Source organism: Populus trichocarpa, chromosome 3 (assembly GCF_000002775.5).
Source record: "Populus trichocarpa isolate Nisqually-1 chromosome 3, P.trichocarpa_v4.1, whole genome shotgun sequence".
NCBI lineage: Eukaryota > Viridiplantae > Streptophyta > Magnoliopsida > Malpighiales > Salicaceae > Populus > Populus trichocarpa.
In genome coordinates, this window is record NC_037287.2 from 11,834,986 (window position 1) to 11,907,074 (window position 72,089).

Genomic DNA, 72,089 nt, shown 5'->3' on the forward strand with positions numbered 1-72,089 from the left:
TTCAGCAACTATTGTTCCTGAAAAGGGCATATTTGAAATGGGCATGATATAGACATTCAATTTTTGCGCAGGCCAAGGCCATCATAAGGAATGCAGAAATGAGCTGGGAGTGCACTTTGACGTGGACCATTTTGCAGAAGTTATTATGAATCATATAGCATTGTAATGGGAAAAAAAATTAAAATAAGCGCTTGGGTGCGCATAAAAACGAGTTTGAGGATTGGACTCAAATTAATTCAAGAGATTTTACATGTATAGTTTTATAAAAGACTAGCCTTTTTTACTTGTGCTATGCTGTGGCCAGATTATTTTTTCATAACTTAAAAAAAACCATAAAGATATTAGAATGTTAAGAATTTGATGTATAATGGATGAAATTTTTTTTTAAATATTGGCGGTGATGATGTACTAGACAATATATTTTTAAAAAAAATATTAAGATATTTTAAAAAATCTTATATATAAGGTAAAATAAATAAATAAATTACAAGCCCAATATCCAATCAAATGCTTACTATGAAACAAAAAATATGAGTTTTAAAATAATATCCCCGCATATCCAGATCACATGGCAGATCAGTAGACGGACGTTTTGATCTCCACGATCCAAGCTATAAATTTATTGTCTGGGATTCTGGATCAGTACAGACAAACGGTGATTTGAACCAATGTATGCACAATTTCGACAGAAAACCTAGTTGAAGACTGATAATAGAGCAGCATATCATTGTCCTAATATTCCACCAGGGGAAAGCTGGGTTCATCTTGTATCCACCACGCAACCTTCATCCCTTACCTCTTTACAAAAGGTTCTGATAGCAACTTCTTTTTGTTTTTTCAGCAAAAATAGTACTAATGCTTACATGATCTTAAGGCAGCACATCACATGAGATGATAGCTGGTAAGCAAATATTAAAAGGATTGCCATCACCTTATTCCATCAGCACTTCGTCTGCAAATAACAATCCTTCAAGCTCCCACCCTCTTGATGCAAAATCTGAATTAACTCTTACAAATATTCGCACATGGAGAAATCCTTGCTGGGAAAATCCTCATATAAAAGCCCCATAAATCACGATGCCGCGCAATGCAATGCAAATCAAATAGTTATGAGCATGAAGATGTGAACATGGCAGGTACCTACTACATTCATTAGATACAACGATTTCAAGCAAAAAGAAAATCAATACAACAAGTATTAATTAAGAAGAAGGAAATAGGGAAACAAAACTCACAAAAAAATTGAAAAAAATGTATGTGGCTGGGGTTGATATATAATTAGAACGCATATATGTTAATAATTTCCGTTGCATGCTTTTCTTAAATCCTCAAAGCTCCAATCCCTTCTCATTCCAGAGCTCCTCACCAACTTTGGCTCGTCACATCCCTTGAATGTAACACCTCCTGTGATGTTTAAGCGGCGAGGCTCTTTCTTGATCACCCTTCTTGCAGAAAACAGATTAGAATTTCTCCCCACTTGCCCATAAGATGGCGGGCTCAATTTTCCTGACCAGCTTCTTTCCACCTTAATGCAACATAGTTTATTATTTTTATGTCTTTTACCTTGCAAATTCTCTCTCTCAGAATCACTCCTTTGCAGGTCTTGGCAGGTAAGACAATTGAGGCTCATGGTTAGATGCTTATATATACCCCTTTACAAGGAAGTTGAACCTTTTTAGGTTTAGTTTATTCGGTGGCTGCAGAGAGATGAATCAAGAAGCTGGTTTGAGATATTGAAATGGGAAGGTGGGGATCGATGGGATGTAGGGAAGGTGATGGATAGGAAGGGAAAAGTTTAAAATGGTTACTTCCTGAAACCTTCTTCTTTTTTTTCTTTTTTTTTTTAATTAGAGATTTAACAGCCATGGTCATTCACGATGCCCGGAAAGACAGGTAAGCCAGAGATTTGAGCCGTAACGACTTTGAATGTTGATGACTATTGATCCGCCTCTGACTTGACGATATTTGCATGAAATACAATAGATGCTAATACACGCTATGCTACGACGTGGATAGAATAATTTTTTTTTGGGATGGTTTTATCTCTCTTAACATTTAAAAATTAAAATATAAAAATAAAATTAAAGATGAAAATATTAAATATTAAAATAATAAAAATAAAATAAAATATAAACTAAAACTTCAAGGAACAAATATTTCAGTGACTTCTAAATAGTTCAAAAATACTTTATTTATTTTTGTTTGAGTTAATTTCGGTTTTTGTTCTTTTAATTTTTTTCAACCTCAAATTTTATTTTATAAAATTAATCTTTAATTTAATATTGTTCTATTTCCTAACACTTCATGTACACATGATTATGCAAAATAAAAAAAATCTCAACACATAAAATCAAGCTAAGTTTTAATGATGAAATTATAAAGAAATAAAGTATGAAATTAAAGCAAAACAAGTATCAATATAAAAATTCACCATCTATGATGAATTTACAAAGAACTAATTTTCAGTAAGTGTAAAAAAAGATAATCAAGGCTAAAATAGATTAAAAAAATTACTATAAATAATAAAATGTGGGTGTAGATGTGTGTGACTGTGAACAACACGGCTGCAGAGAAAATATTACAGTATTTTTATTTTAGTTTATCGGTAATAATAATTAAAAAAAAAAAGAAAAAGAGGCGGCTAGCTAGCTAGCTAGCTCGCTCGCTCCAAGACTTTAACGAAGTTCACGCTGACATCTCATGTGATCCACTTGTATATTTGACCCTTCCTCCTAAGAAAAGAAAAGAAAAAAAAGTAAAAAAAAATTCACACGCCTCCACTTCTTAAAATGTCACCCTCAAGGTATATTAGAAGCATTTAATCTGGACATTTGTAGAAAGGAATTACTCCGTTCATCTCTCCCGAAAAAAGTTATTTCAATAATGGAGCCACTGATACGGGATTCCTTTCACCATATTAATCATTGCTCAACCTAACAATGGAATCATTGAGCCATGGAATTATTTTGCTGATCTTATTTACCTTTTGAAGCGACTGGCCTCAGGTTTCAGACTAGAACACCGAATCTCGACACTTCCAGGCTCCTCCTCCGTGCAACTTGCAAGCGAGACGACTTTGAGGTTCATTAATCATTGATGAATCCTTGATGCATGCATGTGTATAAATACATGGAGAGCCTATCAAGCTGAGATGAAGGCATGTGAAAACTATATGCAAGCTTGAGAAGACTATTTAATATTCCATATAATTAACTTCTCGTGTGTCCAAATGCAAATAACTCAAAGATTCCGGACAATAGTATGATGCTTTTGTAACAAAAGCCAAATTCAGCTGGTAAAGATGGCATGGACTTTATGAGAGAAAAGGTAAAGAGATTATGATGCGCTTGCTGTAATAATTATCTTTTGATTTTGAAAGAAGGCTGGCTTATATGATTAACCAACAGAATTAGCATCTCATGAGCTCTTGATTAACCGGTTAATTATACTCATTTCGGTGGTGGTGGTGCTGATTGTGACCCACTATATATATGATTAGGTTTCTTGAGAAAAAATTCATTGCTCTTTACTTTTTAATTAGGTAGTTAAACAAGATTCTAATCTCGCTTTAATATTGCATTCGATTCCTGAAATCTCGTTTTATTTCCTCGCTTTCTACTTTAATTTGATCGCCGCCTTGAGTACCATGCCCTTGCAACATTTGGCCCAGGCTTGCCCGGTTGAGTGTCCAAAATAAATTGTACCGTGGCTTGAATAATTAGTGCCCATAATGTTTGAAAATATAGGAATGGTATACTGTAGTTATTTTTTATTTAAAAATATATTAAAATAATATTTTTTTTTATTTTAAAAAATTATATTTAACATCGTAACATCAAAATAACCTGAAAATAAAAAAATATTGATTTAAAATAAAAAATTTAAAAATTTTAAATTATTTCAAAAACGTTTTTAAATAAAAAAAAAAACAAAAAAAAAAGTATCATGTACAACCTTCATGGATGTCAAATGCCATTCTGTGTTTTTTGGTCGGAAATTAGCAATAACGCCCACAAAGCATTCTTCTCTCACCCTGAGTTGAGGAACTCGAATCGGAACCCTAATGTCGTGAGTTCACCAACCATCCATATCCACAAAGCATTCTTCTCTCAAGGACTGCTGTTTTTTTTTTGTCTTTTAACATGGAAAGCTTTGAGATTTGAGATGATTTAACTTGTGGAGATTATTGACTATTTTGCAGCCACCATGACATCTTCTAATCTTACATTCAAGGAACCCACGTCAGCCATGTCCCATGTTACGTTTCCGATAATAATCTGATTGTTGACGTTTCTCATGCCGTCCCTATTAGATGATGATTATTACGAGACATTAAGCATGTGTTAAACATTGGTCTGCTTACCCCACGTGTAATCAAATAACCTCATTGCCTTTGTACATTCTTTGCAAGGCAAGGCAAGGAGATCCTTAGAATTAACCTACAAGAGAGAGGCCGATGGATGAGGTAGAAAGCAGCGAAGCTGAAGTAATGACTCCCAGGGCTGATGGTAGCTAGCATGGGATATCTGTCCCTCGAGCATTTTTCCATGGTTACCGTGTTATGGTTTTAACAGCTACAGTTGCTGCATGTAAGCATGCTATTATGGGACCTGAGGGGACATGTGTGGAATTTGATAGCAGAAATGCTGTCATGTGATTAGATCAGTCCGACCTCTTCGTTGTGTTTGCCCAACCACACTCCAGAACTGCACGTGGTATTAGTCATCAGAACCCATAGCATAACAGGTGCCATTTCCAAACCAGGAATGTCGGAGAAAGAAAAAAAAAACAAAATTAGATTTGCTTCAAAACGTTAATAAAATAAAGCTTCCGGATTTTACAACAGCACAAATTTGCCTTCAAATAAATCAAGTCAGCAAAGGTAGATACCCTTCGGCGCAGCACGGAGAGGAGATTTGATGTCACCTTGAAACAATAAACTAGGAAATATGGATTGGCAAGAGTCCCAGACACAGTCTATTGCTTGACAAACAAGAGCACAGATGAAGAAACTGCAGCTGCGCTACCAATCCCAGACTTTGAGTTTCTGCATCAAGAGAAAAGGATTACTGGACAGGAGAAGGCAAAATCCAGAACTCAAGCCTGTTTTTATAGGATACACATAACTTCCACGACGAAGGGGCAATCTACTACCGATTTAATAGAACAAATTACTGGAATTCTGTTCGCCTTCTCCGTCGTTGAAGTTTGACAGAAAAATACCACGATACATGTGAATTTAACCCAGAAAATTGATCAGGTTTGAATTTCAATATATACATCAATGCCAGACAGAAAATAAACACAAAAATAGCTATTTTCACTTGATTGGAGCCTCGTAAATCTACATAGCTCGTCAGTTCAGCCCCTCAAATTAAAGTGCCCCAACTCAGAATTATACCAAAACAGCTACGAAGAAACACCAAGAAATAATGCTATTGTACAGAGCTTGTACTACCAGGGGAGCCTTAAAACGTCCCAAAATCCTACAGCATTAATAAAGAAACTCGGGACCTATAATCTTTACCAAGACCTATCCCAACTGCTAATCGCATCTGTGGCTCTGTTCAATGCCTATCGGGCATCACCAACTTTTGTAGATATGGCTACCTTTAGCTCTTCTTGGGTGTAATACCGATTCCCCATCTTCACTGTAGCTTGCTGGATCATCAAATCATTCATCACAGTCACATTCGCATACTGAACATCAAGGTCCAAATCTTTCAAAGCCGACATTAGCCTAGCAGCAGGGTGGTTCATTTTGCAACATTGGATTCGTATCATTGCATCCCATCCACTAATCTTCACATCAATATCCATGTCTATCAGTCTACCTCCATGGTCATTTGACATCTTAAGCTCCTGATTGGGAGGAGAACTTGAATCCTTACTTACTAACTCCCTCTTCATTGACTCTACTTGATTCTCCAACTCCTCCTTACTGGACTCAGCAGATTGCAGCTTCGTTTTAAGCTCATTGATATACGATATTGCATCGCCAAGAAGGGAAGCTTTGTCCATCTTTGATACATTAGGAACCACAGCTCGTAGTGCATAAAACCTCTGATTAAGTTTCTCTCTTCTTTGCCTCTCTGCTTCAACATGATTCAAAGGCTCTTCTCTTCCATTCGCAGGTTTTCTCCCTCGTTTTCGTGGCCTCTTTTCGGGTTCCACAACCCTGCTGCTATCAGCCTCTTTTACAACCGAGGCCTCGAGGTCAGAGTGATCTGAATCCCCGCCTGTACCACCACTCGATTTCACCAAACCAGAAGAAGATAAAATCACACCAGAAGTAAACGAAAGCATCCCTTCTTCATTACCACCTCTAGAAGCAGGTGATTTTTTCTTCTTATTACTCTCCTCCGTCACCAAACCCGAATAGAAATTCCCATTTGCGCTGGAAGGACTCCTCTTACTCTCCCCAAAATTCAATATCTCTCCAGATTCTGGCTTCATCAAATGGGAATTCCCATTCCTAACAGTACTCCCATCATACGTGCTGTGCTCCCCAAAATTCAACTCTCGAGTGAAAAGACTCTGAGTATGAATCTGCTGCTGCTGCTGCTGCTGTTGATGGCTGTGATGATTCTGAACATGATGAATTCCGCCTGAATGGTCAGTCAAACTGCTCGAACTATGATGATTGTTATTGTTCGCAGTCTGATGAGCCGGAGTAGTTGACGGAATCCCAGCATTTCCATCTTTAGTTTCTGGATCAGTAAGCCAAAGCGAAGACGGGTCATTCTCACCCTGATCGGTATTTGTTGTTCCAATCGGCCATGAACCCACTTCCAAACTATTAAAATTAAACAAAACCTTAACCTTATTCATCAGATCCGAGCTTTGAAAAATCAATTCAGTGGAACCCAATTCAACAACACCATTTGCCGACGGTATACAAACCAAAGTCTGCAAACCAAAAACCTGACCCTGCCTTGCTCTTTCACACGGCGAAGTCCCCAACCTCTCCGAGCCAGCAACCCAAACCGGACTCCCATTGAAAAGAGCTTGACCAGGTAACCCACTTCCATTAACAAAAGATTGAGTCATGCTAACAAGAAAAAACCACTCAGTATCTGTAACCTCTTCATCAACAGCATCATCAGTAACAGAACTAGGCCCGGCAATCAACGAATTCAGCTCACGGAGCACCTTTTTACGGTGCTCCTGTTCAGCAGCTGATGATGCCGAATTTTTCATCCTACCTTTGCCTTTATCTTCTTCCCCTATATAATATCCGTCGCCCCATCCTAAGACGGAAGCGCCCGAACAATCATAAGAGGATTGCCAGAAAATTGCATAAGTCCAGCTCTCGCGCGCGCCCTCGATTAATGCTTGGAGGCGTTGCTGGAGTGTTTCTTGGTTCAACATAGTTTTATCAGATGGCTGCGCTGCTGCTGCTGCTGCTGCTGCTGGCGTTGAAAAGGAGGCGGAGGTTTGCGGAGGCGGTGCCCAAAGAGAAGAGAGATCGGAGGAGTTCATAAACGCTTCCATTACAGACCCGTTGTCGTCCGTCCATAGATTCATTGTCGGTGGTAGACGGTAATCAGTCATCTCAAAAAGTAAATATGTGTTGTTTCTTTTTTAAATAAAGGGAGATCCTTACTTTTGTTCTCGAGTGAGGAAGGGGTGAAATGAAGTTTAGTTTGGAGAGAGAAAGCGGTGGTTTTGATGGGGATTTGGTTCAGAGAGAGAGCGTGTGGTGGTGGTTGTGGTGGAGGGGAGGGGCGGGAGGGGAGTAATCTGGGTTGCGTTTGGGTTTGGAATTTATTTGGAGTGAATTTGAGCTTAATTTTTCTATTTTCATATTATTATTTTTTTAAGAGTTAATTTAGAGGATTGGAAAGAAAGTGAGGGTGCCAGTTTCCAGGAAGGAAAGGGTCGCCGATTAATTCACGATATTTTGAAGGGAGAAGGGTAAAGGGCGGCGTGAACGAGGACTGGAGGGGATGCAGTTAAGGTTGGGTTGAGGGCTGGCTAAAGGATCACGTGGGGATCACGTGGAATAGTTCTGCTGGTTTGGAGCTGCTGCTTGTGACCGAGGTGACTCGTAGAGAAGGAAGTTCGAAATCAGCTGGTGGGGGGTATTTATGGAAGCTTACTAATATTGGACTCGGTGACTGCTCTTTGAACTGAAATGATTACTACTACTCAATGGGGAGTTGGACCAAAAGGTGTGAGATTAAATAATAAATAATCAAATGCACCATATAGTATGTGAAAAAAGGTTCAAATTTATACTTTGTATGATTCTCACTCCTTCCCAAATAGGTTTGTTCACATTTCCCTCTCATCTCCTTTTTCAATTGATTTTCCGTCATGTCCTGATTACAATTCAATTCTAATTCTTTTTATCATCACTTTTTCTCTTTTTAAATTAGATTTAATCAAGATTATCTATTTGTTATGATCTTCATGTGAATTATGAATTAAGCCTTTTTTTTATTATTATTAATATGGATGTCCGGCCCAACTTGCGTGCACCTCGACTAATCCCACGGGTCCTAAATTAACGATTATATAAGCCTCCAGTGACCGTGAGGTTTGTGAGACTCGAACTGGTGATTTCTAGGGAGCAAACCTAGAGCCTGACCAGTTGAGTTACACCCCTCAAAATTAGCTTGTTTATTTATTCTAATTCTTCTTCTTTTTCTTTAATTCCTCCCAATTAAATGAGATTGGTTTTTGGTGATTTCCAAGCAGAGAAAACCAAATCAAAGTAGAGAAAAAACTTAGAGAGAGAGATGGAGAGCTTGGGTGATTAGAGAGAGGAAGTTTGGAGTTTGGAAGAAAATTAGGAGATTCTTGAAATTGTTGAAAAAGGGATGTCAATTTGAATTAATTAGCATTGGAAATGTATTATTTTCCACTTTTTTTCTTGTTTTGTTTCATATTGAAAAATTTTTAATTTAGAAATTTTAGAGTTTATATAAAATTGTTAAGGGGAATGCTAACTTTTGTTATATTTGTAATTAATTGTGATGTATATTACATGATTGAAGATTGAATTAAAGAAATTGAAGACCAATCATAGAAGAAGTGGAATGTTAGTGGTCATCCATTACTAGATCAATTATAAAATTTCTTGGTAGTCCTGATGTACTTGAAAACTTTGGATAGATTTTAATTTTTTTATGATATCGTGACCGAAAATAAGGTCACTCACGCAAAAGCACGAGCAGGAGGCAGTCGTGTTATTGATGAATCTGGATCATCTAGTAAATGACATAGACATAAATAGATAGATAGTTTATGTTGATATATTTTGGGATTTCAGTTAGTAAAATATTGTATTGTTTAAGCATTTTATAGTTCTTATGTATATATGTTTATTTACTTGCATTTATCTCATGAAAACATTCTCATGTATAATTTGTTCATAAATATGATGAGTGAAAATAATCGAGGTTTGTGTTATGAGTGGTAAACTTAAGATTAACTGTAATTGACTACATTAAATGTAAGATTAGCAAACTAAATAATTATTAGAATTGAAATTGTTATGCAATTCAATGATAAAATTTCATAAGAACCCTTCAAAATATATAGGATGTAGGGGGGTTTTGACTACTGGATTTTGGTTGGCTGACTGTGGAGATGGCTACTGGAATGTTTCGGCATTTAATTGATACCGTGATTCTGAATATGATATTTACCTTATGTTATATTTCTCAATCCTAATTTTTTTATGCAACGTTTCAGAATCATGACATACTCGAATTATGTTATTTCTTTTGTTTATCGAGTGAAATTATTTTTTATTATTGAATTTTGTTCATTCTAAAAACCAAAGAAAGTACCAAGAAGATTATAGATCACATTAATCAACAACCAAAGAAAAAAAAATCAAAAGGCAAATGATGCTAGCTGAGATTGTTGTGCTTACTTTTTATATAAATAGTTTTTTGTCATTGGTGATTTTTAACCGGCAACAACATTATTTTTTGTTTTTTCTTTAATAATTCGGGGTCTAGTAAATAGTATTATATATTTCATGTATTTTAGTTTTATTTTACAATTTTTCTAATTTTATTATCTCGTGTGAGGTTTTCCGTGCCTCTTACATGAATCTCTACATGCTGTGTTATCTGAGTTTGCGGCATTGCATAAGAAGATTTGATGATTGATGTAAAATTAATAATCGAAAGATTTCAAGACAGTAAGATTATTAGTGGACTGTCGTGGGTAAAATACATACCGTATCGATCCTCAGCTTTTATAATATAGTTTTTTTGTAGAAAATACTTTTTTTTCCTTCTAAATTTGGCTTTGTTTCCCAGCTTCTTCGAAAAATATTCTTTTGGGTGTTCATTTATGACATTAAATCCTATATTCTTCTTTATCATTCTCAATTCATGAATATAATATTTTAAACTGGCTTCAATTAATAATGATATGGGAAGTTTTATTTCTTATATAATAAAGATTTTATCTTCGTCAGAAGAATAAAAACTTATGCTAACCGAGTTGGTGTAGGTTCATCTCCTCGATAAAAACTTTAATCAGCTCCCATGATAGCTTGATGGTGGATTTCTTGTGGATTTACTAGCCGTACACCATCAAGGATTAAAAAACATTATTGGGAGAAATAGGTTGATAATCAATGTAACATAGTCATGATGGGTCAATTTTGCGATTTTTTTCTTCACAAACACTCCTGCTCAACGTGTTTCAAACAGTTCGTTTGCGTGCACTTTACCCTTGCGCTCTCTCTCTTTTTTTTTTGCTGTAATATTTTGTTTTAAAAAATTTTAATTTTTTTAATTTTTTAAAGTGTTTTGGTGCGATAATATTACAAATAAATTTTAAAAAATATAAAATATTATTTTATATTTCTAAATGAAAATCATTTCAAACAACACCGAAAAAATAATCCAAAGCAATATACTTTGTAATTCCAGTGTAGTCCAATCAAATTAAAAGAAAAAAAATTATCGATGATATCCCCGCAAGGAGGAGAGCCAGCTGCTGTTTACAAGTCTCACCTCATCCTCACAACGACGACCTTTTAATTCCGTTGTGGGCTCCGTGAAATAGCCGCCAGCCACGAGTAACAAGAGACTCGGGAACTCGGCAGCAATTTTCCAAATAATCGCTAGAGCACTTCACCCTTAATTGATCTTTTTGTACATGACGTAACATGAATCGTTGATAAATACAAGGCCATGAACGCGTTGTGGTCACGAAAGATGATCATGGCCCTTGATGGGGTCGTCTTTCTTCTTCTTCTTTTTTATTTTTTTTTGTCGGGTTATGTTATAAAAAATAGAAATATCCTTTACGGGTTATTATTTCAGTTTGTTTTTATATTTTAAAAAAAAAATTTTAAAAAAATTATTTATTTATTTCTTTATTTCTTTACTTAAAATAATATTTTTTTATATTTTCATATCATTTTAATGTGCTGATATTAAAAATAATTTTAAAAAAATAAAAATATATTATTTTAATGCATTTTCGAGTGAAAAACACTTTGAAAAACAACCGCTACCACACTTTCAAACATGTTTTTTTATTGTGTTATTTTTATTTTTTAAAATTGTTTTCATGATTGAGGTTAAGATTTGTGTAAAAAACTAGAAAAAACAAAAAAAATTAAATTTTATAATTAAATTTTATGTATAATAAAGTATAAATTAACCTCAACCTAGAACTTAACCACAAAAAGTTAAAAACTTCACAATGTTTAAAGAATAAATTATTGAGGCACGTTTTGCTTTGCTTGGTAAGTATTTTACAAGGGACGTAAATACAATTTTCTTTATTTTATTTTAATTGGCACGTGTATATGCCTCTTCCCATGTCATAAATTTTCCATCACCCTTTTCTTTCTTTTAATTTTATTTATTTATTTATTTTATTTGTGGCCCGAATGCTTTTAGCTTGGAGTAAATTTGTAAATGATCCCTCTAAAGTCTCAATTTTATGTTTTTTGTGTTTTATGCTCGTCATTGATGTCTATTTACAAGGAGACCCATAGTTTGAGGAAAAATAACATTCTCATCCCTTTCAACCTCATGCATGAATGTGACCTCACGGGGAAAAGAATTCATACGCACAAAGGAGAGAAATAACAGAGTGTTTATAAAGAGGGAGAGGGGAGGATCTACATACTATTTGTAGTTGTGATAACAATTATTTGTTAATTTAAAAATATATTAAAATAATATATATTTTTATAGGAAATTGTTGGTTATTTTTTATGTTATCTTTGAATTCTTTAGAGAAAAGAATTTTTAACTCTTGACAAACTTTATTAATATTAAAAAAGACTCTTTAGTTATAATTTTTAATCTCTTATTCTTCAATTTAATATAATAACTGTTTAATTAATGCTTTCGATTTGGATGGATTAATTATCTTCCATCTCCTCTCTTATTAGCTAAACAACTAGATCGGCCGACAGGAGGCCATTCATCCTGTCTCTTTCTCATCCTTTCACTTTCTTCTACCCATCACTCTTGACAAACACATGGCCTTTAATGGAGGTCTCCTTATCAGTGAAGATGTACAGATTCAAGTTGCTATAAAGTTCTTAATGGTATGATCTGTGAAGAAAACAGGGCACACCGGGGAATTTGAAATTGCTGTAGATCATGAGGACGGGGGGTGTTATGACGCTGATCTTGTTGTATGACCCTGATTTCTTATATTATTTTTTTAGAATCAATTTTCAACGGAATTGTTGAGAAATTCGACCGATCATACAAGTCAATCAATCATAGAGAACAACTTTGATTGATTAAAGCACTTCTCTTGTGCTTTCCATGGATTGGGGCCAGAGTCAGGTTTGAGCATGTTTCGTATTGAATTTAACTTTCCTTTTTCTCAAGAAAAAAAAAACCAGGTTGCAATTCGTTACGAAACGGCACACTTTTCTCGTGCTTTCCATGGATTGGGGCCAGAGTCAACTAAAAGCATTCCTGACTACATTGAGTTTTAAGTTTCAGACTGTTTTTTTTTACACGAACTAACAAAAAAAAAATGAAATTCATTTTGAAATGGGGTAATACTGTGTTCTAATTATATTTTTAAATTAATTTTTTTAGCTTTAGTTTGATACCATAGTGTTAAAAATATTTTTTAAAAAAAATATTATTTTAACATATTTTTTTTACTTTTAATATTTTTAAATTATTTTAATATGTTAATATTAAAAATAAGTTTAAAAAAAAAATATTTTAATATATTTTTAAATAAAAAATAGTTTTCATAGTAACAATCGGCAACATGAATTTAGTATATATAAACATTTCAATTTATAATTAAAAAAATATATATTAAAAAATACATTAGAAAAGTTTATAAATTTATTTTTTTTATTAAAAAATAATCAGGCTATTAAAACAGCACAGGTCACGTAGTTACCAATAAATAATCCAGAGTCCATCTATTAGATTCCGCAGTCTAATTTACAGGTATTATTCATCCTGTCCAGAAGTTCTAACCACCGTAGAGATACATCAGCGCGAACACATACACATACACATACACATACACATACACCTGCATTTGCTCTATCACTATACTAATTCCAATTTATGAATGATTGCCCAGGCATGATTTTTATTTGTTTTTTTTTTTAATTCATTTCCTTTTGTTATTGTTATTGAACTGATGAGTGCATGGACAAATTTGACCAAAAATCCACGAGAAATTGAGTAGCATCCTGGATTCGACCATGTTGCCTTGAAAAAACAAAATCCGCGTATATAGTGGAACCGTTGCTTTATTGGTGACCATGTTATAATTATAATTACAAAAAAACTAAGAGGCGCCGGTTAAACACTTTGACTAGTGAAGAGATGCATTGTTCATTCATTCAACACCGTAAATTTCCTTCTTCTTCTTTTCAGTTCCTGGAAATTTTTACACTTTGGTCTCTTAGTTTCTTTATCTTACAATTTTATCTTTCAAAATTGTTTTGATTTGTGATTGGTCTTGGAACTTTGTTTTCGATGCATGCGTACGGGGATCTCGAGGAGTCGAGGAAGTATTATGTCGCTCGGTTAAGTCTTGATTTTGCGAAGCAAATTTCAATTTCAAGGATCGAATTTGAAGCTTAAAGAAATATTCCATCTTTTTTTTTTCAAAATCAAAGACTAATTTTCATGGTCAAGGGACAAGTTAATGCACCTTTTTTTTGGTCCCTCAACTTTTTTTTCCTTCAATTTGATCCTATTATATTGGCTTTTATTTGAGCTCATGCAATATCAAGAGAAATTTTTTATGCTCTGTTGATGCTTGATTTTGCAAAAAACATGTATAGAATTTATCTAATTTTAAAAAACATGTTAAGGGAAGAAGATTGAAACTAAAATAAGTAGAGGGATTGGGGTAAACGGACAAGGAAAATAGGTTGGCGCCTTAAACGCACGCGCTAGCAGGTACAAGGGTTCTGCAATCTTTTGGCACCGTGTGAGACATTTCACTACCGCGTTGCCATATGCTCTTCTATGTAATATTAATATTTTTTCAATTTCATTTCTCGATATCTTGTTACATTTTATTTTTATGTTAATTTTTATTTTTTTCATGTTATTTATCCTTGTATTTACCTTAATTAATCTTCTCTTAGAGCTTCTAGGTTTATTATAACAACAACTAAAAAAATAGATAGTTGGTTAATAGCTTCCCAACCAAGTTCATTTTTTTCATTTTCTAGCCTTTTGTTTTATTTCAATCAAACCCTTGTATAGCATAATTAGAAGAAATAAGGCTTGAAATTACGGTAAAAATACAAAATTTAAAGATAAAGGACTACAATATAAAACATGGAGAAACTATATGGCTAACCCCATAGTAATGATAATTCTTATTTTGATCCAAAAATTTATTTTTATTTTTTTATTTTTCAATCCCTAGGCTAGAGAAAGGAGAGAGAAACTCATTGAGAAGAGATAAAATAGTTGATTCACACCGACTTCAGCCATGAAAAAAGTTTATCTTAGTGTCAAAGAGTTATATTTTATATAGGTGTTCTATTATGTTGTTCTTTGTCCATTGCCTTGCCTAAAATGTTAGATCTGGGCTAAAAAAGTTTTAGCAATTCGAGTTTATTTTTGTTTTATCGACCTATTTTTGGGATATTTGATGTCATAAATGAGTTTATATAAGCATTTAGGGTGTTTTTGGGTCGGGATTAGTTTTAAAATGGATTTTTATGTTTAAAAATCATCTCCCCTTATTTTTTTAGCCAATTTTATGGTGGTTGAATTCTAGAGAAAAGACGACAAGTCATTTATCACAGCATATGACGTGTCATCTATTTATTTTTATTTTTAAAAAGAGGGGCAAATGACTAGTCACATGTCCCTTGTAAAAGAAAAGAAAAAAAAAACCAAGGCTCAATCACATAAACCTGGGATTTGAAACCCACACACCTAACCTTTGTATTTTAGAGGCCCAAACACGTTGTGCTGCTTAGGCTAGACCCGCATGCCTGATCTTTTTTATTTTTATAAATTTATATTTAAATGCACTAAAAAAATTATTATTCAATTTCATCATCTTTCACAAATAATGTTATATGCTTTTATAGATATTTTAGCTTAATTTTTTTTTCAATTAACATGTGTCTAACATGAAAAAAAAACTCATTAATATTTACTTGACATAAAATTTGTGTTTCTTTAAGATTTTGAATACATTTTTTTATATAACTTTATCATATCTAAAAATATTTTTCTTCAACCATATACAAAATCTTGAATTTTTTATTTTAAATTTGCTTTTAAGATGATAATGGATTTTTTAGAGAACAATGCTTTAAATTATAAAATGTTTTGATATTAGGAAGGTTTTGTGAGTATTTATTTTTTCTGTATTATTAAATAAAAAATAATTTATAAAACATAAATTTAAATTGAAAGTTTTCATGTTTGACTTTTTAGATTATATTTAATAATAATATCAAAATAAATTCGTAGCCTGAAAAAAGAATTTCTGTTTAAAATGTTTTTGTCCAACAGTGTAACGTGAGGAGGAACCTATATTGAAAACTTATCCTGATGCTGCCGAGAGATAAACCTAAATCATCAAGCACCATAAAGAAAATATTAGTGCAAGTTTTGCCATAATTAACTAAGAGGTCACTTTTGATCATTTTCAGTTCGATTTTTATTAAAAAAAATAACTAAATCAATTTAAAAAAAAAATATTAATATTAGTCGGTGTTATATTTCAAATTATTAATTGTTGTTATTCTTTAAAACATATTTATAACAACTAAATATTATATTTTTAAAAAATAAATACAAACACGCAGTGTAACGCGGGGGAATTATACGTGAAAAGTCTATGGGTTTTTCTTTTTTTTTCCTAGGAGCCAAAACTATAAATATTACGGAGAAGTAGCTGGAAGTCTAGTCTAGAATACGCGTAACGATAAAGCCGTCGATGTCAAAATTATATTTGTAAAAGCTGCAGGAGATAAACGTGAATCAATGGGAAGCCTCAAAGAACCAGCAACGACAATGGTAGGCCCTACAAATTTATACATTTAATTTAACGTGATTCACAGTTTTTTCTTGCCTTTTTCCTCAAGCGTGTTGTCAGCTTTTGCCACGCGCCTACGTGTCGGGACGCTTTTAGTTCCTAAAGCCGTCTTCAAACTTCAAACGTGTTTAGCAGCGCTGTAACAGTTAAATTTTTAAATTTTTTTTATTTTAAAATATATTAAAATAATATTTTTTTATTTTAAAAATTATTTTAGATATCAATGATATAAAAATATTTAAAAAATATTAATTTAAAAAAAATTAAAAAAAATCATTTTTTAAAAAAAAACATATAAAACACAATTCCAAGTTACAACACTACCGAAGGATAAGGAGAAGCGTCCCATACTGTTTACTACAGGAGTGCAGCCTTTCATATTGGCGGCATCAGCAACTTTTTCATCACCTTAAAACGTGGCAACTGGTGATTGGTTGTTGCTGACTTGTTTTTTATAATTACTTTAGCCTTTATATACTGTGGTTGATTTTTTACTTTTTCTTATTAGTTTGAAAAAATTCAGTTTCCTCGTCAATTTTAATAACTTCATAATATTTCATGTTCTTTATTTTGGTGTTAGGAGATAATCAATAAAAAATCTAGTATTATTTATAAATTTATTATTATATTTAATTTAATAATTTAAATGTCTCTTGTGATTCAAAAAAACAAAAATATCATAAATTAATTAACAATTGGTTGGTATTTTTAAAATTAATCATTGCCACGATGGCTGAATATTTTTTTTAAAAAAATAACACTAAGTTCATGTTTATAAGATATTGAACAACAATTCCTCATTATTTTAACCAAACAAAAAACATCAAATTCTAGATTTCTCCAAAGTTTTTAGGGTTTTTAGAGCTTCGGTTTGAATCAATTAAAAATTATTTAATTTTTTTAAATCAAGTATAAACATATATTATTTTAACCATTTAACATAAAATAAACGCACAAACATGCCATTCAAAATCTCAATTTTAATAATCAACTTACATGCAATTTTTTCCATATTCCCGACGAGAAGATTGAATAAACAAAAACCAACAAGAGTTTTCTAGGTCAATAAAGTCGCACGAGCAGAGATTTCAATTAAAAAACGAATATTTAGCTTAAGATTTAGTGTTTGTATGCTGGGTTCAGAGAGAGAGAGAGAGATTGGAGAGAAAAGGGGTAACATTGTAACTGAACTAAGCATGGAAAAACTTTTTCTAATAAAAAAAACTAGTTGGTGGAGTACTGTTTAGCAAGTGGAGACCTATGATTTACTTAAAATGAAAAAAAAAAAACAAATATAGGTGAAAAATAAAAAATGAAAGAACGAGAAATATGAACACTCTATTCTCGAGTACAATTTAGCATGAACAAGATACGTACCACGTGATATCTTGGGCACGTGGGATAAATTTTTTTAATATAAAATAAAATATTTAAATAATGATAACTTGAGTTAACATGATTCAACTTGAAAAATAAATACCTTTAAAATCAATTTTAGATTGTTATTGTTATTTTAAGGGCAATTTAATATCTTCACTATTTAAAAAAATAAAAAGATGAATAAGTTTCTCTATATAATTTTAATGTTTTTTTTAAGTGTAAATATAATTTAACTATGTAAAGATATTGAAAAGATAAAAATAAAAAGATGAATAAGTTTCTCTATGTTTTTTTTTACTTTTAAAAATAACAAAGTAATTTTATTGTACTAAAAACAAAGTAATTTTATTATACTAAAAAAAATATGAATATACTAATCTATTCCCAGTTAATTTTGTAATTCCAAATAAATTCCTCGAAAAAGACAGTTTCACCTCAAATACAAGCTCTGTTAGTTCTTGTCTTTTTTAATAATAACACTGTAATGTGTCGAGGGTCACAGTAAAGTACTGATAGCTTTTATATATATACTAGTTTCATGTCCCGTGCGATGCCGCGAGTCAATTATTTTTTACATTTTAAAAATAACCAAGATCTAAAAGTGTTAGGCTTTTTTGCAAAGTTATACCCAAGAGTCTCAGGTTTGGTTGCAACGCCTGACTCAAGAGTAATGTTTATAATATTAATAATAACATTAAACTTGGGTTAACCCTTAGCATAAAAGTGTCTGGACTGTAATATCAGACCCAATAGCATTAGACGTGGGTCTGGCTGCAAGGTCGTGTTATAAAAGTGTGATAATTAAATAGATTAGTTAAAAAGAAAAAAAACCAATAGGAAGAAAAAAACTAATGAAAAAAAGAAAAAAAAATATGAATTAATTGGGTTAACCCTTCAAACCAGGTTAATCCGTCATACCTTGAATTCGCATCGTGAAAGTTTGATAATTAAAAAGAAAAAAATAAATTAATGGGTTAACCCAGAATTAACTGGGCTAACCGTCAAACCAGGTTAACCTGTCAAACCCGGAATCCGTGTAATGAAAGTTTGATAACTAAATAAAAAAAAATTTAACATTAACAATTTAAATTAAACGAAAAAAATTAATTTAAAAAAAAAACAAAAGGCATCAGCCTTTTCACTGTGGATTGCACTGTGCAGTCCACAGTCAAAGGCATAAAAAAAAAACTAAAGGCATCAGCCGAGAACTACTTAGAAAAAAATTTAACATTAATAAACTAAATTAATTAAATAAAATTAATTAAAAAGAAAAAAATAAAAGAAAGAAAACCTCTAAGAAGAAAAAAAACTAGAAAGAAATTTAACATTAACAAACTAAACTAAACGAAAAAAATAATTAAAAAGAAAAAAAAAGCAAAAAATAAAATAAAATTCAGGTTAACTCGTCAAACCAAGTTAACCCGTTAAACCCGGAATCCGTGTCATGAATGTCTAGTAACTAAATAAAAAAAAGTGAACATTAACAAACTGAACTAAAATAAAAAAATTAATTAAAAAGAAAAAAAACCCGGGTTAACTCGTCAAACCATATTAACCTGTTAAACCCAGTATTTGTATCATGAAAGTCTGATAACTAAATAAAAAAAAATTTAACATTAACAAACTAAATTAAACAAAAATATTTATGAAAATAATAATAAAAAAAATTGACAGGTCAACCCGGAATTAACTGGGTTCACCCGTGAAACCAGGTTAACCCGTGAAACTCGGGATATGTGTCATGAAAGTCTAATAACTAAATAGAAAGAAATTTAACATTAACAAACTAAACTAAACGAAAAAAAATTAATTAAAAAAAACAAAGAAAGAAGCAAAAAAAAATCCCAAAAAGCATAAAAAACAACTAAAAAAACTTAGACAACTAAAAAAAAATAAAAATAAAATAAAAACGCCTAAGGAATCAGTGTTTTACTGTGGACTGCACTGACACTGATTCCTTTTAGCTATTTATGAAAATTTGATAACTGAATAGGAAAAAAAATATTACGGGTTAACCCAGAATAAGCTGGGTTAACCCGTCAAACCCGGAATCCGTGTCATGAAAGTTTGATAACTAAATAGAAAAAATTTAACATTAACAAACTAAATTAAACGAAAAAATTAATTAAAAGGAAAAACCAGAAAAAAATCTGGGTTAACCCATCAAACCCGGAACCCGTGTCATGAAAGTTTGATAACTAAATAGAAAAAAAATTAACATTAACAAAAAAAAAATTCATTAAAAAAAACAAAGAAAAAGAACATCTTAAAAAAACAAAACAAAAAAAAAACAGCTCAGCGTTTCACTTTAGACTGCACTCGAAAAAATAATTAATTAAAAAGTAAACCAGAAAAAAAATTTGGGTTAACCCGTCAAACTCGGAACCCGTGTCATGAAAGTTTGATAACTAAATAGAAAAAAATTAAACATTAAAAAAAAATTAAGCAAAAAAAATCATTAAAAAAATAAAAAAAACAACTTAAAAAAAAAAAAAGAGAGAAAACAGCTGCTCAATATTTTACTATGGACTGTCATAGTAAAACACTGAACAATTTTAGTATATTTTATAATATATATATTTTTAATTTAATGATACGGGGGAAAGGATAAATATGTTCCCACACTACGTACTGCCCTATTCAAGTCCTCGATCAAACAATCTTCTAATTGAATCCCCCATTTCATTAAACGTTGGCCAAATCTCCAATTCAAACTAAACTTCGGACCATAATTTATCATATAGATGGGATAAATGGGTAATGTATAATTAGATGGAGGAATTAATTGAGAAGCTATTTGTTGGGACTCAATCGAGAATGGTGTAATAGTTTTGGGGCATATCTGTTCTTTCCCCACAACGCAATTTAGCCGGAGTTTGGCTTGTCCGGCTGGATAACGTTCCAAAATCTTTGTTTATACAATCAAAGAAACTTACGTATCGCATGCTGAAAACAACTGATTAACTTATCCTTTAATACAATGAATGAGCGAAAAAACTCAGAATGTCCAAATTGCAGTACAAGATTATACAATTAATTAAATAAAAGAAAAGGCATCTGTTCATACTTCATACAGCTTCCAATATCACTCCCTGAATGATAAGATCTGTACGACCCAGGTCGACAAGCCTGTCTCCAGCTCTGTCCCCTGCCACTTATAGGCATTACCCTACACTGTAACATCCCAGAACTTGGTTGCAATTGGATCCAAAAGAGTAAAAATTAAGAGCACAAGGCATCAAACTAATTTCGCCTATGGGTCTTGAAAAGATGAGCAAGAATGTGATTGCTGCTTGTTGTACACTGCACACACCAGCATATGAGCAGAAAAAGAAAACAAAAGAGAAGGGAAAAACAAAAATGATACATGAATGAGGAGAAAGACGTGAAAACTAAGTTTGTGAAGAAGGCACCATCTGTGTTTTTACTTGTTGTCTGTATCCGGACAGGTAACTCGCACATGGTTCACACTTCTCGCCTAATGTCGTTTTGTATCACAGGCTTTGCAGCTTGTCGCCTATGGGTGGCATCATTGGAGCCTGGACCCCCCCGCCTACACACGCAGCCAGATTCAACATATACAGGTCAAATGAGTCAAATGCTTTTCTTTCCTTTTTTACAGTCAAGTTAGAGAGAGAGAGACCATCATGCTATGTAACAGATCAGCAGCGAGCGGTTGTCAGGCCTAAACATTATTAGGCGCTGTTATTGCGGTGGTTGTTAGTTTTTAAAATAGTTTTTATTTATAAATATACATATATTCCTTCCAGATGAATGGCTCTTGATTATTTGAAGGGTCTAGTCAGCTTATTTTTTAAAAGTTATCATCTTCTTTAAGTATGATATTTCTTCGTCGTCTAGGTCGACTTTTCTTCCTTTTCATCCTCCCTTTTGCTTTTGAAGGGTTATCTACTTTATAAAGTATTTTGCAAAGATCACAATTTGATTTGTAATCTAACCTTTTCAGAGGTTAATTATTAATTATTTTTAAAAAATTAATGTATTTTTTTATATTTTTAAATTGTTTTGATATGATGATATTAAAAATAATTTTTAAAAAATAAAAAATATTATTTTAATTTATTAAAAAAACATACTTTTAAAAAATAATTATTATTGCATTTTCAAATATCTCACAGGATAGGTTAGGCAATAAAGGAATTGATAAATTAAAGACTACTCGGAATTGCAAGTGCATCTCCTCCATGCTCAATTTGACTTTGATTTCTCGCATAATCATTTAGGATGTGTTTGTTAGAAGACGAACGATAATGAAAATTACTCGCATCGCATAATCATTTATGCATGGAAGGGTGAGTTTTCCTCTTCAGAGCATACATCTGTTTTGTCATAGCCTCGTTTGTGTTATTATCAATGAACAATTTCAATTTAATAGTTTAAATTTTTGTGTAAGGATCTAATATATGATTTATATTATTTTTTAACACACCCACTCAAATGAAAACCCTTTGGTTTTGAAACTTGCACAGACCCACATTATATTGTGCTTGATTTTTTTATCAAATAAATCAGGATGATAAGATTCAAACTTGTGACCGTTTGGTCATCAAGGCTCTGATACCATATCAAAGAACTATTTTAACTCAATAGCTTAAGTTTTTAGATGAGGTTTCAATATATGATTTATATTATTCTCTAACAGTTATAACTTTAATTTTTTTATTTTTTCTATATATGGAAATGTAAGGAAATTGTTTTTTATTTGCGTAATTTAGTTATAAAAGATAAATTAAATTTGACTGAGGACGTGGGAAAAAAAATAACACGGGTAAAGAACACTTGAGGTTGCGATAATTCATTTAAAATTTATAGTTATTACAATTTCAAACCATTAATTTTAAAGGGTTTAGATTTATCTAACATGGGTAAAGAACAACAAAATATAAAGAACCGATAGAGTGTTTAAAATTGACAGGCTTTATTTCCTTTTTCCTTTTATATTCAATTGTAATATATATATATATATATATATATATATATATATATATATATATATATATATATATATTGGTGCGCAACAGAATCAGAGAAATTTGATTCTTGAAACTGATTTTTTGAGTAAGTCGGTACACCCGTACACCCCTGCAAACTGATGGGTATTTTTTGTTTTTTTTATTTACGTGTACGCAACTAATTCTTACACGGATATTTTACCCACCATAAGTTTGGATTCTAGAGATTAAGGGAATATTTAGGAACGCGGCTGCGGCTGTGTTTTTAAAAAATTTAAATTTTTTTTTAAAAAATTAAATATAGTTTATATGTTTTGGATTGTTTTAATGTACTGATGTCAAAAATAATTTTTAAAAAATAAAAAAAACATCATTAGCATGCATTTTAACACGAAAAGTTATTTGAAAAGCACCCGCAACCACACTGTCAAACACGCTCTAAAACCGAGTTGCAATCTACCTTTGTGTGTGTGTGTGTGTGTGTGTGTGTGTCAAGTAAGGGAAACAAAGTCATTCCATTGCAATAAAAAAAAATGTGTGAACTAAATAATTAATTTAGTAATGTCCAATATATCCATTAAAAATATAATTTTACCCTAATTACAAGCTTTGTTGTCTTTGTAGTTCGACAAAAATATTATTTTACTGTTCCAATTGAACAATAAAACATGCATTAGGTTACAGTGTTTTATGTCTGTTTGAAAATATAATTGCGGTTGTTTTTCACTTAGAATTGCATTAAAATGACATTTTTTTTATTTTTTAAAAATTATTTTTGTTATCAACATATCAAAATGATCTGGAAACACTAAAAAATTATTAATTTGAAGTAAAAAAAATTAAAAATTAATTTTTTTTCAAAAACGTTTTTGAAACGTAAAAATAAACAGGATCAATTATTACTTTTTTATTTTAATAATCCAGTTAGTTCCCACCATATTGTTCTTATATTTTAATGTCTAATAATTTTTATTTTTATAATATGATCATGTTGATTTTAAAAATACGTGTGTGTAGAACAACTACCCACAAGCATTGTCATAAAAATGAAATGTTTTTTTTTTATTCCAAAAAAAAGACATAACTTTCTTATAATATATATATATATGAAAAAAATTATTTTAATTTATTTTTTACTGTAATTACAAATAACTTGATGCAAAGTTTTTAATGGTTGTTATTTCTAAGAGTTCTTGTCCTAACTATTAAATATTAAAAGGTGATTCAAATTTATGTTTTAAACTCTCAAGCAAACACAGTAATATAATTATAATTAACTTATCAAAATATATAAATGCACAATAATAGCCCAAGCCATATAAGCTATATTTCGGGCCCATTCAAGCTAGCAAGAATCAAACAAATCTTACACGAAAGTAAGTTTTGATTTATACAACTTAAAGCTGAAACAAAGCTGTAAAATTTCAAGAAGTTAGCAAAGGCCCAGAGAGGCTAGGGAAAGCCTTTGACATTGTGGCCCTTTCAGGATTCGGAAAGCAATAGCCCAAGCCATATAAGCTATATTTCGGGCCCATTCTTCCATGGATTCGCAGATAAATTATTTAATTAGAATTCTATTTTTAGAGCTTGTATCCTCGTTAATGTCACGCCCATTAATGAAAAGCTCCCACAGTATCGGAAAAAGAAAACTTCCTTGTTATTTTTTTTAGAAAGGATTGTATTAAAAAATAAAACAGATAAAGATATTGCTACTCCTACTCTATAGTTTGTTAATTTCACTTTATAATATTATTTAGATATACACGGACAGCCCTAATTAGATTTTTATAAATGAAAATATTAAATATTATAGCTAAAAGCCGGAAGCGATCCTTTTTGTAATTAGGACCATGTTTGTTTCCCGGAAAGTAGTTTCCGGGAAACCACTTTCCAAACTTTCTTGTGTTTGTTTGCTATTAGAAAAGTTGGTCAACGAAAAACACTTTCCAGTCAAAGGAAAATTTGGCTTGGTTTTCAGGAAAATGTTTTTCCTTTTGACTGTGTTTGTTTTCCGGAAAGTGGTTGCCGGGAAACAACTTTCCAAACTTTTCAATGTTTGTTTGTCATTAGGAAAGTTGATTAACGAAAAACACTTTTCAGTCAAAGAAAAATTTGGCTTGGTTTCTAGGAAAGTGTTTTCCTAGAAAATTTGGGCGGAAAACACTTTCCGGAAGCTGTGAAAAATTTAGAAATGTCATTATTTGCTGATTATATCAAATTTGATCCTCAAACTTTTGATTGCTATATATATTTTGTTTTGAATATTTATTTTTCAATTTCATCTCTTAAAATTTAATTTTTATATTAACTTTGGTCCTTATTTTTATAATTGCTATTTACTTTTTCCTTATCATTTTTTTATTAAAAATTTTTATCTATCAAATTTTGTCCTCATTCTTTTGATTGTTACTTATTTTTTTTGAAATAATTTATGAAATATTAATTATTATTATTTTAATTTCTTCATATTTTATTTTTTTTATTTTTAGATTTGATCTCTGTTATTTTGATTATTATTTATTTTATTTGAGATAATTTATGAAATTATATTTTTTTTCAATTTCATTCTCATTCAACTTTTTAATTTGTAAGATTTGTTCCTCATTATTTTAATAAATTTGAGAAAAATAAAACATCAATAAGTTATTTTTCAGGTTATTTTCCATGACATAACCAAACACTTGAAAATGTTTTCCAACTTATTTTCCATTACACTACTAAACATCAGAAAATAATTCACTTTCCCGGAATTCATTTTCCAAAAAAAAACTACTTTCCAGCAAACAAACGGGGTTTAGAATATTCAAAATTATAATCATAAATACAACCACGGTTGTATCTTAATTGCAATCCTTAGAGCTTTTCTTTGAGTTTAACCATTCAATATTACAAAATTAAAACAAACTTTCCATCTCCCTGTGCCTTTCTTTAAATAGATCCCATACATGTCTTTCAAGTATTAGATAATTTCAGGGTTTGGATTTGCTTTTAAGAGATCACCAGTTCGAGTCCCACAAACTTCAAAGCCACTAGAGGCTTACATAGTCGTTAACTTCGTGGAATTAGTCGAGGTGTGCGCGAGTTGACCTGAACACCCACGTTAAACTTGAAAAAATATTAGACAATTTTATTTTTATTATCATCAATTAACCTTTCATAACTTCAAATAACACAGTAGTTTTACTCAATAACACAAGTTTTCTGATCCCCTAAATTTAATACACACGATCAACCATTAACAAGTATAAAATTCATGGTTTTTAATTCAATTTCTACTTAAATTTATTGTCATTCATATTATTCCAACACCAAACAACTAATAATTCATCAAAATAAGCATTCCCCTGGATATTTACATAAACCATAGAATTGAATTTTGGATTTTTTCATCCTCTAAACATAAAATCAACAAAACAAAGACAATTACCATAAAAATTATCTTACCCATAATACAGGAACCCAATCTAGAAAGTTCCCACGCAATTTGCCCCTAAATTCTCTTCCTCCAATTAATTCGTCACTTTCTCTCTCTATTTTTCCCAATCCCTCAACTCTCTCTCTCTCTCTCTCTGATTCGCTAGATTGATTATAGAAAACAGTTAATCACAATCCTATACTACATAAAAGGAGAGAATTTACAGAGATTGAAGGATAAAAATCAAAATCTACAAGCTTCATTGTAATAAATTTTTTTTTTAATTTTTTCGATTAACTGTTATGCCATTAAACTCGAGTTCACTGCAATCATCAATATTCTCATGTATAGTTTTATACTTTAATTAATTCAGGGTTTTACATCAATTTACCTTGTTCAAGAATATACACGATTCATCATTAAGCTGACATTTTGTTTGCCGAATTATCACCTTATTTTATTTGATATTTTTAAGATCAAATTTTTATTATTTAATACTAATTTATAAATTTTTTGACTGATGGCTTAAAATTTTAGTAACTTCTTCTTTTTACCTGACTCCGGAGAAAAATCCATTTGAGTAGTCAAATAGTTTATACTTTTTACATCAAGCCTAGTATATAATTGATTCGAAACCTTAGTTTTGTAGAATCTAAAATAATTTTTATTTATTTATTTTACATACAAAAATCTATCTCACAGTCATTTTAATCAAATATATATTTTTTAAACATACCATTTTAAAATTATAACTAATAATGTTTTTCTTAAATGTTTTTTTTTAATTGGAACCGTAAAAGTTACTACAATGTAGAACACACACTTAATGTCTCACCACACTATATTTGGCAAACGGTTAATAATACTCAACAACCATTAACCGCTGCCCCACCTTCATTAACCACATGCTTGATTACGCCATTTACCATGATTTTTAAGTTTTGGTTTGTGGATTATGGATTAGATGGGTTAATGTGCATATACAAAAGTCAATCTAAACTATAATTGTTTTTTTGAAAAAACTTTATGAGTCATGAAATTAAACCATAAGTCCATCTAGATTTTATTAGGTTATTTCTTGTGTTTTTGCTATGACTTGAACCAAAAAAATTTGAGCATGAAAAAATAGTATCTAAATCGTAAGAAACATTTTAGCATTGTCATCAAACTCGGTGTAACAATTCAAATTTAAAAACTTCTGACTCAACTTTTTTTTTAACTCAAGTTTTAAATTAAATGTGTGGGAGTTCCTCTGACATGATTTTATCAACTGGATATGTCCAAAAAAACACAAAGGAGAAAACAATAAAATAGATTAGGTCAACCTGTCAAACCCACTTCTCAAGTATGGACTTCATTGAAGTGAATTAATTTTTATTTGATTTTATTACATGATAAAAAACACAAAAATGGATTTACAATCAACTAAATACTGGAAAGATAAAATTTAATAAAAACTTAACATTAAAAATGAAATGGAAAAAAGAAAAAAAAAACAAAGGGAGAAAAAACTCAAATATCCAATAAAAAATAATCCTAAACCAATATTGTTTATTATTGACCCTGGTTAGCCTCAACGTTTCAACCCATGAGTCAGGTACTGAATCGAGTCATTAGCTTTGCTAAATTTTATAACCATGTGTAAAAACTTTGCCCTTGTCACGGTTTTTTTTTTCCTTTTATTATTGATGAGGTTTGATATTTGCTTAAAAAAAAGAGCTACTAACTTACGTACTTGAAAAAAAATAAGCAACACATCAAGAATGATGGTGGAGAAAGCAGAATTGATGGCAGTGCTATGATGCGTTTTTACCAAGTCATCATTATTAATGGGAAGCATCCTTGATCAAAGCCCAGGCCCATGTGTTTAAGTTAATATTCATCATTTATCACATAAAAATTAATATTGTTGACGATGTAGCTTGAACTCGTGACCTTGGCTCACAGGTACGGGTTATTTATTTGTTTTGTCAATAATAAATATATTTAAAAAGCAGAGCCGCTCGCAGACATCAACAAATCACCGAATCATGCTCCCTCATCAAGCAAATAAATCCAGGGGCATTGTCGGAAATACATATTACTCTGTTTATTTTTAATTATTATTATTAAAAGCAAAGCGAAGCAAATAAACGCGCACGCTCAAATATTGCAGTTTTGTTTAGCTTTATATTTATCTCTCGCCCTCTGTCTTCCTGTATTTGCGTTCTGTTTTCTCGCGGAGGAGGAGGTGGTGCAGCAATTCACGTCTCCTCTTCGGAATCACTCTTCGTGTGTTTGTCTCTCTCTAAATTAACAAACTAAAAAGTACAACCATGGCGTCGGAAAATTTCACCGACAAGAACGTGGTGTTCAGAAAACTGAAAGCGAAATCGGAGAACAAGGTTTGTGTATTTGCTGTGGATCTGGAAATTGTATTATATATTTGGATCTGGAATTTATGATTTGGTGTGTTTGTTGTTAGATGTGTTTTGATTGTAATGCCAAAAATCCTACTTGGGCTTCTGTAACGTACGGGATCTTCCTTTGCATCGATTGCTCTGCTTTTCACCGTAGTCTCGGTGTACACATCAGCTTTGTTAGGTATATATTTATTTTTTTCTGTTTAATTATCTGATTTTTGTATTTTATTTCTGGATCGGATAATGTGGGATGATGAGAATGGTAGGAGTTAGATCTGGAGATTAATCAATTTTTTTTGCGGAGAGATTATGTGTCATCATTGCTTTGGAAACTAAGCAGAGAGCAAACTAAGTATCATAATATATCAGAGGAATGCTTCCTCTCTAAAACCACCCCACATCTCGTCAAACTTTGGACTGGGTATGTTTGTTAGACTGGAGGATTGAGTTCTGAATCTTAACCAAGTTCTGGTGAGATCTTTGCTCTCGTTCCATGCAACCAATAGGGCCTGTAGCGGGCGAGCATGTATTTCAATACTTCCAAGTCTTTCTCATGTTACGAAAGCATGCCAGGCGTATAGCGAGATGGAAAAAGTGGTTACTTGATGGTAGAGATTTTCCACATCTGTGCATAACATTCTGTGTCTCTCCCCACAAGAATTTCTTGTTATTTTCTGGTGGATGCATTTACCGGTAATTCATACAAGCTGGAAAACTACTTGAGCTTCCCTCACAATTTTCTGTGTAGAATTATCGGTGGCGCAGAGCATTCCATGGATGTGTTTTTTTTTTAGAATTAGAGGCTTTTCACCTTAGTGTTGTTCCGGGGGGCATCTCTTTTCTCTTTATCCTCCTTTCTTCTAGCGTTTCTTTTCAGGAATGACTGTGATGCAATGTTATTTCCGTATTCATTTAGGTCTACGAATTTAGATTCATGGAGTCCAGAGCAACTGAGAACAATGAGCTTTGGGGGAAATAATCGTGCTCAGATTTTCTTCAAGCAGCATGGATGGAGTGATGGGGGGAAAACTGAGGCCAAGTATACATCCAGAGCTGCGGAGTTATATAGGCAATTACTTTCAAAAGAAGTTGCTAAAAGCATGACTGAAGATGCTGGCTTGCCATCATCACCTGTTGCTTCTCAGGCAGCCCAGGCAGCAAATGGACTTCCTGATGTCAAGATTAATGACACTCCTAAAGAAAGCTCAGTAGGAAAACAAGAAACACCTGATATCGTTCGTTCCCCAAAAGCTTCTCACACAGTCATTACTAGTTCTGTGAAGAAGCCTCTTGGTGCAAAGAGAACTGGGAAAACAGGGGGACTTGGTGCTAGAAAGCTTACTGTAAAGGTAGGCTTTTGCCTCTTTACTTTTAGAATTATCATCAGTTATCTTAGAAGCATATGTCAGTTTGACATTTGTTACCAAGCCTTCTTTTTCCTAATAGTCTTTTAAACTGCAGCCTAGTGAAAATCTCTATGACCAGAAGCCTGAGGAACCAGCACTTCCTGTGCCTTCCACAACTAACAACACCACCACAAAATCTGGCACATCTTTTGCATCTCGTTTTGAGTATGTAGATAATGTCCAACCTGCTGAGCTGATTTCTGGTGACCCACAAGTGATTAGTCATGTCTCTCCACCAAAGTCATCAAGCTTTTTTGCAGAGTTCGGGATGGACAGTGGTTTTCCTAAGAAAGGAAGCTCAAACTCCTCAAAAGTTCAAGTAAGCTCTTTAATGTGTACTATCTGCTTATAGTTAAATGTAGAAAACCAGGTAATAATTACACTGCCAGCAAATAGCCCGCCAGATAATGCAAAATCACCTAATTGTTACTGAGCCATCTTCTTAATAGGACAACCTTTTAATTGGATGTCAAAAAGATACTGAAATTTTGGTTTCATCTGCCAACTGAATTTTAGATTTTTAATTAATTAGCTGTTAGGTTTTATTGCTCTTCCCAAATCTGGTTTAAATTTGTGGTAAGTTGCTTCCAATCAGCATTTTTTTTCCCACGCCACAATTTAGTGCTTAAACAAATTTTTGCATATTTTATATATGTGTCTATGCAGAGTTGCAAAGGGAAATAAATACATTTATCCAAACTGGTTTAAATTGTCTCATATGCTATTAAAAATGGAGATCTGTTTTTGATTTTTCAGCATGCAAGTCTAGATGTAATTATGTTTATCCAGTAAAAGAAATAAGAGAAGTCAGTTCTCATGGAATATTTAAGGGAAAAGCAATAGAATGACAGCTTGGTGTTTTTACCTGTAACTATACACTGGAGTGTTTTCAAGTTTATTTTATTTTGTATTTTTATGTCATTCATTTGATTCCACAAGGTTTGGTTAGATTTTTGAGTTGATAGTATAAAAAAAATTCATGAGCTGATAGGTTTCCTAATTCTCTATGTGCAAGTCTTGTGGTGCTTACCCTTATTACATAAATGTTATTCTTGTTAGTATGATTATCCTTTACTGAATAACAGGCACATTAAATTGTATTCGCATTATCAAATGGGTGTTTATATTTTGTTCTGAGTTTACCTGTACGTCCTCCCTTTTCAATCAGAAGAATCAAAACATGGTTGATTTTGTGTGAGTTCATGTCTAAGAACTATGAAGATACATATCACGGAATAGGTGATGTTTCTGCAGAAACCTTCTGTTTGTCAGTTGTGATACTTCTGCTTTGAGTATTCCTATGTCATTGTGTCTCTAGCGACATTTAAAAAGGATCTTAATATCAGTGGTTTTTGTCACAGTCAACATCATTCTTGGTATGGTGTGTTTTTCATTATTTATTTATATTATTATTACCAATCACTTTGCTTATTTTGTGGGAATTGCTTGTGACATTGGAGACATTTTGCCCTTTGTTTTTGGAATTTGTTCGATGACTCTTGTGATTTAGTTAGCTATGAATGATCTTGTTTTGCTCTGTACTTGTTTTGTCCTTATGTGCTGTTATTATCAGATTCAGGAAACAGATGAAGCAAGAAAAAAGTTTACGAATGCAAAATCAATCTCATCAGCCCAATATTTTGGTGATCAGAACAAAGCTGATGCTGATGCTCAAGTTTCATTGCAGAAATTTTCTGTACGCACTCTGGCTACTACTATCTAAATATATTAAATTTTATTTTGTATAAAGTGACAGGTTTCGAGAATTCTTGGTGTTTCATTTTTCTCTGTTTTTTGTACTGTTAGTTCATCCTCGTCTGCTCTGTCTGTCACTAGATTGAAATTATCCATTATTTTCTTGTTCCAACCAAAAGTTACTTTACTCAGCCCTGGGTTCCTTCTTTTTCCCCCTGCTAATGTCTAGCCTTATGTAGGAAGAAAAAACTGTGGTTCTTGGATGACATGTGAGTGAGAATTCCGATGCGTCCCCTCCTCATTCCAAACTTAGTTTTTTAGCATTCAGGGAAAATGCCAAAATGATGTAAATCATATAAAGGTGCTTTTTGACTGAGAACCACATGGGCAATGTGGAGTGGAATCACCAATAGTTAGTCTTCCATGCGATATATATCATTCTTATCTAGCTAGGCGACTTCCGCATCCTGTTGTGCACATCCTAGCTGCTTTAACTCTAATAGGCATCAGCCAACTAATTTCTAAGAAAGGCCCGCGACTAAACACAAAATCCTTGGTTTCCTTGTTTTTTTTTTTTTTTTTAAATTTGGGGCTAAGGATTGTCAGTTTACTATTTCAGGGCTCCTCTGCTATATCAAGTGCTGATCTTTTTGGTCACAGCGATGATCAGACTATTGATCTTGCTGCGAGTGACCTCATCAATCGGATCTCATTCCAGGTATGATTTGCATGTTTTGGTGCTTAAATATTCGAACAAACTTCCGTTAAATAGGATACATTTGGTTTCACTCATAGGTTTTTTTTACTTTGACTGTCCTGTATTCATCGAAGGTTTTCTTCTCATGTTTACCCTCTCAGGCTCAACAAGACATCTCTTCTCTGAAGAATATTGCAGGAGAGACTGGGAAGAAGCTCAGCTCCTTCGCATCAACCTTCATGACTGATCTTCAGGACAGGATCCTCTAAAATTGATGGGTTCTGTGTTTGAGAATTTTCAAGTTTGCTACATTACCCATCAATATTTGTGTAGTGTAATGTAAAATGAGTCCATATAAAATTCTTTTTGAAGAAAAATAAAATTTAAGACTTTTCAGGTCTTTGACAGATTTGTGTTATTATTCTGTAGTCCAGGTTTTGGGATCTTCTATGTTTTAGTTTCTTGCAATGTACTGAAGAAAGAGACGGAGGGATTGAAAATATGGACAGTTTGTTCTGTTTAAGGGGGTAATGTATGGAGCAGAGCTGCACAGTACATGCCGTTGCAAGGAAACAATAATCAATGTCCCAAGCATTTAGTATGTGCTAATATGATTGCTGGTTTCATGTGGATCGTGGGCATTTTTAGTGGTGTTGTTTTTGGAATATAGTATTAGTATTGGTTATTTTTTAAAGTATTTATTGTGTTTGGAAATTTATTAAAATAATATTTTTATTATTTTTAAAAAATTATTTTTAATATTAGTATATTAAATTATTTGCAAATTTTTAAGAAAATAATTTAAAGTAAATAGTATTTTCTGAACACTCATTATACTACCCCCTTATGTTTTTTTAACACTATAAAACCTTTTCTTTAAAATAAAGTTTTTTTTTAATTCTAACGATATTTGAAATTAATACTTAATAATAGTCGTATTTAATTATTATAAAATAAATTAAAAGGCTTGGGGTTTTTGAATATTAACTTGCAGTGTAACTTCTTTTTCATTTCTTGTCATGTAATTAAATAAAAAATTAAAAAAACTTGATTAAGTCATGGCATGGGTTTAGCTGGATAATCCTGTGAATGTAATTTTTTTTTATTAAGTAGTTAAATAAATAATTATTAAAAAATTTATTAAACTCAATTAAATTCATAATTTAAATCATGAAATTAGGTTTTTTGATTTGTTCGGTTACACATATAATTTTTTATTTATTTGATTAAATATATGTATAAACTCTTAAATTTAAATTTAAAATTAAGATTTTATTTTTATATATGTAAAAAAACACATATGAAAGAGGTCATTTTCATTTTTTTAAGTTGAAAGAAGTCAAAATATTTAATCCAGAGTCCTTTTTTTATACTATCGATTTGAATTCTACAGTTAAAGATTTTATTCACGGGGCATAAAAGAAGTCTAATTTCACCGTTTTAATTAAGGAAAATCCTAATTTTAAAAAAATACAATTTTGTTTTCTTAAAAAAAAAAAACAGTTAATTTCCTCAAATGATTGACAGGTAACTGTAAACTCGCTGTTCATTTTTTATTAATTTATTTTAGTTTTTAAAGTTTTAATTTTGGTAATTTGATCTTAATTGGTTTTGACTTCTTGAGCAATGATAAAATTGAAAGAAGAGGAGCCATAATAAAAAAAGACATGAAAAATGAATGACATTCTAGATTTTCGGTGAAAAATACATCTAAATCCTTTATCTTTAAAAATAATATAATCCATACAATTTATTTAAAATTCAAAAAATTATTTTTGATATAAACGTTGATAAAATCATGTTATAGAGATGATAAAAAGATTGTCGGGTTCTGGTAGCAAAGAAAAACAAATTGATATTAATATTAATTTAGACCATCAAAATGGTTGATCTTGTTGCCAACAAGTTTCAGTTGACAAGAGGAGTTTTACTGGTGTGTTTTTTTATCTTTAAATTACCTAAAAATCTAGATCTAACCTTAGGAAATTTTTTGATTTTTGCATTTATTTTTTAAGATTATTTGTGAGTTCGGTAAGCCGCTCAAGCTCTTTTCCATATGTTTTTCATAAAAAACACAAATGAATTATTAGGTTAAAAAATACAAACTTTTTTTTTTTTTTTGTCACCATAATAGCTAAAATCCTTGGAAAACCAGGCTACGGTTGAAGTTTTTTCAAAAAGTAATGAGTCCCAATTTCATTTTTTTAAAATAAAAACCTCGCATGAGCTCTCTTTAAATAGGCTGATTTTTTTTTTGTATTTTTTAATTTATATTTAAATTAATACTATTTTCTCTGATTTTTTTGTTTGGTTTTTTAATAGTGGTTGTTTTTTTAATTATCATGTATGTATTTAATTTTTTAAGATATTATTTCAATTCAATTATGATTTTTTTTATATTTTATACAATTTAAATTTACTTAAAAAATATTTATTTTTAGTTAGTATTTCTAACGAGTGCAACTTTGTAAGATATTTTTTTCTCTATTTTTTTCAATTAATTTTATATGTGTATTTATTTTTATTATCATTTAATTGAATCAAAAATAATTTGAACAAGTAAAGTCTTTGAATACAATTAAGTAAATAATTTGTATTGCAAAATCAAATATCTTAATTTATATCCCTCTCAACTTTTAGATACATGTTTAGTTATGTTAATAACTTTTATTATTATTTATTGATATAGATAATTTTTATTTTATTTAATTATATATATAATTTTTAATTTTGACTTAATTCTCTTATTTAAAATTTTTGAAAAATCTTGTATGTTCAGTTTTTTTATTGAAAAAAAAAACATCCAACCCTTGAGAGAGTACGGATATGACGAACCTCCTCTCCACAGCGAAAGGAGGAGAAAATTGAATCGAGTCGAGAAGCCACCATAGCATTCACACCCGAAGGTGTCGCCTTCAATATTTATTTCCTTTTGGTCTGTTACCAACAAACAAAAACAGAAACAAAAACCAAAAAAATTGGGCGCTTCCATTTTCCCTCCAACTCCGCCTCCTTGAATTTAACTTTTCCTTTTCCCTCCAACTCCCTCTTTTACAACAACCATAACAATATCCCCCAAATTGTTTTCGACTTCAAAACCCTCTCTTTCGTTATGGAGGTTTCAACTGAAGCAGGCGTTGACGTGCCTTCTAAAACCAAAACCCTAGATTCCAAATCTTTTATTCAGGCTTATGGCTTTTCTACCCAGTCACAGATTGAAGCCCTAAATAACGAGCTGCTCGGAGACCCTGTGATTTCCCCCAATTCCGAGTTAAGCTGTGGAGGCCAATATTTGGTTCCTCTATCATCAAATTCAAATGGGTTTTCACTAACTTCAACTTCAATGCCTCGCTCTGAAGAAACCCTAATCGGCACTTTGCTTCCTCATATCTTAACCTCAGGTAGCCAGATTTCGGTTTCTTCCCAGTCAAATCAGGACTGGTCTGGGTCTTTAGTAGCTAATGGTAACGAAGATGGGTTTCTATTGGATTCTGACCAGCGCTTGGTCGCTCGTTGTGATACTGACAATGGTATTTTTGATGATAATAGAGAACCTGATTCACCTATGCGAGTAGAACTAGAACTTGAGAATTCGTGGCTTGTTCATGGAGATGTTGAGCATGAGGAAGAGGTTTTTGGTGATGATGGTGAGAAAGAGGATCCAAGGCAACTTTTTCGTTGTGAACCTAATTATCACCCAATGTATCATCATCGTCGGGGTCATTTTGATCCTGAATTCCATGAAAATCATCCGGATTTGTCTCCTTCTTCGATTAAGAGGTTTCGTGGATCACAGGTTCCTCAATGGAGGAATCGTTGGGATGACAGAGAGAAGACAAGGAATCAAGAATACGGGCCTCCTGGTTTTATGCAGGAAACTGGACCTACTGGTGTGGTATGTCTATCAGAGGATATCATTTTGAATTTGTCTGGTGTGTATGTGTTTGTTGATGTTTATGCTTTGTGATATTAATGTTTTCTTGTTTTGTTTTTTGGTGCTGGTTTTGCAGGGTGCTGGGCTTTTTAATAAAGGAAACACATGCTATATTAATGCAGTCCTGCAATGCTTTACGCATACGGTGCCTCTTGTTCAGGCTCTTCGTTCTTGCAACCATGCAATGCCCTGTGAGTATTAGCAGTAGCTACTTAGGAACTGAATTTGTTTGTTGTATAAAATATTCACTGCTGGACATTTCGAATTTTCAGGTAGAACTGAAGGATTCTGTGCTCTTTGTGTTATCCGTGATCACATTGAACTTTCTTTAGCTTCATCTGGAAAGATCCTCGAGCCTTTGAAACTTGTCAACAATTTGGACAGTATCCTTTGCACTCTGTTTATTATTCTGCAAAATGTGGCAGTGGATTTATAATCTCAAGTGCATTATGAAGTACTTTAGACAGTATATTTATTGTGCATTATTGTTTAGTTTAATTTATATTTCTGTGCAGCTGAATTCTAAGTTTCAAGGGGCTGTCAACCACACCCAATTGACATTTTTATACTATTGTGATTTTTCTCTATATTTCATAATATTGCTTGTGTTTTGGATACTATGTTTTTCTTCTGCAGTACCTATTTGATGTTTTGAGGAAAGTTTTTTTTTTTTGAAAAGTTGGGCTTACTGTGATTCTTAACCCATGAATAATTAGGTATTTCATCATTTTTTCGTCGATATCAGCAGGAAGATGCCCATGAATTCCTCCAATGCTTGTTAGAAAGACTTGAGAGGAGCTGTTTGGATTCAAGCCTCACTGATGACATCTCATCCTCCCAAGATAAGAACATAGTTGAGCGGGTATTTGGAGGTCGTCTTGTGAGCAAAGTATGAGTCAATGAGTGACTTTTCCCATTTATTTCCCATTAATTTGCATATTGCTGATGTAAAAGAACGTTTGAATCATTCATTTTCTTTACTTCCAATGTTTAGTTGCGATGCTGCAATTGTGGTCACTTTTCTGATAAGTATGAGCCGCTGATTGACCTGAGTTTGGAGATTGAAGATGCGGACACGCTTCAAATTGCACTGGAGTCATTCACCAATGTGGAGAAAATTGAAGATTCAGAGACAAAGTTTACGTGTGAAAACTGCAAGGAGGAAGTTTCTAGGGAAAAGCAGCTTATGCTGGACAAGGCTCCTTCAATTGCTGCTCTGCATTTGAAGAGATTCAAGATTGATGGGACCTCTGTTGAGAAGATTGGCAAGCATGTGGAGTTTCCCTTGGAGTTGGACTTGAAGCCCTACATCAATGACAATGATTCCAATGATGTGAGTCATGGATTACTAGTATCAATATGAATTTAAAAAGCCGTAAGATCACTTAAGAAATATTTCAATGGCAATGAAGATGAAGAGCGTGGAAATATGCATGCTAATAGAAATTCAAAAATGAAATCAAGCTATGACTATTGTCCATTTAATTGATCTTTTTGTCCACAAAGGTCAAATGTGATGTTAACTTGGGAAATAAATGATTGAAGAATTGACTCATGTCACCTATAAATTGTTTGTGAGCATTTAATTAAAATCTTCCATTTTCTTGACAACAGGTGGGCTTCAAGTACCAGCTGTATGCGGTTGTGGTGCATAAAGGATATTCACTTACTTCCGGACATTACGTTTGCTATATAAGATCCTCTCCAGACACATGGCATAAGTTGGATGACCCAGAAGTAATAAATGCTAGATTCAATCTCGTTGCTGTTGATTGTTGTTGTTTTGCTCTAAATCTCCTTATACAGTACCCCTTTGCATCTTTTTAAACCTATAAATAATAAATGATGAATGAGATTGTTATCATTAGTTTTATTTTGTGTTTATCATGGGGTTATATTTCTAACATCTGTTGGTTAAGTCAGGTTTACTTTTTCCTGAACACGGGTTTGTTCTGATGTGGAACTGTCACTTCCATTGTTATCCCTAGAATTTCTAGTTGTGGATTTTCAAAAGCCATCTTGTCCTAGATTTCAACATTTAACCCCTCTAATGTCAATTGTTTGGGAGGTGCCAAACCATTGAAGTCCTTAGGCTTACTGTTTGCTGGATAAATCATTAATTTACAAACAAATCTGCCAGCATCATGAGTATTGGGCATGGGTGTGTTCATGTGTGTATTTGATGGAAGAAACTGGAAATATTTTTCTGTAATTCTGCATGTAACACCTTTCAAGGGTTGATTGAGTTTGATGCATTACCAACTAATTCTGAAATTATGGTATTGGACAACCAAAATAACTGCCATATTTTTCAGGTCAGCAAGGAAAGGGAAGAATTTGTGCTATCTCAAGCTGCCTACATTCTGTTCTATGCCAGGGAGGGTACACCCTGGTGTTCGAGTTTGATCAAACCACAAGAGTTTTGCTTGGATCGTAGCAACTCAAATACATCACCCAAGTCAGTTCTAGATAATGCTAATAGTGAATGCATTAGTGTAGCAGATAAAGATAGTTTGGAGACCAGTGTAATTAAGGATGCAGTTGAGGCAACTTCAACTCACATTCCGTGTGAGAGAGAGTTTGAAGAGATTGTATCTAGAGGTGAAACTGAGGGAATTTCCTTTCAGATTTCCTGTGCCAACATGGTTGATGTTTCTCTGCCACATGGAGTAAGTGATGGCCACGATGGAGTTTTGCATGATGAGATGTTATGTTTTCCACCTGTTGAAGAAGATTACAGCAATCAGTGTGCTGAGAAAATTGGAAGAAAGGGTGATCTTCGTCCCTCAGCCCCACCCAGATCACCCACTTCAGATGTATATTCTGGAGAACTGCCAGGTAAAGGAGTATATTCCATTGAAGTCTTTGCATATTTCTTTCCCAAGTCAATATAACTGAAATGAGATAAATGGAACTTTTCAGAAGCCAGACGTTGTATTCCACGAGAACATCTGAAAGTGGAGAACCATGTAAATTGTAAAAGATCATCTAAAAAGGGCACAAAGGATTCGCAGACAGCTGAAGCTCTTAGATGCATCAAGAGAATGCCAACTGCAAGGGGCATGAAACTTATGGCTGCCTTGCTTCCTAGGAATGACAAGACCAGACCAAGATCATCTCCATGTAAAAGGGCCAGCCCTCCTGGTTCTCGCCGTAAACCCATTCGTGTGGCAGTTATTCGTTGAACATTTGAGGTTGTCTCATTTGGCTGTCTTGGTCTTTGGCCAACTTAGAACTAATATACTTGAAACGCAAAGTTTATACTTCACAGTGCATATTACCTTTCTGAGCTGCTTCTCAGTTTCCCTTGTGATGTTACTAAATCAGGTATTCTGGTCTCTTGGTTTAGGTATACCTTTTGGTCTGGGAAATGTAATGTTAAAATGAAATGAAGGTGACTCTTTTGCAACCTTGCTTTCGAATTTAGAAATGGCCTTCGTTAACTGCAATTTGAACTTTGAGGCTCGCATCAATGTGACATAGAATTCGACGCTCGATCAGTTTTTGTATGTAGCTGTCACTGCTTTAGCTTCTGATGAGGTTTAATAGAGTGAAGAGTCAGGGTACTTCGGACTGAGAAGGCTTGGGATTTGAAAAAATACTCATCCATTTTATACTCAATAGTCAATGCGATAATATATATATAAAACGGAGTTTCTTTGTTTATGTCAAGAGCATACAAAGCCGATCCTAGTTTCCATCTTAATTCTAAGGCCTCAATTTTGGATTTTTCACTACAGACAGGAACTGAATTAATTATTAAAGTATCAGAAAACCTTCATACCAATCCTTCCTTCTTTCCATAAGGAGCAGGAGCATTTGGTATATTGGCAAAGCAGACGAAACGCCACCAAGTTTAGTTAATTGACATGGCTGATTCATTCGCAAGGGGAGAAAGTAGTCACCAAGGAATGCCAGAGCCTTTGCGAAGCAGCCAGTTTCCGGAAATTGCCAGCACCACCACTCAGGTGGTCCTAGTCATGGACGGACCCAAGGAGTTCACCATAAAGCCGCTTAAGTGGGCTCTCGAGAATATTTCAGCATCCGGTGGCATTAAGGTCCCTCTCCTTGGAGCCATGCCATGGATCAATATTCCTCGTCAGTATCTAGTCTTCTTGTGCGTGTGTGTGTGTGTATCTGTACGCATATTTTGTGCTGTTACAAATCGTGTACATAATTGATGAAATTGTATAACCCGGGGCTTAACTGTGCTTTTTAGTATCATAAAAAACGAGGCAAGATGTTTGGGCCGTGGGATTCGAAGAATTAGCTGTGGCAAAAGAGCAAGGCGATGAATGGAAGAGTTACTCTAAATATGTAAAGCTTCAAGCAATGATTGACCTCTGCAAAAAAATTGGGGTATGGATGTATTAATCTTTGGCTGATGTAACATCACTCATTTTATATTGATATTCCTGCCAATTATTTCTCATGTAATTTATGCAGGTTGTGCCACAAAAGGAAGTTGTAATAGGGTATCCCTTGAAATTGGTAGTGGTAGAAAAACTTACAAGCCTTCATGCGACATGGGTGGTTTTTGATAGGTGAAAAATAACGAGACACAGTCATTACTATACTTTTCCTCGAGGGCCTCGAAGATTTTAGTGATTTAATTAGTTGTTCGGAGAAGAGACATGGAATTCTTTGCAGAGAAAGTTCCTTGTAACATGGCTATGACAGATAAAAACGGGGAGCCTGTAATTATCAGAACGCAGCCAGTGCAGAGTTCACTCCAGGGGAATCACCGGCCGCTTTTCTAACCTCTCCACTATGATTTCCACTAATATGTAGCAAGTTCTAGAGGAGAAATAACCAGAGAAACATGAAGATCACTATCAAGAACGTTTCCTTTTGGTTAATTATGGATTTGTAATTCAAAGATATTGGGTGGAAGTGATGCAGAGCTGATGGTGATGGTGAAATTTCTTGTAGGATGTGAATAATAAAGGACTATATATCGACTACGTTCTCCAGCCTACATCGACTTGTACTTCAAACCAGCTCGTCTTTCTCTTTTTCTTTCTTTCTTGTTATAAAGCAATTTTCACCGTTATGGTTCTGGCTGTATATTACTATATATTTAGCTTTTGAAAATGACTAGGGTCAGGTACGCATTGTTAAAAAAAATTAAAAACAAATAAAAAATTGAGTTAGAGGACTAAAAATATTGTTTTTGAGGTTTTTATTTTTTTTTGTTCTACAGATAAAATATTTCTATGATATAACTAAATTCTCTAATCCTCTAAAAAAATTAAAAAAATATATTTATTTTTGTATATATTTTATTTATATAGACTTGAAATATTATAATGAAATATTATTATTATGAATGAAATTTTATAATTTTATAACTGTTAATGAAAAAATTATATTTTAAATTAAAATAAATAGTTGCTATTTAGTTTTTATCATGACCATCATAAATATCAAAATTAATTATAAAAATTAAAAGAAATAAATTTAAAAAAATAAATTAATTAATATCACTGACATATTAAACTTCAAGTGTTATCTTTTGATATTATAAATATTCATATTAAAAAGCTTTTTAGGATAGTCTATTCATCACGACTCTTATTTCATTTACTACATAATAAAAACTTATATTTAAAGTATTTAGAATAAAGTATTTCTTTTCAATATAAAATAATTTTTTTTATTCATTTATAAATTACATCAACAGGTATATTATAAAGTTCTTTCTGTTCGGATAGATTTAGCAAAGATCATAACAAAATTGGGCAGGACAAAGCTTTGATTACGATTTACCTGCTTTGAAGACATTATTTTCAGATACTTGGATATAATGCTGCAGGTATACGCTAAGAATATGGTAAAAAAACTCTATTAGTAAAGGAAAAAGGAAAACAAAGTCGCGCGGCTGACAATAATAGCCTCCTCCATTGAAAATCTTGTGGACAGTTATAGAATTCTTGCATGATATTTGTGACTTGATTCATATCTTGTATAGAACCACAATTTTTTTTTAGTAATAAATTATCATAAAACAATATAATAAATAAATAGGTCAGAATAAAAATAATGTTTTTATTATTATTTTAACATTTCAAGTATTGATTATAATAATTTAAGTTGGGTCAACGTTATCCCACTAAGATCTATTAAATAAGAGTAATAATTATAAGTTTCCTTTTAAAAAACCAACCTAAAATAAATAGGTCAAAACCTAATCATATTTTTCCTTTTTTTATGGGTTCAATGCTCATTTTGAAAATCACTTAGATGACAAATATTTTTATTTTTTTTTCCGGACAATTGTCAAAATCTTGTGAAAATCAAGATTTTTTTAAAAGACTAATGACAATTTTTGTAAGTAATCAAAACGAAAAATCTCTTTTTAAAAGGGATTGATGCCAAGATTTTCTTTGTTAATAATCAAATTAACGAGTGTCATATTTTTAGGGATCGGTGTTAAATTCTTTCTCAAATAATAAAAAATAAATTAAAAATAAATAAGGTAATTAATGACAATCACAAAGATAACTTTAAGAGAAAACATATAGTAAAGATAATATTTTGTAAGAAATGATGTTATAAGGGTGATATCGTTCTTTCCTTAAATATAACTAACCCCTTAAAATGAATATCTAAAATCAATGCATATTCTAGAATATGTAGTTTTCTTAAATTATTAGTTGACGACTCTCAATTTTTCACGTTATATATTTCTCGCCATCAATTATGCGGGAGTCCCGACTTGCGTCCACCAGGATGTGACAGCCCCAAAATAAATTTTTCATTAATATCATATAGCTTGTATATTCATATTATATAAATATTTTTTTATTGGCAAGAGGCCTTGTTGAAATAAGATATTTTATAGATATTATATTAGGAATAGGAATTACAGTTGAAGAAACAATTGCAATTTTGTAATATTAATATATAAATATTAGTTTCTGACATTTAATGATTATCAAGTTTTAGTTTCGCTTCAATTTTTTCATGGGTTTGGTTTGATTATATATATTTACTAAATGTTGGTAATCAAAATATTGGTACTTAATAAAATTTTTATCAATTATTAACATATTTTATTAAGTATATTTAATTTTATAATCATTTTATAATTTCCAATTATATTAATTGATTTTTTTAATTAAAAAACCATTAACATGAATTGTAATAAAACAAAGCTCCCATTCTCCTTTTAAGAAAATAAAAAATAAATTATGCAATTTTCTTTTTAACAATTAGAAGCAATATTGTTTCAATTTCTATAAAAAGGTTTAATTGTGCGAAATAAATTTGTACAATGTTTAATTTATCAACACCAAGTTCCTATTTTTAATCTTACAAATTACATTGGCAATTTCTTTAAATGATAAGCGTTTTAGAAGTTTTGTTTATGTAACTTCTAGATGTTAGCTACTACATATTGAATGGCAATTCATTTTTAAGTTCTATATTTTTATTTTAGTGAAATTATAATTATTTTATATAATTTGAAGATAGAAAAAAAAATCTACGAAATAATTGTAGAAGGCAACTGTGAAAGACAGACATTGTCTTTTTTTTTAACAGGCTAGAGAGTCACAGCACAGCTACTCCTTGCTTGGGCCCCATTGATGAACATGAGATTTATCATGAAAGGACTTCTCTCCTTCTCTCTAACAAGAGCAAGTAGATCTGCCCTCTAACAAAGAAGGAAGAAAACTCACAGCTCTTTGTCTTCCTGTATGACACCAAGCAAGCATCACGGACCCTATTTCAAGATATGGATGGCAGGATGGGGAACTTTGCTGCATCTGAGGCTAGGCACCTAATCTCCCTCCCAGGGAAAAACAAGACACTAATTTTGCTCCTTTAAACGCTTGTATTTTTAAGTAGATCACAAAATTTCTTAATCTCTAAAAGGAAAGCTTATTATTCCAATAGATTTCTTGCTCATGCCGGCTGATAGTTTGTTCGATTATTTTTATCTTTCTCTCGTCTGTATCCCAACCAATTAATCTGATTCCCTCTCGTTTATATTCAGAAAAAATCCTTCGCTGAGCTGTTCTTGACAGGGTTTTTTTTTTATTATTCATTTTGTATTCTTAGCTCGCACTCCCATAAAAGAACGAAAGAACAACACAACATCAATATGATGATGATGATACATATAATTCTTATTACAAGTTAATCATTCATCACAAACATGAAACACGCGACATGCAACAAACCAAATAGGTTAACTTGATGGGATTTTCTCATTACATTAAAAGAACCCACACAGGATTTGAAGCCACAAAAGAAATGAAATCTATCAAATTCATTTTATTTTTTGTCAAGCGGTACCGGACAAGAACATTTCGATTTCATCAAGAAAACTCCTGCCTTCAGGCCTATTCACTTTCTTCACATAATCACGGGCAGCTCTTTCCAAACTATACTCATCTAACCCAGCTCTCCCACACCTAATCCACATCCTCTCCCCAAAACTCCTATGAGCAAAATATGCCTCAGCATCCACCAAAACGACACTGCCCTTTTCACCCTCCTCCGCATCACTCTTTTCCCGCATGATTACCTGAACTGGACGCCTCTCATAGTGGCCAACACTCGTGCGCTCCAACTCATCTAATGAAACGAGTCCTTGTGTTGTCACGGAGTATAGCTCGCCATTGATTTGGTGACCGGCGCTACCAGGGAGGTACAGCATGTATGGAATCCCATAGGGGCCAATAACGAGAGGGTGTGGTTGGTGGGTTATGCAGGTGCCTACGTATGAGGCTTCTTTCTGGGAAATCAGTTGTTGAAAGAGGTAGTGGTTTGGGAAATCTTTTTTCAGGGTGCCGTATACGAAGACCAGAGTTTGTTTGGTTTCATTTGAGACGTTTTTGGCATCAGCCATTGCTAGGCTCAGAGAGGGAGAGGGAGAGGCGCAAAGTGATCTACAATTTTGCAGGCCGTGGTTCTAGGTACAGAGGCCAAGACAAATTAAATAGACAAGGGAGTTTCATGAAATGGGCTGGGCTCGTTAAGATGCGTACATGTTGTCGGCAGACATGTTGGATCAAGTGGGCTATGTCTTGTCACTGCCTGACCCATAAAGATGGTGAGGCGTGTTCAAGAAAAGAAAATCAAGAAATACAACAAAAAGGCCTCGTTGCCTTGCCTCTCCTAAAAATCGTCCTTTTTTATAATGAAACTAACATCAACCTATCTGTGCAATGGGCTTGGTTCGATTCAGCAACATTGCCGCTGATTTGGTGGTCTCAATTTGTCGATACTAGCTCTTTTTTTTTGCAATTGCGGGGTGGGTATTTAATTTATCACTGTTTTGCTATGTGGAGTGTAGATTTGGAGTAAGAATAAATATAAATTAGAGCACACCTTGAAGTGTAAAACCAGCAACATCTATTTCTATGAAATTAAGAAAATGATTAGACGAATCTTGACCCTTTTAAATGATTGGAGTACACACACACAACCCAGTAATTAGCAGAATCACTCTGCAAAATTTCAATTCCAGTTACATTAATTAACGGTGTGAATTGGTGTTAACTGAAAAGAAAAGAAAAGAAAAGAAAAGAAGTACAATGATATTCGTATTGCCTAACGAAGCATCATACCTAATAACCTAGGCTATTAAAAAAAAAAACATAAAGAAAAATCATACCAAATGAAAGGGGGAGCGGGCTTACATGTTAATCAAAATTATTAAACACGTAGGGAACAATTTAATCAGTTAAAAGAAAAAAGAAAAGGAAATAAAAAAACATTAGAACTATTGAAATTGTTATTCAATATCAACCTGGTTGGTCTATCTTAAAACCTCATGATCCAACTTTTAATCTAGTTCAAATTTAAAATTGAATAATATAAAAGTTTCTTTGATATGACCTAATCAACTTAGTTGATCTAAAGTTAAAAAAATTAAAAAAAATGATAAAATTAACAGGAAAAAAACCCTTTAACTCGAATCTTTGTCTAGTTTGAGTTTAAAATTAAATCATATGAAAATTCTTTCAATATGATTTAATCAACTTAATTAGTCTAAAGACAACCTAGTCTATTGTTAAAAAAAAATTTGAAGATGGAATTGAGAAAACAAAATAATAAAATTGAAAAAAAAAAAGGGGAAATAAAAAAAAAGAGAGGCTAAATTGTAAAAAATAAAAAATAAAAAAACAGCTACGCTACTTATATGAACAATGAAGTTTTATAAAGAATTTCAGACTTTTTAGTAGAGAAGACTAGTTTATTTCCCATGTTATTGCTACAAGTTGGATCAATTTTTTTTGAAACATAAGAAAACAATATCTAGACAATAGAAAATTTTTAGCATTGTTATTAAACTCAACAAAACAAATTAAACTTGAAAACTTTTAACCCTACTCTTTGTTTTGCCTGAGTTTTAAATTAAATCGTGTGGGAGTTCCTCTTACGTGACCTTGTTGATAGGATATATCCAAAGATAAAAAAAATCAAAGAAAAAATAGAAACAAGTTAGGTTAATCCTAGCGAGTTTAATAAAAAAAATATAAAAATTAATTTACCATCAATCCATAATTGAAGGATAGAATTTAATAAAATTCCCACATTAAATGATGAGATTGCAAAAAAATAAAAAATAAATAAAAATTCCAAATTTAAATGATAAAATTGGAATTTTTTCCTCCAAAAGTACAAAAAGAAGAAAGAAATCCAAAAAATAAAATAAAATTTAAAGAACTTATTACAATAAAGCCCAAGTACATCGGCTTGAAAGAGACCCGTGGGCCTGAGCCAACGCTAGCAGGAATCAAATCCATGACCTCGGCAACTGTTGAGACCACATTAACCAATTGAGATACATGATGCATTTGTTGACAAATGATTAAAATAACACATCAACTTGTTTTAGTGTTGACTAGTATATTGTCCCGTGCTATATAATGAGTTATTATTAATTTTTTTTAAAATATAAAAATATATTAAGTGTATAGAGAATATTTTAAGTGTCTTGAGTCTGACAGCAATATCAAACCCAATCACTTGGGTCATACCAGACCTAGGCATCGAATTAAAAAAATAGAAAAAAAAAGAAAGAAGATAAAATTTTTATTGAAGTAATAACAAATTTATAAACATAAAAAATAAACCATTTTAATGGGAATATATGATTTGAATTTTTAGTTTTAAAACGTTAAATTAGATTTTTGTGATGATTTGTTGTTTATAAATAATTTATGAACTTGGATTTCTGTTTATTATATTTCTAGAATAATTTAAATATTTTTGTTATAAAAAAAATTATAATCCTCAACATTTTAATTATCATCTACTCCAACCAAAGTCGCTTGGGCTGGCATAGACCCAAGATGTGTTTGTCTAGCCCTGGGTTTGGGAACCATGCCAAATCCAAGAGCCTTGTATCTTACAGTTATGCCATACTCAAGGTATTTGAGAATGACAAACATGCCTGATTTGACAAATAACAAATAAAAAGGACAATTGTGCATTTTAATTGTCAAGAGAGAAAAAAGAAACCAAAAAACACAAACAATCTATCACCGGTGGCTATCTAACCATTATCTATCTAGCCGCGTCACAGCATGTGAAAGAGAGCACGACTGCACATCCAGTGAGACGGCGAATGACCAGATTTGACCACAAGAAAGCGTCACACGCGCCTCCTTAATGATGTGGACGCCATCCATTCGCTGGGGAAGAAAAGGAAAACCAAAGAAACGTCTCGTAAAAAAATAAAAAATAAAAAATAAAACTACTATTATAATTCACAATAAAATATCTCAAAATTCAAAGTAATTTCTCTATATTATTTAATTTTTGTTATAATATGAATAGTTAAACCAACTCTCCACCTGATTTAGTAGTTTTGTAAATAATGTTAGCCCACTTCCATCATATGTCCAAACCGCCCAAGCCCAAATATCCTTTGATGTAAGGCTCGCTGTGTGCTCTGTTGCAGGCCTTAGTTCACCTGGACCAGTTGCTTAAACTCTCAGGCCTGGAGGATTTTGAATATGCTATTTTCCGTTTATAATATTAAAGTTCCATCGTCCCTCTTGCCACGATCAGGATTCAGAACAATCCACAAGCTGTTTTCTTTTGACATCCCTCGAAATTATTGTGCACTAAATGTCTGATCTGATGTATTTGAAACTTTTCCTTCGACATAAAAGACTACAATCTTCCCTGGAAATGACAATCTTGACAAGATAAACTTGACTATCACATGGCCGGTCTCTCCAAAAAGTCTCTCTCTCTCTCTCTCTCTCAGCTAGTAGCTTGACTCCATCCACATCCACATCCACATCCACATCCTTCGTAAGAAGCTATCACAGGGCATGCTGTGGGGGATACGGCCATCCAAAATTATGTCAGTCCTTATAGTTGCATCAATTCCTCAAAATTATCACGCATCCCTATATTTCTTCTTTTGTATTTAAAAGGTTATTCTATTGTTTTTTTTTAATAAAAAAATTACATAAGTTATATTTATATTCCATATGGAATATTTCACTCATATTTATTTTGGTCCCTAAAATTTTTAAATTTTTACTTTGATCCTTGTATTTTAGTTTTCTTTCAAATAAGTCCTTAATTGAAAAAATATCCTTAAATTCTATTATACATACAATCTAGTTCATGAATGATTATTTTTAATTAAGTCCCTTGATGGTTAAAATTAGTCACACTTATTAAATATGCAAACAAACAAGAATAAGAGTTGAGTAAGACATATTTGTTTTATGAAAAGTGTTTTTTTATAAATTATTTTTTGAATTTTTTCATGTTTGTTTACCATTGAAAAATTTAGTAAATGAAAAATATTTTTGAATTAAAGAAAAATTGAACTTGATTTGTAGGAAAATCTTTTCTTTTTATCTTGGAAGGACTACACTTTTCAAAAGTTACAAAAAATTCAAGAATATCTTGCTATTTGTTAATTATATCAAATTTGATCATCTATCTTTTGATTGGTATATATTTTGTTTTGAATCTTTTTTTTTTCAATCCCCCCTATAGAATTTGATTTATTAATTTTTATATCAATTTTGGTTCTTATTTTTTTTTCTTGTTATTTATTTTTTCTTATTTTTTTAATTAATTTTTTATCTATCAGATTTTAGTCCATATTCTTTTCTATTTGAAATAATTTATGAAAATTATATATATTTTTTTCAATTTCATTATTTTTCAACTTTTTTATATGTAATATTTGGTCTTCATTCTTTTGATTGTTATTTGTTTTATTTAAAATAATTTATGTATTTGAGATTTGTTTTTCAATTTCATCATCCTTCAACTTTTTCAAATATCAGATTTGGTACTCATTCTCTTAATAAACTTAAAAAAAAATAAATTAAAATATTAATAAATTATTTTTCATGACATAGTTAAACACTAGAAAGTGTTTTCCAACTAATTTTTTATGACACTGCCAAACATCAAAAAAATAATCATCTTTTCAAGAATTCACTTAAAAAAAAAACTTTTTGGTAAACTAATGGGGCCTAAATTTAAGTATGTATATCTATTTTAAAAGACAAACTTTTAATTTTTTATGATATCATATATTTATTTTTTTAAAATATAAGAAAATATATCAAATAAAAATATAATAATAGTTATATGATTTTATAAAAAAATAAATTTTTTTATTAATATATATATATATATATATATTATTAATATTAGCAAATTGAAGTGTTTTTACTTTGATTTTGTTTTTTCCTCATATTATCATAAATATATTATTTCTCCATAAAATTTTTATTTCCAATAATTTATATGGGTTGGTCAAAAAAGTAAGAGTTAAGTGGATTTAATTAGATATACCCAGTGAAAAAAAAATTGTTTACTATAATATCATATATCTATTGTCACAATTTTGGCAAAATTTAAGATTTTACAGGGGGGGGGGCATAATTCAAAAAAACTCATTCAAGGATTAAATTGTATTGCAATAAAATACTAGGACAAAAAATTGTTGTCAATTAGTGACTTGTCTGTAAGAGAAAAACATAAGGGCTAAAATAAAATCTTCAAGAAGTTTAGGACTAAGTTGTACATCAACAAAAATATCCTATTCTGTAAGCATATGACACTTGTCATTATTTAAGAGCATTAGTGACAACAATGAAGAAAATGATTTAACAATGATAAAAATATAATATACAAGGTTGATATTAATTAAGACAAAAAGAAATAATAGTAAAGGGACCTTCCAAACAAAGAAAGAGCACATGGATGTATATCAAAGATAACCCACTTCATTTATTATGATTTAACATCTTTTGATTAATTAGGAGACACAATTATTTGTACAATAAACATTCTTATAAAGCTCCTTTTCTTTTCGTTTTCTTTTTTCTTTTTATATACTACAGAGTAACATGATGATTTTATTGAAAAATATTCGAAAGAGTAGACATGTATTTGCATATATTTTATAATCATGTGTATCTTTTAACATATCAATTTAATTATTTACCAAGTAAACTTCCATTTATCGTTACTCTAAAATTAATAAATTATATATTCAGTCTCGTCAATTTTAATTCTTTATTATTAAGTATGTTTTTATTTAAGATTAATCTTTAGGTTTCTCTCATTATTTGATAAGATGGTATTTTTTATATATATATAAAAACTCATTCTCTCGCATTCACTTATTTAATTAGATGATTAACTAGTTTATTCCCTTGCGATCCACTACTAGCTGGATAAAAAAACTAATATAATAAAATAACAAGTTTGTAAAGAATTTTTTGATGTTGTTATTAATTTTGGTCCAGCAAATTAATTCTAAAACATTTTAATTTGACTTATTATCTAGCTATGTTTTAAATTAAACTATACAGAAACTATCGTGACATGATTTAATAATCTAAACAACATGTAAAAATATGGTTTTATTTTAAAAATAATTAAAGCAATTTCTTTATTAAATTTATTAAAGTTTCAATTTCTTATGCTTTTCCTTATTATTTCAAATAAACTTTCAAAATTTTTATTTTGGTTTTTTTCTTTAAATGAAAGTCTTTCTATTACTGTTGGAGCTTACCTGTAGTGAAGTGATAATCTTATATTTTTTATTTTTTGCTTCATGATCTTTAAGTATCTCATGTAAGCAACAGGCATCCCATTTTTTTTTATTGGAAGGAAATTTCAGTTCTAGATTAATTATTTCAACATTCTGTTTCCAGGTCACACATATAATTTAAAATATTAAGGAAGCGTGATTAAACCAGCTACCTTGAAAACTGGTTTCTTTATGTTCAATAACAAGTATATGGGTATTTTGTCAAGAAATAATACAAGTAAATATCACAAGATTTTAGTTCCAAAAGACATAGACATATAACGTGCAAAAGAGAAAAGAGCTTAGAGTGTCAACTTAGCAGAAAGAGAAGATTGAAGCCTTTACCAAATCTTTCCAATGATGATATATGCGAGCGATATTCCGTCTCTTTCACTGCTTGATCAAGTCAAACATATTCATGACAAATACCTAACCTAAGATGGTATCCTAAAATGTCCAGATGCAGCTAGTTTAGAAATAAGTTTTATATATTAGATAATTGATTAAATTTTCAGTTTTAGTAATCTGATTTTTTTTTTTAGAAAAAAAGTTGGTATTTGATGCATGTTAAGCTAATTAGTAGTTGATACATACAAAAAGTTCTATTAATAGATATCAGGGCCTTCAGATACTTAAATATTTATATTTGTAGAGAAAAAAAGTACTATGATATTTTAGAAAGATAAATTCTAAAAATATATATGCTAAAAATATAGAGAATAAATAGATTGCGAAACTTGAGTATGAATGATTCATGAGGTATTTATAGCTTATGAATCTTATTTTTTTTGTGAAAAGAAGGGGTTGAAGATTAATTTTATTATTGTGATATTTTGAGTTGTATTACACTCAAAATAATATGTATTGGATAAATATAAAATATTAAAGAACTCGCGTTGAGGTTTTGAAAAATTAAGAGAAAGTGATGGGTTCATACTAGCTATCTAAGTTTATTAAGGATGAAAAATGAGCTCAAATACGCTGCTTGAACCCAATCATATTAGGCTCGGATGTGACAACTCGAGCCTATAAGGTGCTGGGCAACATGCCCAACATGGGCTTGGGCTACCACGTCCGATCCCAAACACCTTGGGTTCAGGCAACAACCTTGGACCTTCAGCTCTCTTGGCAGCATGTTGAGCTCGGGTGTTATAACCCGAATCTATAAATGAGTTTTTAGGATTTTTTTAAACTGTTAAATTTAGATTTATCAGACAAGAATTGGATTAAAATTGTTGTAAATCTTAGGATTTAAGAAGTTTAGATACTTGTCAAACCTATGAAAGCTCTCCTTGCATGTCTCCACTGCACCATTCACCATCCCTTGAAGAACCAAAGACCAAAGTGGTGTTAAATCTTTCTGGACTACAATGTCATTGTCCAAGAAAAGGATCTTGTCTAGTTTTGGATAAACTTCAGGAAGATAAAATCAAAGATGATTCAACATCGAAAAATATTTTAGATTCCTATATTTGAGACTTTCGGCACCAGAAATGAGAGAGGAAGGATGATTTCCATGAAATAGTATTCTTTAATCCTGGCATATTTAAGTTGACGTAAAACAGAATAGTAAGAGGCATTCTACCATTTAAAATCATCGATATTTTCAACTTGGACTGTTGCTTTTACTGGAGGATTGATAATAAAACACGTTTTCATCGCAGCAAAGTTCAGTTTATCTGCGACTATATGAAGAACATGTTCCTCTAGATCTTTTCATCGCGGCAAAGTTCAGTTTTTCTTCAAAGCATTTACATCCTCTTCAATTAACTACGTACAGCATGACCCTTAACGTACTTCCTTGACATTGTAGGATATTTGTATAGTTGATTCTTAGCTATAAACAAAAAAGACCCCATTAATTGGTTTTGCAAGAACTAGTGCTCTGGGACACATAATAGAAATATCCAAAACAGAATGAATGAAGTAAACCTAGAACATCTTGGCTGGGATTTGAGCAAGAAATTCAAAATAACCTGAGATGAAGATGGAGAAGGTGTGTGTTTGGATCTCTGCAACTCTATTCTTCGTTCTTCTTCTTATCTTCTCTTCATACTCTTTCTACCTCCATGGTGCGGCTCCCCGTGACTTTCGAAAGGTTCATTTTTCTTGGTGGGTTTTGCTGCTTTTAATTACTATATGTGTCTTCGTTTTTGTTCAAATTATAATGGAGTTGGATCTATGGTGGCCTTTTTTTGGTGTTTGATCTATTATCCTAATTTTTGTAGATCTATCACTTTGTTTTTATTTTTTTGGTCAAATCTTGGGATTTCAGTTGCATGTTCTCTCAATTTATAATGCCCTTATTTCAGTTGCATGTTCTCTCAATTTTTGAAGACATAGAAAAACAAGAAAATCCTTCTTAAAAAAGTATCTAGGCACAAGCTATTATAATCTGGTATTTCAGGTAAATTATATTTGTTGCATTAATTTGAATGGGAAAAAACAAAAAATAGATACATGACTTAATTTATCCCTTGTACATTTTATGAAAGAAACATGGAGAGATACTTTCATTCATGGATGTTAAACTGACTTTAGGGTTGATTTGATGGTTGATTTGCTCGAATTATAAGTTGAGTAGTTTAATTTGAGTTTTTTAGGTCAATAATTTTTTTTAAAAATAAAAGTTGACTAATCTGTCATGTTTTTAAAAATAGATTTTTTTTTAAAAAATAAATTAAACTTTGAATGAATTTCAGGTTGATTCGTCAGGCCCATTAAATTAAATCAGATCAATCATGGATTAATTCTTTTGACACCTAACTTGGATCAAAGGCTGTTCAACCAAGTCTCGGATCTATCTTTTAGGATAAATTGAGCACTTATCCTTTAGCTGAGTTATTTTACCATATCAATTATAATAAAATAATTTAATTTAATTTTTTTATTAAAATAACACAATTTGGTAAAAATCATCACGGACTGTGACTTTTTAAAATGTCGCTAAGTGGAAATAGAGATTTTTTTAAAAAATAGTTAAAATAAAATGCTTTAAATTTCAAAACAAGAAGAAGAGAAAAAAAAATCTCAGAAGCATACTAAAATTCCAACAATAATAATTTCATTATTATTAATAATATTTTTTTAAAAAGCACTTGTTATTATTGAAGTTTTAGTATGTTTTATTAGTCTTTTTTTTTTCCTCCTCTCTCATCTTGAAATTTATGTTAATTAATTTTAACTATTTCCTTAAAATATTATTATTCTCACCGACAAATTTTTGAAAGTCATGGTTTTCACCTGTAATATTTACTAAATTGACAAACAATGTTATTTAAACAAAAAACAGTGCTAATTTAAAAAAAAAAGTATTTTTTTAAATAGTAAAAAAGAAATGTGGCATCGGTGTGCGTACATCTGTCGCAACCTGGGAGGGTCAATCGTACTAATTCGCAAGTCCCCAAAAATGAATTTTAAGAAGACCGGCGAAAAGACTTTAGGAAAAAAAACTGTTAACTAATAAAAAGGGGCTTCTTTTTACGTGATCGGAGAACTCCACCTCACGTGTACGGTGGGCTATTGCACCACACGAGTTTTTCTTCCTAGGTGGGTCCAAATGTGTCAGCGACGGGGGAATTTCTTTCTTTATTTTTACCTTACTATTTGTTTATACCGAAGAAATTAACATCCTTAAAAATAGTGATAAATTCAGTAAACGCGGAATACAGTGATGCGTTTTGTAAATATTTAATTTGATTGCACGCATCATATATGATCCTATATGCGTTGCAAATCCTAATTCTTTGATGCGAATAAGATGTTTCTCTGATATTTTAATTATTTTTGAGATTTCACATCTAAAATGTTTGGATAAAATCTTAAAAAAGAAAAATCAGAACAAACTATTTAAATTAGTTTTTTTTATATCTAAATTGGGAATTATTTACAAGTACATAAAACAAACAAGGGAAAAAAAATGCTTGAAGGGACCCCACGGACCGACCTCCCCCGAGCAATAAGATTAGGATGGGATACACAACTTGTGAGGAGACTCCTGTGTGGTGGAAATGGCATCCATACGGTGCTTTCTGCCCGTGCATTGCACCCAACAAGGTTTTGACGAGGCAATTCGAGTGCACAGTGCGCATGCTTTTTCGTAGCACCGAGAACGCTTCTCCATTTTATAATGGAGTTCTTTTCTCTATATGTTCATTATTATGTCGAATTACATAAGTCCCATCCTTGCATGAACATTGATTTAAGTAGAAATACTCACTGGACAAATTATTCAGTGTAATTAATCTATAAACAGAACTCAGAATTTGATTAGCGCTTTCCATTAATGAAAATTAGGTTTATACACAATTTTATGGAGCAAAATCAGATTTCTATCCAGTTTTGTGAAATCACATTGTATGGCTCACCAAATTGGATAGAGACTAGTTTTGTTTAACAAAAGGGGTTTGATTATTTTTTAAGAAACTATTTCTATATACGTTAATTAATTGTTAAAAGGTGTTGAGCAACTTTTATCCTTCTAAATTCAATGATTTAATTGGTATGATAATACATCGCAATGGATATTATTTAATATTTATATATCATCTATTATTTATTGGATAACAAATTCAAATATCATACAAACACTTTATTTTTATTTTTATTTTTTTGTCTATGATTTGAGAGGGGATAGAGAAACTTGCTCAATTCTCATTGTATAGAGATGAAGTCTCAGTTGAGACCGATTTCGCCTATAAATGAAGGAGATTTCAATGTCAATAAGTTTCTTTTTATAGAAAAAGTTTATCTTAGGTGTTTCCCCCCCTTAAACTTACATGAAATGATAGATCTAAGCCCAAAAAGAATTTTAGTTTCAAGTTAATTATAGGCTTTGAAGCTAATTTTTTGGTTGTTAGAAGCTATGAACATATTTTACAATGTGTTTAGGGTATTTTTTTGGGGGGGTCAAATTATGGTTGAATCTGGGTAGGGTAGGTGATGCGTCACATGCCAATTTTTTCCCCAAAATATTAAGAGGCGGATGACTTGTTGTTCACCTCTTAAGAAGATTAAAAATAAATGGCTCAAGAGCTATGGGCTATCCAAACCCGAGAGCCAGGGCCCTTTTTTCTTTTTCTTTGTCATTTTTATCCACTACAATTGTATTTCTTTTTATTTTTCTTGCTTAATTTTTTTTTTCTAATTTCACCACTCAATATCTGATTGATTATTAATTAGACAATATAATTTATTTTGATTTGATTTTTTCTTTAATTACCTCAATATTTGGTTGGTTCTTAATTTTATAGGTGTCTATTTTAGATAAAAATATTGTATATAAAAAATTATTGAATTCAATTGAGTCAATGATCCGGGTCACGAGTTTGGTTGGGAAAGGACTAAGCTTCATAATTTTTATTGTTATTGCATAAATAATTCTTGATTTATTTAATTGGATGTATGCATAAACTTTTTGAATTTTGCTTGAGATTTTTTTATGCATAAAAACACGTCGTCAAAATCTATATATACAAATTGTTTAGAAGAAAATAAATATTCGACTCACGACGAAGCACAAGTCAAATAGCTAGTAAAAGTCTAAAAGGCATGGCCTTTTCAATGTGCTCATATCATTGTTCACCCTCTCACAATTTACAGCGGACCTACTATTCAAAATTTTGCTTTGTTTTCAATTTGGTCATCAAATGTTTTTTTTATGCGATTGCATACTTTTAGGGCCAGATTCAAAGGAAATTAAATCAAATTTGTTGACTAAAAACAAAATTAAAAAACATGGGGGCAAAGTAGAATAGGCGTCACAAATGGGGGATGGTTTAGAGTTCACATGAAAAGTTTAATTTAGTCCTCACACTTTAAAAAGTATACATATTTGGTTCCTCAATAGATTTTCATTTAAATTTTGCTAAAAAAATTTATTTTTGTTATTTTTTAATTTCTGGTCCAAGATAGAATAGAGAAAGGTCACCAAATTGCGGTGGTAGAGAGAAAAATATCATCGGCGTCGATTTTGGCCTCTAAAACAATCGATTTTTGTGTCAAATAGTTCCATTTGATGATGAGAGTTCAATTTATGTGTTTTTTTTACCATGTAAGTGCCTAAAAACCATATACGAACTTAGAAATACCTTTTGTTTTGAGTTGATTTTGTGTTTTGAGATTTTTTTATTGGGTTTTTTGAGGTCATAAACAGGTTTATCAAGGATTCTATGGTGTTTTCTAGGTTTTTTGGATTGAAAATTGGGTTTTCACGTTAAAAAACCTTCAGTCCTGATTCGTGGCCAGAATATAAGCAAAATTAGACAACACATGGTTCGCCTCAACAGGGATCACGTCTTCATATTCAATTTTTCAATAAAACATGAGAAGAAAGACTTGTTGTTTGCCCTCCTTGCAATAAAAATATTAAGAAGCACGTAAGCCCTAACAAAATGTACCGGGCGAGGTAGCCTAGCTTTCCAGATCCAATAACACCTTACCTTTTCCTTTTTTTTTTTGTCCAATTTTTTATAAATATTTAAATTAATACCCTTTCATTCATTCATTTTGTTTATATAGTCTCTTTTAAATGAGAAATATTTTTAATTATTTTTTATGCATTTAAATTTTGAAGAGACTATTCTAATTCATCTATGATTTTTTTTTATGTTTTATATAAATAATTTTTTTTAATTTTGTATAATATTTCTAATATGCATAACCCTACACAATTTTTTTTTTTTAGTCAATCAATTTCATGTGTATATGTTTATATTATTATTATCATTTGATTGAATGAAAATTTGATTTTGGTGAACAAAGTCATTCAACACAACCGGGTTAAAGACTCGTGTTGCAATGTCAATATGTTAATTTATACATGTATATCGATTTTTCATTTTTATCTTCATTTATTGTTAGTGAATTTTTATTTTTATTTTTCAATACATAGTATTCTCAATTTATTTTATTATATATATACAAACATATAAACTTTTTAATTTACTTTTTTAATTTTTTGTACGTACAAATACACGTAAAAAAGTCTATATATATATATATATATATATATATATATATATATATATTATAAGAAAAAAAATATCTAATCTGTTGCATAATGCAGCACATAGCTAGCAATAAATGAGAATATGAATTGATGGTTTCAGTTATCAACCAATTTATACAATGTAGAGAGAATTATTAAACTGTAATTATTACTAAATCAATGTTAGATGCTTATATTGGTCCAATGTTTGATAGTCAAAAGTCACGAGTTCCTTAGCTGATCAAACATGCACACCGGAGAAAGTATTCCGTGTAAAAGAAAACGAGCGTTTTTGCAAAGGTCAAAGTTTTTCTCAAGAGTCGATTTATTATGGCAAGATGTTAAAGCCCTCGGGTTCTATTGACCCTAAAGCGGGCAATACTTGAAATTTAAGCTTTGGTTGATTCTTTTTACTCTTTAATTCTAACTACTTTTTTCTCCTCTTATTTTTTCCTTCTAATTCTTTCAATTTTTGTGATTAAGGTATCTAATATTGAGGGTAATCCTGTTTTTTTAGAGGTATCTTAGAATCCGTTTGGAAACGCGGTGCAAACCGAGTTCTTCAAAACTTCAATTTTTTTTGCTAAAAATTATCTTTTATGTGTTTTGAATCATTTTGATGCGTTGATCTTAAAAATAATTTTTAAAAAATAAAAAAAATATCATTTTAATACATTTCAACATGAAAAACATTTTAAAATACAACTACAACCATACTTCCAAACATACCCTTAAACATTTCAAGTCAAAAAACATAACGTTTCTAGAAAAAATAATAATTCCAGGTCCAAAAGTATTTAAGGGTTAGGTGGAGGTGCGTATTTTCTACGTATTGACTAATTCGTAGTCAAAGCTTGTGCCTAGTCCAGCTCCTTAGGAAAGTGTCTTGCTGTTTTATTTGTTTTACTTTAGAACAAAGCAAATTAAAATCACCAAAAGAATTTTAATACTCCATTGCTTAATTTTTTCGGGGTGGGAGGTGATTCGACTTAGAGAGTCTGTTTGGCCTCTACTATGATATATTTATTGCGCTTATTATACATGTGTTGTGTATAAAGTAATTAAATTGCTTGGTAATAAATTATAATATATTGCATTGTGAATAGATTTATTACTATGATATTTACATTAAAACGACCATAAAGCATATAATTTATCATAAGATTTTTATTATCTAAATTAACAAAAAAAAAATTAACAACAACTATTTAAATATGAGACATTACAGTAATTTAATATGATTTTTGTTTTATAAAATTCATGTAAAAATTGACTAATTTATATATTTAAAATTATGATCGATTAATGGTTTAATGACACTAGGGATCCCTATGGTGTGGATTTTTGAGAAAGAGACTCTTATGGTTTCAATTTGACCAGTACTTGGATCCCTATTGTTTAATCCATCGGGCAACCAAGATCCCTTCATCTATAGTCAATCCAAATTTCTATTAATCTTGACTTCAAAAGATATGGAGGGACACCAATAAGATTCCTATTAATTCTAGTTTAGAAAAAAATAATCAGCCTCATTTTTTTTACATTTGATTTTTTATTTAATTTTTAATTAACTCCCTCTCTCTCTTATTTATTTTTTTATTTTCATTAATTCTTATTTTAATTTTAATTAATACTCTCTCGCATGTGTACCTTTTGTCTCATATTCCTTACTAAACGCTGCTTTACCGTTTAAGTATGACAACGAAGTTCCATGAACATTAACACTGCTTCCACTTGGTGATCATCCTCTCCAAATTATGAACCTTTTTTCATTTTTGTTTCTGTTTGTGTCATTTTTAAAGTATCGAGTCTTTCTGTAGGACTAATATTTGATTAATAGTGGCATACGTCCTTCAAAATAATCTAAAGAGGTCGGAGCATGGTTTAAATCCAGATCAAAATTTAATGGCATACAATATGAAATAAAATCCTGGCGAACAATCAAAATAATTGATCTGGTAGATTAATGACCCATGTTATATGTTAGGTGACCAGGCAGGCACCAGTGCAAAATTTCATCATTTATGTACTTTATAGAACCTCGAGATGAGAAAATAGTTGGTTTAAAGTACAGAAGAGCTAATGAAATGATCTTCGGATCCCAGTTTTTTTTTTTTTTGTGTGTTTAGTTTGGAGGTGTGATGGTTTTTTTTTTAAAGATACAATCATTTTAAAGTATAAACCACATCTTTAAAATATAAAAATACATATTTTTTATGTGAATCCTATCAAAAAAAGTCAAAGCCACCTCCAAACCAAACACTCTTAAATTTGTAGCTTGAGTAATGTTGAAATGTGCCAATGATTTCAGAATCATATATTTGTATCCTAGTGTTGCATGTGTGACGTTACGATGATTACAATTAGAAAATAGCAAAACAAAAATAGAATATTTTATTAATGTAAATTCACTAATTCTGTCAGTATAAAAATCACCAATGAATTTACCGTTGGAAACATGTCGTCAAAAAATATCTTGAGTTGATGTCATATTTGTCAGTAATTTTTTCGATGATTTTATACCAATGGATATAGTGACCACTTATTTTCATCGATCCTTAAGAAAGGGGCCTGTCAATATCTATCGCCAAATTTATTTGTGAATATTACCAATGTATTTTCAACGGATATATCTATCAGAAATATATATGTCTCTTTGATAGGTTCACCTACAAAATAACCAATGACATATTCTGTCAATGATCCCATCAGGGTGTATATTGAAACAATTAACAATTCTTTGTAATTCTCCAAGGAAAATTGTGATGCTTTAAAGAAAAAAAATCCCATCGATATGGATCAAAATAGTTCATAATTCTCTGTAATTCTCCGATAAAAAAGTTGATCATTTATCGACTAAAATTTCTTCCACAATTTCACAACGGCATTAAACAATATCAAATGACTAATTAAAACTGAAGAATAAATTTCATATAATGTAAAAAATCAATTGTAAATGTCTATACAAATTAATTACAACCTCTAGCTGCAGATGGAGATGAAAAGAGAGACAAATCTCATGGAGGTTCATATGAGAAGTATAATGATCGGACAAGTATGTCATTATCTTTTTTAATTGCTTTTTTTTGTTCTTCATACTTTGCCTTCATCCCGACCCTCATAACACCATCTCGTTGTTCAATCAACTCTTCAACAGCTGGTGATGGTTGACTCAAGCTGAATTTTAGGATGCTTACAGTTGAGACACTATAACCCAATCTCATATATCGAGTTATAATCATAAAGATATCGTAAACCTGACTCTTATCGAGTCCACCAATTGCTCCAACCTCCAATCACAAATTCAAATCATATTCCGGATAAGTTGAAGGGTCCTCTCCATATTTGGCACACATGACGACGTTATATTGTTCCTATACCAAAGAAAAATAAGTCAGATATATGGATTAGAAAATATTAGTTCAAATAATATACAAAAGGTTACAAAGTTTACTTATAATAAACACATTAGCTCAGCTATCGACAAACTATTGCACCCCTTTTCGTCTATCCTCCCTTTGTATATGTGTTTCCATATACGACTTCATTGAAGTAGGCTCATACCCAAGCTGTGTTGACTGCAAAATAAATCAATACTTAAAGCTTATCACAAATAATAACTACCATTTGAAGAAAAAAACTTAAAAATAAAAAAGCTTTTACCAAACGCTTTGCATGGTTAGTGAAAAGAAGTGACCCACCGATATACTTAATAATAGAATCATGGGTCTCTTTGATTCTGTTCAAGAACTCACTCCTAGAGCACCTTTTAAAAGCATATGACGTGAAGAACTTTAGATATCTCTCCTAGATACTCTCAATGATGTGGACAGGTCTACAATGCTTAAAAACATCAAAGTCATCTGACTCGTCATATCTCATAATATACCATTGGGCATCATACCGGAAATTGCGCAACTTGATTCAAAAATTCATTAAACCAAAAAATTTTACAAAAAAAGATTACTATTATACAAAAAACATATACGTCACACATTAAAACTTACCTATTAGTGCTATGATTTTCTCATACTTGCCTTGTCACCATTGAGTTTGCCTCATTCCACCAAAATTTCTTCTTAAAATCATTTTCATAAAATAATTACTTTTCAAATTTTAAGAACATATTTTATTCGTTAAAAGTATTAATCATTAACTAACCTTGAATTTTCTCCACCAAGTCTCAACCATAGGCCTCCATTATGTATGATCTTTAAGTTGACTACATTGAAAAAGAAGCACCTTTATTGATATTTTTATCGTCGATGTTATTGTTCTCGCAATTTCCATGTTTATGAACCTAAAAATAAAAAATTCACTCCAAGCTATGGATCCACTGTAACCATAAACAAAATTCCAAGGTTTTATGCTTTATACCATTAGCTTGACAAACCAAACAAATCAATATGCACACCAGGAACAAGTAACAAATTCTACTTTTGGGAATTTATATCAAAACAAGGACTATCTGCTACTGAGCTAGAAAGATCTTTCTTTAAAAAAAAAACACACAAATCCTTTTATGACCAGCTAAGGAGGTCGAAAATTGCTTGTAGCAACTTATCTTCCATTTCCGCCCAAAAATTTAAAACCTCTCGCTAAAAGCATCGATTTCTATAGTTTGGGAGACTTAAAAATCTTTAAACTCAAAATCTTTAAACAAGCCTAAGTGTTAAAACTTTAGGCTGAAAAGGCACGCCTAAGTTAAAAAAGAAGAAGAAGAATTTAACAATTAAGCTTTAATGCAACTAAATTATTTTATTTTATTTTATAATTAAACTATTTTATTATGTTACTACAGAAATGCGGAAACAAATCCAATCCTCTTTCTTGTTTTTTCTTTAAAAAAAAAAACTTCATTTTTTGCAACCCAACCCTATCCATGTTGTAATTCTTTGTCACATGTGCTTATAGGATGCTTTTATAAAAAAAAAATTTAATTAAAAATATATTAAAGTAATATTTTTAAAATTTATTTTATTTTTGATATTAATACAATAAAATTATAAAAAAAACACTTAAAAACATTTATTTAAATAAAAAACAACTATAAAAACTCCAAATCACAGAAACAAAATCGCTATCATCACTGAGAAGTTCTTGTACTGTACTTGTAATTTAGAACACAGCATACTCAGGTATTGATCAATGCCCATTCTAGCCTAGCCTCCTTCTCTACCACCCGAAATTCATCGCCTAAAAACAAGTTCCAAATCCTCGCGGCATGCAACTCCCAAATTGATGCTTTGTTTAACTTGAAACCACATGTGTAGTGGGACCAAATTACTAATCATTTGCTTTCTTTTAACTTAACGCTCGAAGATTCTCACCTGATTGCACCCCAAGCACACAGCCAACTGTAACTGCTGCATGCACACAGTGAGACTATAAAATTACAAAATGCTGGAAAAAGAAGATTAAATTAAGAAATTTGATTGGTCACATAGTAATAATCTCTCTTCCCAATGCATAAATTGCAAAAATTACATGATAAAACATAGTGTCGTCATGTCTGCCAAAGAAGCAGCACGTGTGTTACTGTATGGCAGTTTAAGACTAGTAGTTATTTTTATTTTTATTGCTATACAAGAAAACAAAATCAACTCCTGTACAAAGGCGACCTTTCATGCACCAAAATTCCTCTCGATATTGATTGCTTCAAAATCTTGATCGGACTAGGGAACCATCCCTTCCCTCCCTTCGACGATCTCATCACGTCACTCCCTCTTGAATCTGACGTCACCGCCACCGATCTTGACTTCCTCATCATCTTCCTCCTCTCCTCATCTTCATTTACCTTTCTCGCCGATTCATCCTCCTCCTCCTTTAAAATGACCACGTGTCGTCTATCAACCTCCTCTGTCATGCTCCTGTTGCCATGTCCTCCCTTGAATAACGACCAAAACGACGACGACGTCTTGTGACTGTTATAGCTCTGGTCAGCGGAGGGCTTTGACCGGAGAAACGGAACAGCTACTGATCGAGAGCGGCGAAAAGAAGGCTCGCTGCCTATTAAATTGGAGACGCGGCCGACGCTTCCCACTCCAGCCTCGGAGGAGAAGCGGTGAAAAGAGGAGAACGATGAAGAGTAGCCGGAGGAGGAGGATGCGGTGGTGGCGTAGCAAGCGCAGGGGCGCGCGTTAGCGCAGTCAGGGCAGAGAGAGGAGAGGCGTTCGCGGAGGCACACGTGGCAGATACCGGTTCGGCGACGCTTGAAAGGGTGCTTTGGACATTTCCATATCTCTTCTTCATCGACGTAAAGAGCCATTTTGGTGTAAGTTCCCTATGTCTCCCTCTCCAAAAGAAATTGTTTTGTTCTTGTTTCTCTCTCTACGCAGCTTGTTGTTTCTTTTCTGGCTTTCTGGATTTGCTTCTCAAGGATTTATAAAATGACTTGACCATGATTAAGTATCTCGAGTCAAAACTTAACTACGGTCAAACTAATTAAATAATTAATCAATCATTCAATCAGAGCCGATTAGAATGCCAGTGTCAGACGGAGCGTTTTGGAGTGGATAATAAATGTCCTTTACTAAGAGAGTAATTTACTAGAATGCCATAAATAGGGAGTGGCCTCTACACTCTACAGCGCGGGGTCGGGTTGGGGCCTGGGGGGGTGTTTGGTGATGAAATTACCAGCATATTTTAATTTAATTACGGATATGCCAGTTCACACGAATTAAAACATGTAAGGGTGTATTTGTCGTAAGGGGAACAGGTAGTCTCGTCCGTGTATGGAAGGGGACTCTAGTGACCTAGTCGAGTCATAGATGAACAACAAAATGTGGGACCCAATTGACTAAATGATTTGTTTTATTTTACTAGTATTTTTAATATTAGAGAGGGATTGCTGGGATATCATGTTGACTGTGTTTGGTTTGAGATTTTTATTTTATTTTTTTTTCCTAAGCAGTGCTTATTACTAATTAGTATTTTACAGGGATTGTTGACCAACAAGGCTGTAATAACTAATAGTCAAAACGATACCATCAAATGTTTGTTATTTTAGTTCCTCTGACAAGTTCACACGTGAACGAACTGATGCACTTATGCTTCGATTCCCTGTAGTGTCCGAGATATGCATATCTTTTAAATTTGTCATAAAGTTTATATATTTTTACATAACATAGCCGACATTCCATAATATACTTATATTGCAGCCTTTGTATCATCAGACACAAAACACTATAAACATTATTTTTCTTTCACCGAACTTTTTTATTTTTTAATCTCATCTTTTCAACTTATGTTGCCATCGTTTTATGTTCTCGAGTTCACTTCTTCTTTTTTTTTTTTTATAAACTCACATATGAAAAATATCATAAGAGAATAAAAAATTAATTCTATAAAATAAAATTTAAGGTTAACGCTTAAAAAAATTGAAAGATCGAAGGACTAAGATAAGTAAATAATTAGAATCCACTTTCAAAATAGCTAGAAATAGTTTATTTTGATTCCTAAAGTTTTAGCATGTGACATTTTGTGTCTGCAATTTCTAAATTTTACATTTTAGTCTTAAATTTTATTTTTATTATCTTTTTAGCTCCCAAGTTTTGAGAAAAGAGAAATAAGAGAGAAAGTTGTTGGCTTACCATATTCTATCCACAAAAAAATATCGATATTAAATCAATGAGCTCGCTTTGCACAATAGAGTTCTAATAAGATGATTTAGAGTTTTATCTAGAGGTTATCAAAATTTAAACCAGATATCCTTTTAATTAAATAAAAAATCACATTTCTACCCATTTAAAGAAAGATTATGCGCGCAAGCTTGATATTAGAAGACCAAGCACAACTTGGCCTTTTTTTTAGGCCAAGCCCATGACCTTTTTTAATATCGATGAAGTTTTTTATTTTTAGAGATTAACATTAAAATTTTCATTAATCAACAAAATCTTTCTATTTTTAGAGACTAACGTCAAAAGTTTCATTAAAATTCCAAAATTAATAAAATTTTCTATTTTTTGGGATAAACGTCAAAATCTTCTATTTTTAGGGATTTAGCATAAATGTTTTTGATAAAACTCCAAAATCAACAAAACCCTTCTATATTTAGGGATCAATGTCAATTTTTTTTTCTAAATCAATGAAATCTTCTATTTTAGAGATTAGCGTAAACAATTGTTTAAAATTTTAAAATTGATAAAATCTCATATTTTTAAGGATTAACATAAAAAGTTTCAAACTCAGTGAAATCTTTTATTTTTAGAAATCTTCTATTTTTATGGATTAACATTAAAAATTTCTAAATCGATGAAATCTTTTATTTTTGAGGATTAGTGTCAAAGGTTTTTTTTAAATTCCAAAACGATAAAATCTTTTTTTAGGGATTGACGTCAAATTCTTGACAAGTCTTCAAATGTTTATTGAAAAAGATACTAAAGCTCTACAATTTATTAACAATATGACAACAAATATAGACGTGGTGCCAATGAGTGTTTTGAAAGAAATACTCACTAGCAATGCCGAGATTGAATATCTTAAAAAAATACCAACTCAACGAAGATACTAACACTACTAGAAAATTGGTAAAATAAAAAAATGCTTTGATTATGCTACATATCTTAATCAAGGGTAATACATTGACAGATACTTAGTATAACATGAACTATATGAAGGTAGTTGAGTAATCAATAGAGGATTTATCACCTTAAGTGAATTAGAAAAAAATATTTAATATATTCTTAAATAATATTGATTATAAATTCTTGCGCAAGGTAAAATGAAATTTGAAAAGTATTTTAAATCTTATTCAAAAAATCAATAATTATGGTGTTGAGAACAAACTTGATTTGATAGAGTAGACACACTCCATGCTATAATGTTTAAATTAGAACATCATTGATGATGGATAATAATTAAACTGAAAAACTGACCACTGAAATGTTAAGTTAAACCACTTATTAATTTTCTAATATTTAGAGGATCATGACACGTTGTCAGGCACTGTACTTGATCCTCGAATATAAATCAATCAATTATTGAATTGATAGTAAATCAATTAATTTAATTCTATTTTATTTAGGAATGTGATTTATATTTGAACCAGCTTATTAGGAAATCTAATGAACCACGTACATAAGAACTATTGATTAAAAATTAAACTGGGATGATTAATCAAGTGATTTGATTGTAAGTAAGTTTTAAAAATTGATGACTAAAATGTAATTAATACAAGGGATTACAATTCTAAACTTAGAAAAAAAATCAAGGACTTGATTGAATAAATTTCTAAAATTATTCTGAAATAATACATGTGATATTATTCATGGGACAAATTGATATTTTGCTATTTATAGAGTTTTTAGGTTTTTCTATAAATAGAATGTTTATGTTCTATATAAAGAGAAAAACTACTTAAGTTACAGAACATCTAAAAAACACAAAAGAAAAGAGTTATCATTCCAAAGTATAATAATTCCTCTCTTAAATGAGTTTAGAAGATTTATTACTCATGGTTTGAATGAATTATTGTCAAAGGCCAAACACTTTGAGAACTTATAGTTTACAACAATTTAACCTTGAAATAATTATTTAATGTCGAAAAGAATATTTGATCTTCTAGTAATTTTCATATAAACCTCAAACAACTGTATATCTCTCTTACAAGAACTTTAGAACTCCTAAAAATATTAAATTTATCTTTTCCACAATCCATATGTATTTTAAGAAAAGCAGCAATGAAAACATGATAATTCATTAGAAAGTAAGAGTTTGGATATGAAAAGCCTAATTACTGGTGATTTTACAGGCCGAAGTGTTGGGGCCCTTATGCTTATATTCCAAATCCAAATATAACCCCCATTGAGAAATTAAGCTTAGTTAACGCTATAAGCCAAGGCCTATGGACCAAAACATGCCGAACTCTTCTTCATCTTTTAGTCTTACGGAGCTGCAAGTCTAAATGACAGCCCAGTCTTTAGAAACGACCTTCTCTCTGGTGTTTGTTTGTTTTTTATTTTTAATTGTTTTTTTATTATTTTCTGGTTCTTGTATTTTTGTTAAGAAATCTCAAGCATGGAGTGGATAAATTCTAATTAACCTTTGTTTTTTTTCAAAAAATAGATTCTGAAAAACATTTTTTTTTTGTTATAAAAGAAATATTCCAACTCGAAATCTTTGAAACGAGGAAGATATCAATGTTATAGCTCGAGTTTGGAAATAACTAATTAACAATATAACCAGCTAGGCCTCGATATCACTTGAGTTTGGGCCCTGAGGTCCCGGGCAGCACCATCTTCTCCGGCACTCTGAAATACTTGCTTGTTGAGGGACTTTTCTGAGTTTTTTCATGGTTTCTTGCCGCAACAAGTTATAAGAAGTTGTGTGCATGGATCGGTAACGTGCCTTTATTGATCACTGGACTGGTTAATTTATCATGTGGATTAAAACATTGGACAACAAACTCACTCCCCGTTTAACAAGTCTAATAGTCTAATCAATCAACGAAATACTCGAAAGCCGGGAAAGCACATAGACACGGGCTTTCTGCGGACTTGTCGAAAATTCCAAGCACAAGAACTCGAGTGTCTTTTATTCTAAAATTAACTTGCAACTCTATCTATCTATACTTTTCTAGGTAATACATGTAAATTAATTATTACGACATGGGGTATTCTTACAAATGAGTAACCATGCACTAACATTGAACAAGGCTTTGCTTTACAGAACTGATTTACTTTACCGTCCTTTTCAGATTCTGTTGGGAATTTTGCCCGTTAAAAAAATTGATTATGACACGCTTAATAGATATACTTGAGTTCAAATTAAAAGTAAAGTCCATTTAAGTATCATTCTTGAAATTAAAAATATTTTTCAATATAAGTTCTATAGCATAAATTATTAACATGTCTAAAATCAATTGAGAATAAATGAAAAATTAATGTTATAGAACTCTTGATTGATAAAACTCTCAAACCTTGTATAGTTGCGCCATGAAAGGTAAAAATTGAGCTCGTAGGACGTCAAAATTTTTAGAGGGCAGAGAACTTAGGCAATGTAAGCTTTGTATAAAACCAGACGCGAGTGCTTGAGTTTAGATTTGGGTTAATTGTAAAATAAGTTTTTGATGTAGGAAATTGTTATTTTTCCGGTCCATGATTATTTAATTACATGTCTAGATCATTGAATCTGTTTGGATTAATGTCTCATCTAATCACTTTTTTTTTTCTTATTAGTTCCTGTACATTTTTTTAAAATTAAATTCTATCTTTAATTTTTTTAAACTAAAAAAAATAACTGCTAGAAATTAACTCTTATTAATTCAAATAAATCCTGAAACTGTCTATATCTTTGACCACCTGTGTGTAAATAGAGGTGGGAGATTATGTTTTCAAACAAAGAAATTATTTCCTCTCTTTGCTTTCTTATTTTGTTATGTTTTCTTTCGCTCTCTCTATTTTAACTTTAAGTCTTGTCTTTGTACAAAGACTTTTCTAGTTCATAAACTTTGATTGGAATTGCATCATTTTAAGGTATTGTTTGAATCTTGAAAGACAACTTATGCTAAGACCATTTATACATATACTTTCTATTTTGTTTTTAATTATCTATAATTTAATTTATGTATAAATTTATATGTTACTCTTTTTATTCCTTGTTTATGATTCATAGGAAACAATCTAAATATATAATACCCACACCCACGGGTTCAAACCTCTATAGATTAGTATCCTTGGGAACATGGAAATTTATTAATTAATCAATAAATTATTTATTTATATATTAATTAATAAAAAAAATTAGTTTATCATTTACGTAATTATTGTATTATGAATTATCATTAACATTAAGTCAAGCAAAAATATTTATAAAAAAAGCATACCATATTACAAATGGTAAAGCTAAACACAATGATGAATGAAATGTGTATAGTAAATCCAACTTGCACTCAAAAGAAATTAAAACAAAGAGTATAAAAAAAGTTTAACTCACAAGTGAGCAAACCAACAAAGTCAAATACAATCAAAAGTTCATCAAAGTATCTATTAAAAAATATTAAAAAAGGTGATGCCAACTGACACAAAATCATAAAATTTTCAAAGCTATAAAAGGCTTTCTATAAGTGGTTCATTCAATTTGAAGAATGTGTGAATATAATAAAAAAAATTAATCACGTAGAAGGCAAAAGAGCTTGTGTAAAAACGATGTACCTTGTAGATACACCAGAAGTCCTTTTTTTTTTCTCAAGTTTAGAATAAGTGCTTCAAATCAAGTCATGGCATCAAGGCTGCATCATTTTTTTTTTATTTTTTTGGAGAAAGTAGATTAATTGTTTTAGCTATTGTTATACCTATTTGCTAAGAAAAAAAGATGAGAGTTTTAAAGAGTTAAGATTACAACAATGAAGTTGAAAACTAATTTAATAAAAAGATGATGACAATAAAAAACGATAGAGATGACAATTTTAGTAAATTTTATTCTTAAAATGGTATTATCCACCAATATATAACTCTTTATTCATCTTAATAAAATTAAATTATTGAACGTAAAAACAAACTCTAAAAAAATAATGAATGTTATGTTGATAAGTTCAAGATCACCCTAAAACTTATAGAGGAATAAAATTTTGATAGTCAAATATATACTTAACAAAGTAATGAAGTACCCTATATGAAGCTGGAAAAAAACACCATATAAGTTGTGGAAATGATGAAGACATTTCTATAAATACCTCAAAGTATGGGGATGACTTGCAAAAATGGCGATATCTTATCTAAAAAAGGTCAACATAAGATCTAAAATAGTGGATTGTGTATTCATTGGATTTACATATAATAATAGTGCGTATTAATTTTTTGTACACAAATCAAGTATTGATGATTTTCGTTCCAATACAATAATAAAGTCAAGAAATGCTACACTTTTATATCTTTTGCATACGTTGAAAGATGAGCATATTTGACCTTAATATTTTATGTTAAAGATAATAAGAATAAATAAACAAATTCATGTGGCCTAATATGATGCCTAAAAAGATTATTAGTTCTATATCAGTTTAGGCTTGACGTGATGCCCAATCCAAGGATATTGAGTCTAGTAGCTTACCAGACCCATATGTACTACGGGTTAAGCTTAAGAATGTTGGGTTATCACCTTGCAATCGACCTTTTTAAACATAGACTTAGTGTGTGTGTGTGTGTGTGTGTGTGTGTGTGTGTGTGTGTGTGTAACATGTTGATCTCCAAATAAAATTTATTTTTTTGATGCTCGGTTATATATATGTGCGCCTTTAATGCTTCATGTATGTGAGAGGTATTTATGACCTAGACTAACGGTAAAAGAAAACTAATATCGTTTTTTTTTAAGGTGTCGATGTTGTCTAAAGTTTTACACCTACTTTGAAACCACCCTTTAACTACTATCCTCAAATTGCTTTAAATATACTAAGGTAGTGTTTGACATTATGGTAGTGGTTGTTTTTCAAAGTGATTTTCACTTAGAAATGTATTAAAATAATATTTTTTATTTTTTAAAATTTATTTTTGATATCAACACATCAAAATAATCCAAAATCATAAAAAGTACTAATTTGTAGCAAAAAATATTCAAAATATTTCAAAAACACTTTTGAACACAAAAACAAACACACTCTAAAAGGTCGGGTCTTTCACAGTAGCTCCACCAAACATTTATTTTGTTCCTCAATTTTGTTTTTTAATC

At 31.3% G+C, this 72,089-nt stretch overlaps 6 protein-coding genes across 7 annotated transcripts; 2 read left to right on the forward strand and 4 right to left on the reverse strand.

The window, feature by feature from the left end:
* Positions 1-443: 443 nt before the first annotated feature.
* On the reverse strand, positions 444-1,928 carry LOC18096973 (uncharacterized). The gene is made up of 2 exons (XM_024597171.2): positions 1,236-1,928; positions 444-1,143 (listed from the first exon to the last, which is right to left on the reverse strand). Exon 1 carries the CDS (start codon positions 1,628-1,630, stop codon positions 1,295-1,297), a length of 336 nt encoding a protein of 111 aa, XP_024452939.1. The 5' UTR covers positions 1,631-1,928; the 3' UTR covers positions 444-1,143; positions 1,236-1,294.
* Positions 1,929-5,238: 3,310 nt separating this feature from the next.
* Positions 5,239-8,275, reverse strand: LOC18096974 (transcription factor MYC2). The gene has a single exon (XM_024597239.2). It carries the CDS (start codon positions 7,552-7,554, stop codon positions 5,575-5,577), a length of 1,980 nt encoding a protein of 659 aa, XP_024453007.2. The 5' UTR covers positions 7,555-8,275; the 3' UTR covers positions 5,239-5,574.
* A 20,115-nt stretch (positions 8,276-28,390) lies between these two features.
* Positions 28,391-33,095, forward strand: LOC18096976 (probable ADP-ribosylation factor GTPase-activating protein AGD8). 2 transcript variants are annotated; one of them, XM_006385597.3, is made up of 7 exons: positions 28,391-28,649; positions 28,730-28,848; positions 29,584-30,016; positions 30,129-30,392; positions 31,647-31,769; positions 32,388-32,486; positions 32,627-33,095. In XM_006385597.3, the coding sequence occupies exons 1-7, from the start codon at positions 28,581-28,583 to the stop codon at positions 32,732-32,734; spliced, it is 1,215 nt and encodes a 404-aa protein (XP_006385659.1). In that variant the 5' UTR covers positions 28,391-28,580; the 3' UTR covers positions 32,735-33,095. The 2 variants fall into 2 exon arrangements, with proteins under 2 accessions (XP_006385659.1, XP_052307566.1); XM_052451606.1 differs by lacking the exon at positions 28,730-28,848 and having other exon boundaries at positions 28,400-28,649.
* A 2,181-nt stretch (positions 33,096-35,276) lies between these two features.
* Positions 35,277-39,808, forward strand: LOC18096977 (ubiquitin carboxyl-terminal hydrolase 24). The gene is made up of 8 exons (XM_006385598.3): positions 35,277-36,360; positions 36,476-36,590; positions 36,672-36,782; positions 37,116-37,288; positions 37,394-37,732; positions 38,014-38,136; positions 38,715-39,237; positions 39,322-39,808. Exons 1-8 carry the CDS (start codon positions 35,578-35,580, stop codon positions 39,582-39,584), a joined length of 2,430 nt encoding a protein of 809 aa, XP_006385660.1. The 5' UTR covers positions 35,277-35,577; the 3' UTR covers positions 39,585-39,808.
* Positions 39,809-44,689: 4,881 nt separating this feature from the next.
* Positions 44,690-45,256, reverse strand: LOC18096979 (putative gamma-glutamylcyclotransferase At3g02910). The gene has a single exon (XM_006385600.2). The coding sequence runs from the start codon at positions 45,254-45,256 to the stop codon at positions 44,690-44,692; it is 567 nt and encodes a 188-aa protein (XP_006385662.1).
* An 18,572-nt stretch (positions 45,257-63,828) lies between these two features.
* LOC18096980 (uncharacterized) lies at positions 63,829-64,797 on the reverse strand. Its single transcript, XM_024597046.2, has one exon. It carries the CDS (start codon positions 64,693-64,695, stop codon positions 64,027-64,029), a length of 669 nt encoding a protein of 222 aa, XP_024452814.2. The 5' UTR covers positions 64,696-64,797; the 3' UTR covers positions 63,829-64,026.
* Between the last annotated feature and the right edge of the window lie 7,292 nt (positions 64,798-72,089).

What these genes read in the sequence shown, in the direction of transcription:
- LOC18096974 (XM_024597239.2), bottom strand. Translation starts at nt 7,554, where the DNA reads ATGACTGATTACCGTCTACCACCGACAATGAATCTATGGACGGACGAC.
- LOC18096980 (XM_024597046.2), bottom strand. Translation starts at nt 64,695, where the DNA reads ATGGCTCTTTACGTCGATGAAGAAGAGATATGGAAATGTCCAAAGCAC.
- LOC18096979 (XM_006385600.2), bottom strand. Translation starts at nt 45,256, where the DNA reads ATGGCTGATGCCAAAAACGTCTCAAATGAAACCAAACAAACTCTGGTC.
- LOC18096977 (XM_006385598.3), top strand. Translation starts at nt 35,578, where the DNA reads ATGGAGGTTTCAACTGAAGCAGGCGTTGACGTGCCTTCTAAAACCAAA. An exon ending in TTGCAACCATGCAATGCCCT is followed by an intron (nt 36,591 to 36,671) that starts GTGAGTATTAGC and finishes TCGAATTTTCAG; the next exon opens with GTAGAACTGAAGGATTCTGT. An exon ending in ATATTCTGGAGAACTGCCAG is followed by an intron (nt 39,238 to 39,321) that starts GTAAAGGAGTAT and finishes GGAACTTTTCAG; the next exon opens with AAGCCAGACGTTGTATTCCA.
- LOC18096973 (XM_024597171.2), bottom strand. Translation starts at nt 1,630, where the DNA reads ATGAGCCTCAATTGTCTTACCTGCCAAGACCTGCAAAGGAGTGATTCT.
- LOC18096976 (XM_006385597.3), top strand. Translation starts at nt 28,581, where the DNA reads ATGGCGTCGGAAAATTTCACCGACAAGAACGTGGTGTTCAGAAAACTG. An exon ending in AAGCGAAATCGGAGAACAAG is followed by an intron (nt 28,650 to 28,729) that starts GTTTGTGTATTT and finishes GTTTGTTGTTAG; the next exon opens with ATGTGTTTTGATTGTAATGC. An exon ending in CAAACTCCTCAAAAGTTCAA is followed by an intron (nt 30,393 to 31,646) that starts GTAAGCTCTTTA and finishes TGTTATTATCAG; the next exon opens with ATTCAGGAAACAGATGAAGC.